Genomic DNA, 72,089 nt, shown 5'->3' with positions numbered 1-72,089 from the left:
AGACACGTCAGCTGATCCCGTGGGGAGCTCTGCAGCTGGGGTGTCGTCAAAGGAGGCAAGGCGCCCGGGTCTTTGTGCCCCTCCTTGTTGACTAGTCATTGTATGCAGACTGCCCTGCGGAGAGGACACAGCCTTGCACCTGGCAGCTCCCTTCATCAGAGGGCAATTCCTGGGGAAGGACTCAACTGTGAGCAGTCAGCAGACAAGCTTCCTGCAGCTGGGGGTGAAGTGCCTGGGCCCCGCAAGGGGGTCTGAGTGGGACCCACAGCATCCATCATAGGCCTCCCAGGCTCAGAGCTCTTAACAATCAAGTGTTCATTGAGATCCACCCTGTTTCCCCAGTTTCTGCCCCCCTCCCCACCCTTTACTCCAGGGGGAGCCAGCCCTCTGCAAAGTTCCCCTCAAGGCATTCAGGACATCAGCTAGGACAAAATTCCTGTCTTTTTCTCCCTTCTCTTTCTCCAGTCCTCCTCTGCCAGGGACCACCTCATCACTAGGTGCTATCACCGTAGCTGCTGAATTCCTCCCCCAACACCCCATGTGGTTGCCCAGATGCAAACAGAGCTACGTGGTGATCTTCTCCAGCAAAGTTGTGGACAAGGGCTCCTCTCCTTTGTGACAGACTCCCCTAGAGGGACCCTAAAGAACTCTTATGCCTCTGTTTCCAGGGTTAGCTCCTTCACTTGACGCCTGCTGGGCTGGGGAGTAAAAGTACCTACAGCAGTGGTTCTCAGCCCTGACTCCCCAACAGAATCCCCTGGGAAACTTAAGAAAAATACCAGTGCCTGGGCTCCACCCCAGACGGATGGAATCAGAAACTCTTAAAGGAGGGGCCAGGCACTAGGAATGCTTTTTCAGCCTCCCCTGGCGATTCAAATACCCTGCCAGAGATGAGAACCAGTGACTTCTATTATTTTTTAATTTTTATTTATTTATTTTTTTTACAAAGATCAGTCAGGGAGAGTGGAGGACAGGGATGATTTAGGGGAGAGAAGTGAAGATTTGAGCTTCAGTAGAGGTGAAGGGAGTGGAAAAGATGAGGGTAGAGACTAAAAAAGGAGAATGAAACCAGGGTCGGAGGAGCAGGGTTTAGTTGGAGGAACCTCCTGCAGAGCCAAGAAATGCTCACACTTGGGCCCTGCTCCCCAGGGATCCTGATTTAACTGGTCAGGGTGGCTGAGCCCTGGAGGTGTGGGAGGGTATCAACTGACCCAAGTGATTCTGAAGCACAGGCCAAGCTGAGAGCCAGAGCTCTAGGCCATGTGACCGCCTTTGGCCTGGCAGCGCCTCGGAGCAGGTGTCCAAGGTATCCAGGTGACCTCCACCCAGTGGTGAAGCCAGCCGTGTTTCTCACCACCTGGCCCCTGGAGTGAGGTCTTGAGCAACCTCAATTTCCCTCTAATCTAAACTCTAACCCTGGCACGCCCCGCCTGCCTCCTGGGGACACGTCTGAGTGGAGCTTCTCGGCAGGATGTGGCGTGAACAGCTGTGTGGCTCTTGTTCTGGGCATCCAGCGGGGCTGTCTACCTGTCTCACCAAATGTTGGGTTTACCCAGTTTAGCGTTTTCTTATGCAGCTGGGTTTTTTGTTTTGTTTTGGTTTGGTTTTGCTCAGAAAGAAAAGAGCTATTTTTATCGAGATAAATGTAATACATGATTTAAAAAAACAAAAACATTTTCCAGAATATGAAGTAGAAAATGAAAATCACTCTTAACCCCAACACACAGAGCATTAAGATACACCGTTAAGAAAGAGCAAAGTGGCAAACCAGCCCCTGCTGGCCAAAGCTGGCAACACTCTCACAACCGGGCCTTGGTCTTGGGGACAAAGAATGTCACCTACCATTCTCTTCTTGAGCATGTCCAGCTCCACAGAACACCCACAGTAGCCCAGGCCACTGCCACTGTGAAGATCAAGAAAAAAACCACTCTGTACTCGTGTCTGCACGAGACAGAAACAAAAGCATCATCCAAGCCACAAAAATAACCAAACACCCCCCTATTCTGGCTTATAGGTTCTGTTGTTTTTGTTTCTGTAATATTCATTTATTTAGCTGCGCCGGGTCTCAGTCGCGGCACTCAGGATCTTCGGTCTTCATTGCGGCTTGTGGGCTCCTTGGTTGTGGCATGTGGGATCTAGCTCCCTGACCAGGGATCATGATTCTTGCATTGGGAGTGTGTAGTCAGCCACTGGAGCACTGCGGAAGTCCCTGCTGTTTTTGTTTTGTTATTACCAATTATAACCTCATTCCATTCATCTTGATGCGAATTATTAAGACATCGAGTCATAAAATTACCCCCACTTCCCAGCAGCATCCAGTCCAGAGCAAAGCCCCGCTTACCTGAACCATCCCCCGAGGCAATGACCACAAGCTGAAACCTGATACTAATTCCTTTCTAGCAGCTTCTTCTTGAGATGCCCCTCACTGCCCATAAACCCCATTACACATGTGTTCCTGGCGTCCTTTGGCTGATGAGCCCTGACATCATAGACGTTGGGATATATCTCTCCAGACATTTTTTTCTTTGACTATAGATATATTTTTATTTAAAAAATGAAAGACTATAATTCTATTTTATGATCTGCTTTTTGTCAAATTAACAACCTCTTAAGAAAATGATTTTCAGCAGCTGCATCTCCTGCTGTATGGATGCTACAGACATGCTAACACCATTTCCTGTGTGATTCTATATCTCTCTGGCCACCTGACGTGACGAGCTGACTCATTAGAAAAGACACTGATGCTGGGAAAGATTGGGGGCAGGAGGAGAGCGGGACGACAGAGGCTGAGACGGTTGGATGGCATCATTGACTCAATGGAAATGGGTTTAGGTGGACTCCGGGAGTTGGTGATGGACAGGGAGGCCTAGTGTGCTGCGGTTCATGGGGTCACAGAGTCGGACACAACTGAGCGACTGAACTGAACTAAGCCCTGTGAGAGTAGGCTCGTGTGCTTTTTTTCTTTTTTAAGTATATTTGCACCCATCCATTAGCGATATTGGTCTTTGGTTTTCTTCTTTGCACAGTCTTTATCGTCTCTATCGATTTGTATCACATTTACCTAAAAAACGGAATTTGAGATTTGTTTTCTTCCTTCGCAGTGTGCGTTTGTACATTCTCAGTCACGTCCAACTCTTTGCGACCCCATGGACTGTAGCCCGCCAGGCTCATCTGTCCATGGCATTTTCCAGGCAAGAATACTGGAATGGGTTGCCATTCTCTTCTCCAGGGGATCTTCCTGACCCAGACATTGAACCCAGGGATTGAACCCAGGTCTCCTGCATTGCAGGCAGATTCTTTATCATCTGAGCTACAGGGGGTTCCCAAGTTGTCTGGTGCAACCAAAAAAAAAAAGGTTCTAAAGAGTTCTGCTAACTTCAGGACTGACAAGTTCATGAAGGGTGACTAAGGGTAGGGAAAGACAGCAATTTAGAGAGAAATCTCTTAACCTTCTTGGGCAGGCGTTTCTCTAGACCCCCTTCTGCTTTTGGACCCTTGCTTCAGTCTGGTTAGGTATTTGTCATACTCCCAGGCACTCCTCACTGTCTGTCACCACCTCTCCCACCACCTTGGTCCCTGACTGACTCCCTTGCCTCCACTCAACAGGGACTAAGTTGCAGAGGGACCCATGGATAGTATTAAGTGAATAGTGGCCATGCTTTTGGTGATTAAATTCTGCACTGAGCAGTAGGGAGCTTCCATTTTCTTGACCTGGGGCTGCGTGTCCAATATGGTAGCCCCCAGCCACATGTGGCGTTTACAGTTTACATTAACTAAAATAAAACTCAGCTCCTCGGTTGCACAAGCCACATTCAAAGTACTCAAGGGTCACATGTGACTCATGGCTATGCTATTGGATGGTCCCATAAGTGCCAAAGAATTAATGCTTTTGAACTTTGGTGCTGGAGAAGACTCTTGAGAGTCCCTTGGACTGAAAGGAGATCAAACCAGTCCATCTTAAAGGAAGCCAACCCTGAATACTCACTGGAAGGACTGTTGCTGAGGCAGAAGCTCCAATACTTTGACCACCTGAGGCGAAGAGCTGAGTCATTGGAAAAGCCCCTGATGCTGGGAAAGATCAAGAGCAAAAGGAGAAGGAGGAAGCAGAGGATGAGATGATTAGATAGCATCACCGACTCAATGGACATGAATTTGAGCAAACCCTAGGAGACAGTGGAGGACAGAGGAGCCTGGTGTACTACAGTCCATGAGGTTACAAAGAGTTGGACTTGACCAAGTGACTGAACAACGACAATTACAGCATAACATTTCCATCTTTGCAGAAAGTTCCACTGGACAGGGCTATCTAGATGTTTCTCACTAACACCAACAAGGCCATAGGGTAATTTTGTATGTTTTATTAAGAGGCACCCCTTCCTTAAGACACCTGACTGACCACTGCAGGGAAAAACCAAGCAGATACTCGGATCTACAAGCATGTGGTATATAACATCCACGGTTGTGCGGTGCACAACCTGCTCCAGCACATGCGGCAGTCGACCAAAGTCCTTCATCGACCCTTTGAGTTTCATTTCTCTCTGCCTTCACCACTTCAAACCATGGCCCCTTATCTTTTCCTTTCCCTTTGGGGTACAGATAGGCTGTGGTTTGCAGTTGGTCCTTGTTATTAATTTCCTGTAACTGTTGAAACAAATTACCACAAACTGGGTGGCTGTAAACAACAGAAATGAATTTTTCTCACAGTTCTGGGAGCAAAAAACAATCCAAGGTCAAGTTGTCCTCAGGGCTGCATTTTCTCCAAAGCTTCCCTTCCAGCCTCTGGTGGCTCCAAGCTTGCTTTGGCTGCAGAACTTCAGACTCTGCCTCTGTCTTCACTTGGCCTTCTCCTCTGTGTTTGCGAATTCGCCTCTTCTACTTTTTACAAGGACATTTGTCCTTGGGTTTAGGACACAGACAAATAATCCAGGATGACCTCATCTCAGGATTCTTAATGATATCTGCAAAGACTCTTTAAAAACAAGGTCACATTCACAGGTTTTGGGGGCTAGAACATGGACATATTTCTTGGGGAGCCACCCACCAACCCACTAGAGTCCTACCGTATGAGTGTCTTAATTGTAACCTCTGAAACAGGAGGGAAGGGGGCAGGATATAACCTTTAAGAGAATGACATAGTCATTGTGGATACAACATAAACTGATTAGAATCTACTAGACCCAGAATGCTGGAAGGTTTGACTTCCAGTAGACCTCGAGCCTCATTATACACTTACTGTAATATATCCATATGCTGAACAACACACCCACTGCTGCTGTGACTGTTAGACCGACCACAGAAGACCAAAAAGTGGGCCGTGGCCCAGTTCCTAGAAATCCCCACCCCTTCTCCAAAACGGTTGGACAATCCTCTCACTCATTAGCCTAAGAATTTACCCAGCCCATAAAAACTAACCACTTGTTTTGGGGCCTCTTGCCACCTGAGATGGCCCACACTCTGTGGAGTGTGTACCTCTCTCAATAAATCTATTGACACTTCTTACTTATCACTTTGCCTCTCAATGAATTCTTTCTACACCGAGACACAAAGAACCTGATCTTCATTAAGTCCTGAGACCAGGTGTGTGATTTCAATGAAAAGACAGTGGGTTCAAGTCCCAGCTCATGGGTTCAAATCTCAATCAGAGTTTGGGCTGGGTTGGAATTCCATCGGAGTTCCACAGTTTCATCCCAGGTGAGACCAGGTGTGTGGCTTCACCTCCATCTGGATACACTCAGAAGTCCTCTGACTGATGCGTTTTTCTCTGAACTATTTGGACCCAAACCAAAGTTCCCTCACCACCAGGAGACACGCCCCTTGCTCTAGGCAGCTGTACTCCTTTCAGTACAGCAGAGGGTGACTTGCTCCCTCCCACCTCAGAACCATCTGCAGGGGTCCCCACACCTTCTCAGAGGCACATGTTCATCTCCATGGGAGAGTCTCCAGCCTTCCAAGACCCTTACACCACCCGTAAGGACAGCTTTGCCCAGCCAGCCCGCCAAGGCTTTGGAGGACAGTGCATCGATAAAGACTGGACTGGAGACGTGGAAGGAAAGGGCAGAGGAGACAGAAAAATAATCATAATAGTAATAATAAGACAGCTGCTAATACTTCCATGGCACCTACCATATACCAGGTACTATTTTAAGTCTTTTACAGCTGCCAACATTGCAATCTCAACAACTCCAGGCTATAGTTGCTCTCATCCCCACGTTAGAGGCAAGGGATCAGAGGCAGAGAGGGACTGAGGATCACCCCCAAGTCTGAGAGGGTTCAGAGCCAGGATGGGAACCCAGGCAGTATGGTTCCAACAGCCACACTTCAGTCAAGAAAAGACATTGCGTAGGCTGGATGTTTCTGGAGTCTCAGAGGAGTTGCAAGCTGTGACAGAAGAAAGGGGCTTCTGAGAAATGCTACTGAGTCAACCCTCAGCAGAGGAGGTGCAAGTAGAGCTTGGAAGTCCTTTCTAACGACGTCTGGTTAACAAACATCTGTGAGCAGACTTGGAGCCAAGAGCCACTGGGCTTGTATTACCACGTCCAGCCTCCATCTCCTCCCATGTTTCCCCATCCAGCCAACACATATGCGTGAGTCAACAGAGGAAGCTCATGACTGGAAGAAACAGAGCCTTCCCTCTCACCTCCCAGCCCCCACGCTCTCCCCACCATACTCAGACGTTTCTTGTCATCCTACTGCTGTGAGGTGCTGAGGGGGTGGAATGGTGGCCCAAGGGGGCTGGAGTGCTAGAGACACTCTGAGAAATGCCCAAGATAATGAAGGCTTGAGCCCTCTATGGGAGACATCTAAGAAAGGCTAAGGGGGCAGGGACAAGTCACAGTGTCACCTGGGGGGGTAGGCGTGGGGCATCATGGCGGCCTATATCCTCCAGTTTAACCAAACTCAACCAACCACACAGGCTGAGTTTGAGAGGCTGGTTTGCAGTCTGTCAGGAATTACCAAGTGAGCCATCCGAGAGCAGGGACCAGGGACAATCCCCAAAGTACTGCCGAGACCACCACAGTCTTGCCCAAGAGGTCACTTGGCTCTGTGAGAGGAGGGTTGAGAGCCCAGGAGATGGGGTTCCTGGTGTGGACACAGAGAAGTTCAGCTGTTTCCTTTCAGCATGATTTTCTTGTCGAAATTTCAGTCATGAGCCAAGTCTTGGGGGTAGCAGAGGAGGCAGGAACCTAACACAGTAGAAAAACAGAGTTGACAGTAGATATTTCCTCCTGAACTAGATCGGAACTCTCCCGGGCCGCAAAGAGGCACAGAATGGACCCAGGTTTAACACTCAGAGAGGTCTGGCTGGGAATCCTGAGGCTGGCATTTCTGTGTGACCTGAGAGAGATTCCATGACCTCTCTGGGCCTCAGTTTCATCTTCTGTAAAAATGGGACTAAAAGCACCTCACAGGAGATACTTAGCAAAGCCAGGCTCTCTCATAAGCTGTCCATTCCTTCCTTTCTCAGCACCCCAGGGAGTGCTCCCATCCAACATTTCAAGCTTAAACTTCCCAAGGCAGGCCTGCCCCTCTTCCTCCCACCCTCTCCCCTCCTTGCTCGCTGGGAAAGGACACAAACACCGCTCCCACACAGCTCTGGGAGGAAGGCCCCTGAGCAGGGCTAGCAGAGCAGGGGGCCTGAGGGGCTGGAGGGTCTTTGGCTGGCCCAGAGGGCTCAGGCAGGCAGGCTCCATTCACCTTCAGAGGAGAGATCGCAGGACCCTCACTCAGGGGTTTCCCAGAATCCTGGGGAGCAGACTCCTCCCCAGGGTACCTGTGGGCAGCACACACAACTAGTCGCCCAGTGAATGCCTACAGATTGGCATGGCAGCCTTGCAGGAAAGGCCCACGGGCATTCGATGACCTCAGCCCCAGAGAACGTGGGGGCAAGTCAGCGTCGGGCCTGAAGGAGAGGTCAGTGCAGGCTGGCCCGTCTGCCGGGTCAGCTGCGGTGTGGCTCAGTGTTACTCTACTCCAGGGGGTCAGGGCGACCTCTCAGGCCCACGGGAGGTGGCCTGCGGTGTGGTCGGGGGCCCTGGCGCACTTGGAGATGTGTTGGCAGCTGCCCAGAGAAGCCTGAACTGTTTCCAGGTTGTTTTCCAGGCTTCCTTCTGCAGCTGCTGGGCCCTGCCTATTCCCTCCAGGGAGCCAGAGCTCCGAGAAGAGGCCCAGGGCCTTTTCCCAGGGCCCTGGGAGGCAGGCCTGGAGCCAGAGGCCTGGTCTCCCTAGAGTCCCCGACACCAGGCACCAGGCAAACAAGCCAGGCTCTTTTCCAGAAGTCACTTCTCCGCCTTCGCCTAGTGGAGTGGATGGGAGGCCCATCCAAGGTGGCCAGATTGAGCAACTGAAAATACATGATGGCCAGCTCAATTTAAATCTCAGTTCATCAATGAATATTTTTTTTTTCATATAGGTCTGTCCCATGCAATATTTGGACCATGCTCTCATACTAACAAAATGCTCGTTGTATTATCTAGAATTTACATGCAACAGGCCTCCTTGTGTTTCATCTGGCAACCCGGCCCCACCTCATTCTTCAAATTCTACAAATATCCCCCTTCTCTGCTTCTTATCTGGGAGGAGATATTTGAACCTTAGGGCACCCTGGTTATTTTTCATGTTATTGTGGATTTAACCTGGTCTTAAAACTCTGGAATATCACTGATGTTTGTAAACATTTTTGAAGCTGATCTATTTTATTAACTGGCTCAGACAGTAGAGAGTCTGCCTGCAATGCAGGAGACCCAGATCCCTGGGAGAAGGGAATGGCAACCCACTCCAGTATTCTTGCCTGGAGAATTCCATGAATAGAGGTACAGTCCAGGGGGTTACAAAGAGCTGGACATGACTAAATGATTTCATCTCACAGTCACCTACTGTAATAAAAACCTCCAAAAATTTTTAAAAATCAAAAACTTCCAATGGATAATTTCTTTACCCGCACATTTCTTTCTTTCTTGTGTTACTCTTGTATGTTTTGGAAATGCCCTGCTAGTATATAGGAAAGCATCCTATTCTTACCTTATTATCGGTGCTAAAGGAAAATACTCTTTACCTTTCTCCTGTTGCTTTTAAGAAAAGCCCACCTTCCACCATGTACCCTGTTTCCCTTTGAAAAGGGAGGCTGCTAGGTTGGTCCCATCTCTCTCAAAAGGGGAGCTCACAGGTGAATGACAGACACCCCTTGTGTGTGGACACTGTTGAAATTACTCTCTGGACTTGGAATGTCCTAAGGGCCAGGGTCAGAGAAGATCTCCAGTGAGGCATGCTTGGGGCTTTGCAAATGTGTCTCATTCACTTTTGTCTCCTGTTCCTTTCCCCACAACCCACAAACCCGCCCCTACCCACAGTATTTCAAGTAGCAACATTGCAACATCCAATGGCACAGGGGTAGACACAGGTACAGAGGTTCCAGGTCTCTGCCTCTGGGCATCACGGCAGGGACCTGAGTGTGTGTTAGTCGCTCAGTCGTGTCCAACTCTTTGCAACCCCACGGACTGTATCCTGCCAGGCTCCTCTGTCCCTGGGATTCTCTAAGCAGGAATACTGGAGTGGGTTGCCATTCCCTTTTCCAGAGGATCTTCCTGACCCAAGGATCAAACCAGGGTCTCCCACACTGCAGGCAGATTCTTTACCATCTGAGCCACCAGAGAAGCCCGGCAGGGACCTGATAAAGTATTAGCCACTCAGTCGTGTCCGACTCTTTGTAACACAATGGATTGTAGCCTGCCAGGCTCCTCTGTCCATGGGATTTTCCAGGCAAGAATACTGGAGGGGGTTGCCATTCCCTTCTCCAGGGGCTCTTTCTGACCCAGGGATTGAACCTAGGTCTCCTGCACTGCAGGCAGATTTTTTTACTGTCTGAGCCACCAGGGAAGCCCCTAATGCAATACAGAGGCTCTTAACACTGAGGCTGCCCTGGCAGCTCCCTGGCCCCTCCAAGACCCATCTGTTCCTCTGGGTCCCTGGGGAAGAACCTTTGGGAACATCCAGTCCTCTCCAGGCAGCACCCTGGCAAGGGCCCAGCCTGGGGCCTCTTTGCCTCACAGGGGAGCCAGTGCCTGCCCTGCCCAGCATCCTCTGACGCAAGCTGTCTTCAGCCACGCCAGGCAGGGCCTCCTGGGCCAGCCTGCACCACTCCCTCCCTCCTCCCCACTGCCTCCTCCCACGCCTCCCTCCCAGGATTCCCGAGGACTTTGTCAGGAGTGTCTCACACCGACATCACACCCACCTTGGCTCACAGAGAGCGTGAGACAATGTATCTGCCACCCAGGGGTGGCTCTGGTGAGCCTCCAGGTTGCCACCTGGGCAAATGACTTAATAGCACTCACCCACCTGCCCCACAGCCTAGCCGGGAGGTTTTCCCCCATCTTGCATCATCTTCTTCCATCTCTTAGGGAGCAAAGTGGCTAAGCTCCCAGTCTGAGATTGAAATAGCTGGGTTCTAACCCTGACTCTCTCACCAAGTGCTTGCTTGACCTCTCAGTATCTCCATTTTCTTACCTGTGAAAGGGAGGTAATCATCAGCTCTGCTTCCTAAGGCTGCTTCAAGGATGAAATGAGGCAAGTAAGGAGCATGTAAGGAGCTCAGAAAAATTCCTGGCACATAGTAAATGCTTACTAAACGTTAGCTGTTCACCATTTTCTAGACTTGCCAGATGTCTTCTGTGGTCACCAGTGTTTGGTCTCTGCAGTGGGCAGCACACAACACCAGGCACTAAAGGGGAGACAAAACAGCAACATGGTTGCTCTCATCCTCTGCGTTCGGGTCCCCTTGGAGGAAATCTGAAAGCACCTACATAGTAGATTCCTCTTGTGCTTTGTGGACACTTTTCCATGAATCCTTTGAATGCTCTTCCTGTATTTGGGTAAAATCCCACATTAGATGCCCATCCTCCCCAAGATGAGAAGCCAGAAACTGAATTTCCCAGCCTGCCCTGCAGCACGGAACAGGTTCATGACCCAGGTTCCACCAATCAGATACATTCACCAGAGACCTTGAAGAAGTAGGAGACTGCAGGCACCTCAAAGGCAACTGACTCGCCTTCATACTTTCCTATACGTCACTGTAGAGGTTGTTATGAATTGAATTGTGTCCACCTCCCAGAGAAGAAAGCACACTGGAGTCCTAACCCTTTGTACTTCAGAACGTGACCTTGGTTGAGGATAAAGTCTTTCCAGAGATAATCAATAAGACCATTAGCTGCTGCAGCTGCTGCTGCTGAGTCGCTTCAGTCGTGTCCAACTCTGTATGACCCCATAGACAGCAGCCCACCAGGCTCCCCCGTCTCTGGGATTCTCCAAGCAAGAACACTAGAGTGGGTTGCCATTTCCTTCTCCAATGCATGAAAGTGGAAAGTGAAAGGGAAGTCGCTCAGTCGTGTCCGACTCTGAGCGACCCCATGGACTGCAGCCTACCAGGCTCCTCCATCCATGGGATTTTCCAGACAAGAGTACTGGAGTGGGGTGCCATTGCCTTTTCTGAAGGCCATTAGGGTGGGCTCTAATTTTATATGAGTGGTATCTTTATAAAAAGGGGAAATTTGGACACACAGACACACAGGGAGAACGCCGTGTGAAGACGCAGAAAGAAATCGGGGTGACTCAGAGGGAGCCAACCCTGCCAAGACCTTGATCTCAGATAGCTAACGTCTAGAACTGTGAGAAAATAACATTTCTGTTGCTTAAGCCACCCAATCTGTGGTGCTTTGTTAGAGCAGCTATAGGAAATGAGTGCAGAGAAGCTCCCAGGCTTTTGTGTCAAATGTAAGCTCCTGAGAGCAGGAACTGTTGTTTCTTTTCTGGCACTAGATGGGCGCCCAAGAAATATATGTTCAGTACATGAATGTCCTCTTCATAGTTCACAACACAGGACAGAGAAAAGCCCTGCGTTCCAAGACTGCCCGCTTCTCATCCACTACTACTGGCTTCAGTGGTGGTCAGAGGACCACGCCCACCCCTCCTGCTTGCAGAGGCCGCAGGGCCCACCCGATGCAGTAGGGTTGCAGGAGCTGTGCGAACCGCCCTGCGACCCTGTGGCTCTTGGCCTGACTGACTGATGAGAGAGCGTAGAAAAAGTATTCTCTTAACTTTTTTTCATTTGATTTTTTACCTTTTTTATTGGAGTAGAGTTGATTTACCAACTCTTTCATTGTAAAACCCAAAGCCCACCAGGCCCAGGGAAGATTTCAGTAACTTAGTGACCCATCCTTTTCAATGGCAAGGCATAGCCGCCCCAGGGGATCTGTGAGCATCAGCAAAGATGTACTGTGGTCAGTACAACAGTTCTTGTTACATGTGGCTAGGCCTGACTTCTTTGGGGCCTAGTCTTAACTTCTTGAGGCAATGGCTTGGGGGAAGTGGAAGGGTCTGCACAATAGAGTTGACTAGTCGAGTATGGTTGGGCAGGACCTTCTCTCATTTAAACTGGGAGCTAATGAATGTGTGTGTGTGTGTGTGAGCGCACACATTAGTGTGTCTGTGGTGGGGGAGGGGAGTGGACCTAAGAAGGCTCTTTCTCAGAGGAAGAAAAGGCAGATGCCCATGTCCTGTGGAGTTAAGCGGCCTGTCCAGGCCTTTCTCCATCCTCATGTGCAGACCAGAGGATAAGGAGGGCTGAAGCCACCCAGACGGGTCACCAGGAGTCCACGGTGGGGCGGTGGTTGGGGGGTGGCGCCTGCCCAGCAGGCTTCAGCCTCCAGGCCACACCCAGGACGATCTGGGAACGGGCCTCCTCCTCTGTCAGGAAACGTGAGCCTCCCGCTTGCACACGGGACGGGTGTGTCCCTCACACTGAGCCCTTTGTGCCCAGGGGGGAGAACGCTGGCCCTGGTTTGTTCTGGCGGTTGCCCAGGCCCTGCCCACCTGCAGCCACCCCACCCAGGGGCTCCCTGCCTTTCTTCTCTAGCTGCCCCACCCTTCCTCACAGCCTGCAGCCGCCCAGCGGAGGGCAGGGCACTAGGGAGGAGGCCTGGGCTCCGCCGGAAGGGCAACCTCAGGAGCTGCTGGCTGGAGACCTGGGATGACTCCGAGGACGGCTCCTGGCCAGGAGAGGGCTCTGGGGCTGGCTCCCCAGGCAGACAGCGAGGTGGCTGCGGACGGCCCCCACCCCCTGAGCACCGTCGCTTCCTGTTCACTCTGCCCGGGTCAGGCAGGAGACAGCACCATCCGGCTCGTTGCTGGGGAGACACTATCACCGGAGGAGGTCCACGATTATAGATTATAGCTGCAACCGTTCGTGTTCCTTTAAAAAATTAAAAAAAAAAAACAAAAAACCCACGACAAATCTCATGCTTGTCGGAGTCTTCCTCCTTCGCTGTCAGATCCCATTATGAATTCGTGGCACTTTCTGTTGAGAGTTAATTACACGTTGTATGAAAGATACAGGGCTTCCTTTGACATTTCTTTCCCTCGATGGGCCCTAACCCTTTCGGAGGACTTCCTGCGCTCCCTCCCATTGCCGCAGGGAAGAAGGCCTGTCTGGCCCGGCCTCCCCAGCGCCCTACTCTCAGCCCGAAGGCTGGGGGCCTACCAGAGTTGGTGAGTGGACGAGGGTCCTGCCCACCCAGCTCTCATTTCCCATTCACTCAGGCCAGAGCACTGGGGATTACGACACAGCACAATCGGAAGGTGTTATTGAAAGATGGCCACGCACTTTGCCGATTTTTTTGCCCCCCCCCCCCCCACCTCTGCCCTCCTCCCACCCAAACAGGTCGGGTCAGGCACAGGGCGACCTGCTTCCTGAAGCCATCATTCTAGAGAGGGCCCTGGGAGGGGCCACGCCCCTTCCAGGCTGAGGCAGAGTTCCACAGCTGCTGGAGCTCTCAGTTCCTTTTTTTTTTTTAATCATGGCTGTCTTCATTCTCGGGATATTTCGTTCTCCCGGTGGCTCATCTTTTCTCCCTGAAGCAACAGTGTGGACTAATACCCTGAATGCTTGCCTCCTGTGGTGTTGAGTTTCACCTACTGACAAGATGGCTAATTGCACAGCTGCCTCCTTTCTCTCCCCCCACCCGAAGCTACAGCTCCTCTGGGTCTGGACAAGTCACAGCCTACAGGACCCGGAGGGTGTTCTCAGCCAGCCCCTGCCCTAAGCTGGCACACACCTCAAAGTGGAGAACCTTCCGTCTTCTAATATCGTTCCCCTAAACCATTCAGTTCAGTCGCTCAGTCGCGTCCGACTCTTTGCGACCCCATGAACTGCAGCGCACCAGGCTTCCCTGTCCATCACCAACTCACGGAGCTTACTCAAACTCATGTTCATCGAGTCGGTGAAGCCATCCAACCATCTCATGCTCTGTCGTCCCCTTCTCCTCCTGCCTTCAATCTTTCCCAGCATCAGGGTCTTTTCCAATGAGTCAGTTCTTCCCATCAGGTGACCAAAGTATTAGAGCTTCAGCTTCAGGTTGTGAGTTAAAAGTGATCACATCTATAATTACGATGCTGAACTAACGGCATGTGGAATACATGCTTGGTAATAGGGCAAAGCTTTTCCTGTGGGCCGGCATTCTCCTGCAACTGCTTTTCTTAATTCCATCCTAGGTCAGGGGCTTCCCTGGTGGCTCAGACAGTAAAGAATCTGCCTGCAATGCCGGTTAGACCTGGGTTCAACCTCTGGGTCAGGAAGATCCCCTGAAGAAGTGAATGGCAACCCACTCCAGTATTCTTGCCTGGGAAATCCCATGGACAGAGGAGCCTGGCGGACTACAATCCACAGAGCTGCAGAGTTGGACACGACTGAGGGACTAACACTTAATCACTTACCAGGCTAGAGTCTGGAATGTTAACTCGTTTTCATTATTTGCCTAACATAAATTAAGACACACCACCTGCTGTTGCTTAATTCCAAAATAAAATATAATTATGAATTTTCTATTGTTTTGAATATTTGGTGTGCAGCTTCCTGTTCTAGGGAGAACCAAGAGTGAACTTTATAAAAAGAATAACTTCCCTGTTTATTTGGTTTTATTCCTCAAAACGACTGATGTGAGAAACCATGCTGGATCCATGCTGGATTACTGATGAGTGGGTATCCCTAGCCTCTAAGATAAAGGGAATTCAAACTCAAGTGCGCAGAGCCTGTAAGAATGCAAATTCCTGGGCCCAGTTTAGTAGGCCTGGGGTGGGGCCTAGAATTCTGCATTTTTAAATAAGCATCATGGGTAATTCTGAGGCAAGGAGCCATCCAGCTACATGTTGAGAAATTCTAGAGAGGTTACGGCTGTGGCTTATAAACACAGAAATCAGCAGGACACCCAGCAGCTGCTACTCTCCTCCCAGCTAGAACTTTCCTGGAATGTATATTCCAGGAAACTATTTATATATCTATTTTTAAAATAACATTAGGGCTTTTTTCTCCTTGGTTATCAAGCTAATGCAGAGAACATATATAGCTCCATAATAATAATTTTTTAAAAAATCACTCATTATCTCTCCTAAGAAGGGGGGAGACTGTTAACATTATATTGATTCTTTTCTTCCGTGTCCATTTTTTAAATACATTTGACAACATACGGAATATATCATTTCATTTTTTCCATGTTTCAAAATTTTTTTCCTGGAAATATCATTTCTAAAAGCTATTAGCACCCCCTCACGTGGGATGCGGCTTATTTTAATAACCATCCTTAACTGTTGGACGTTGAAGTTGTTTCTAGTAAACAACACTGAGAAGACCTCTGTGCATTAAGTTTTACAACATTTTTGATGCTTTTCTCCAGCTGGATTCCTAGTGGTGCATCGCTGGATTAAAGGATATAAGTGTTCCTGAGATTCCTGACAGGTGGATGCTAACTTGCTGTTTCTATCTGCCCCCTTGCTGGCACAGGGCAAGACACCCATGTTGACTACCCTCTTGGCCTGTGCAGCAGCCCGTTTATCAAAGGCATCACTCTTACCACATGTTACAGGCTGAACTGTTTTCCCTTAGAATGATACTGTGAAATCCTAAACACCCTCCCCCCGGCCAGTACCTGTGGATGTGACCTTATTTGGAAACAGGGTCTTTGCTGGTGTAATTAAATTAAGAAGAGGCGATTGGAGGACTTTTCTGATGGTCCAGTGGCTGAGACTCCGTGATGCCAATGCAGGGGGCCTGGTTTGATCTCTGGTCAGGGAACTAGATCCCACATGCTGCAACTAAAGGCCCTGTGTGCCACAACTAAGACCCGGTGGAGCCAAATAGGGTGGCACCAGAGATAAAGAACCCGCCTGCCAATGCAGGAGACATAAGAGACGTGGGTTCAATCCCTGGATCAGGAAGATCCCCTGGAGGAGGACATGGCAACCCACTCCAGTATTCTTGCCTGAAGAATCCCACGGACAGAGGAGCCTGGCGGGCTACAGTCCATAGGGTCGCACAGAGTTGGACACAACTGAAGCGACTTAGCATGCACAAATAAACAGAAATAAATATTAAAAAAAAAACAAAGAAGAGGCTATTAGGGTGGGCCCTTATTCAGTGTGACTGGGGTTCTAATAAAGAGACCGCCACGTGAAGATGCGCACAGAACGCCATGTGCTAACAGAGGCAGAGAATGGGGTGAAGTAGCTGCAGGCCAAGGAATGCCAAGGATTGCAGGATGTATTGAAAGAGCCTAATAAATGCTTATTCATTGAGTCAAATCCAAGAATTTGAAGGAAAAGTGCAGAGTTTATATTCTGGGTACCCCTGTGCCAGGTGAGATGTGACCCTGAGGGAAAACACTAAGTCAGACCCTGCTCCAGTGGGTGATGGGTTCCAGAGCCTCATGCCGGGCCCTGAACTCGCGTGAGGGACCTTCCTTGCAAGAGACAAGGAGGGATTCTACCCAGAGTCTCAGAGGGAGCAGGGCCCTGCAGATAACTCCAGCCTCTAGAATTCTGAGCAAATATATTTCTGTTGTTTTAAGACACCCAGTTTGTGGTTCCTTGGTTATGGAGTCCTAGGAGAATATACTATACATTCTCTGGACTGGTGTCAGATGGGCTAGAAAGAGCTGAAAGGGAAAGTGTTAGTCACTCAGTCATGTCCAACTCTTTGCCACCCCATGGACTGTAGCCAGCCAGGCTCCTCTGTCCTTGGGATACTCCAGACAAGAATACTGGGGTGGGTTGCCATGCCCTCCTCCAGGGGATCTTCCTGACCCAGGGATCAAAACTGGGTCTATCTGCATTGCAGGCAGATTCTTTACTGTCTGAGCCACCAGGGAAGCCCAGAAAGAGCTGAGGTGAGGTGCAAAGGGCAGTTCTTACTCCCTCTACCAATGGTGCTCAATGCAGCCCGTCAATCTGTCCTTCCTGGGAATGTGATCTGCTCCCATTCTCAGAAGCAAGACTCCAGGACCCGGTGTAAGGCTCTGGGACCCACGGGAGCAGGGTCTGATTTAGTGTTTTCCCTCAGGGTCACATCTCACCTGGCACAGGGATACCCAGAATATATATTTTTCACTTTTCCTTCAACTTGGATTTTACTCAGTGAATAAGCATTTATTAGGTTCTTTCAACACCTCCTGCATTAAAGGCTCAAACATGCCAATGTCTGGGCAAAGGTCATCTTTGTCACTGATTGGGCCTCAGAATGATTCATTATCAGGTTCTCTCAGGCCTGAAATCCACCATTGGCTGGCAGATTGTGCTGCTCTTAAATTCCTTACCTCTCCTAGAGATGTTGGTCTTTTTGCGCCAGTGGCTTCTGAAAAATAGCTCAACATTCTCTCAATTTGACTTTCTTGACCCTGGACAGAACCTAGACCTAAAGGATCCCAAAGGAGAAGATTATACACTTCAGGAAGTTGTTACCCCCAACAGCTAAAAACCACTTAATTTTTATTGGAGTATAGTTGGTTTACAACGTGGTGATAGTTTCAGGTGTACACTGGGCACCCACCAGCTGTCAACTACTTCCTCTGGTCCTCCACAGAGCCCTAAGAAGTAGGTATAAGGATCTCTATTTTACAGAAGAAACCTAGGCACAGACAGATCAGCAGGTGGCCCAAGGTAGAGCTCAGACACAGAAAAACCAAAGCTAGAACCACATTTTCTCACACAGAGGGTTCCTGGCCCTCTGCTCCACTGGTCAAGGACAACTGGAGGTTAGCTTTTCAGTGGCATGACAAATGCTACCATGCGGTGCCAGATGTTTTGAGGAGTTATGCCAAATCCTTTGAGGCAGACGTTCCTAGTTTGGCTCGGTTTCCTCTCCAACTTTTCTGGCATGTGCAGTGATACAGAACTTGGTTACATGACTCCCTGAAAACAGACTGATCTCTGCCAATTCGTCTCCTAATTTCGTATCTCACTTTCAATATATCCATTCCCCACAAGTTGCGAGGAAAATGAGTCCTCCAAATGCATACGAGGAATCTCATATTCAACAACACGCTTGGAAAACGTTTTGTGAAGGAAGGCAGCCCCTACTTTATCTGTTGTAGCACTGCGGAATTTACACATGACATGTTAGCTTCAGTTAGGGCCACCCGCGTTCCTGGGTGCGCAGGTACAGTCAGTGGGCGGGTTGCCTTTAGTGAGGTACACTTAGGCCCCATTGACCCTCTGCCTGGTGACAGTGTTAGCCACTCGGTCGTGTCCGACTCTTTGTGACCCCATGGACTTTAGCCTGCCAGGCTCCTCTGTCCCTGGGATTCTCCAGGCAAGAATACTGGAGTGGGTTGCCATTCCCTCCTCCAGGGTCCCCGATCCAGGGATTGAACTCGGGTCTCCTGCATTGCAGGCACACTCCTTTACCGCCTGAACCCCCAGAGAAGCCCATAGGGAAGGTTCTAAGGAGAGGCACATAGGCTCTTCCTGCTGAGCAGCTTCCAGGGGTCCATCAGGTGAACAAGCCAGGGTCACAAAGGCTGAGCTGAGTCGTGAGGCAAAGGGCAGGGTGGGTCAAAACTCAGGATGAGGATCTCATGGAGGCAGCAGACACAGCAAACAGGAAGCGACCTCAGACACGAAAGAGGCTGCCAGGCCAAGCGTGGGGCAGAAGAGGACGGAGCTGACAGCTAATTCACTTCCTCACGCGTTCCACCAGGAAGGAGTTGCAAAGATGAAACTCTGGGCCTTTTCAGCAGGCCTCTGGGTAGAGAGGGAAGCTGAAGACAGCAAAACCTCTCTCTCTCAGGCCAAGCAGAGCGTGGGAAGGGTGACAGTGCAGCTGCCAAGGGCCATAGGCACACAGATCAGGGAGTGGGAGAAAAGAGATTGACAGAGGTGATAACTGCCTCTCTGACACACACGTGAGAAAGCAGAATCTGAAACAGTGGAGGAGGCAGACCCTACCAAGGGCGTTCTCAGCATGAAGAAAAAAAAAAAAAAAGTGGAAGTTGGGGGTTGCAGTGTTTCTGACTTCAGTATCCGACCAGAGCACCCTGCTGCACCTGGCCTCAGCTCCCAGGATAAACCCCCGTTGGTCCAGCCCACCAACTTCCCCCGAAGTGCAAACACCCAGGGCCCAGGACCTTCTGCTCCTAACTAACAGCGCCCATGAGGATCCCCAGCCAGTCCTTCTGCTCTTGGATGCCACAGGGCTCTGCATCTTGACCCACCTCAGCAAATGAGACCCCCTGGTTTCCCAAAAGCTGTCATTTTTACCTCTTCTACAGAGGTCCAGAGAGAACTTCCCAGGAGTCCAGCTCAATGTGGTTTTGACCCGGCAGGAATGAGCCACCCGCCTGCACACTTGGGAGAAGGCTGGGCACGAGGGGAAGGGGGCCGGGAGCTCTGCTCTGCCTGGGTCTGAAAGAGGGTCATACAGGGTGAGAGGCAGCTCACGTGGTCCCGGGAGGCCGCATTGACAAACAGCTCTGCACAGACCCGGATGGGTTCTGGGCACCCAGCTGTTGTGCTCCTTCTGGCTGCAAGATGAGACCCGGACATCCCCTCCTGGGGCTGGCATCACTTGCTGAGCCGTGGCTTTGGAAAGAAGGGCAAGTCAAATCCCAAAAAGAGATTGAGAATGAATTCCAGCTGGAAGCCCCCCACCCATGGCAGCTGTATAGGGTGGGGTGAGATGAGGTGGACTCGGAGGGGAGGAAACCCAGGCGCCTGTGGAGGTCTGCTGGCTTTCTGTCTTCCTGGCTCCTCTCCATTCCTTCCTGTCTGACAAGGGCGGGGCAAAGCGTCAGGGAACTTCTAGGTGCAAGTGGGTGCTCTTTAAAAGATCTTTTGTCCTTGAGCAACCTAAAAACCTTGTGGCTCAGCTGGTAAAGAATCCACCCGCCATGAAGGAGACTTGGGTTCGATCCCTGGGTTGGGAAGATCCCCTGGAGAATGGAAAGGCTACCTACTCCAGGACTCTGGCCTGGAGAATTCCACGGACTGCATAGTCCATGGGGTCGAAAAGAGTGGGACACAACTGAGCGACTTTCACTTTCACATCCTAGAACCACAGGAGGCAGCCTCTCGAAGCGGTTGCTGAACCCAGACAGTGGCAGACCATTGCCCAGCCTCTTACCCAGAGCAAAAAAAAGCCCAGACTCCACCTTCCTTTCTGCAGCTAATCCATTTTCTCTCCTCAGGATTTTGGCCTAGTACCTCAGGTAACAGGAAACTCACCTTTCCAAGGATTGCAGTTACGTCCTTGGCAGGTTCTTAAGATTCTCCTTCCTTCTTTTTGTGCTTCCTTTTTTTCTTCCTACCACTCTCCTCACCTTCACTGGATGGCCACCCACCCCCAGTTTACTCAGTCTCTCAAATTCTTCGACCCCTGGACAGATATCCTCTTTGAGGTGGTGGTGGGCAGGGGCGGGGTGAGATAGAAGACCCTTCAACCTCAACCCCATCCCACCGCGGTCAGAGGAGGCAACCAGGTTGCTGCTGCTGCTGCTGCTAAGTCGCTTCAGTCTTGTCCGACTCTGTGCGACCCAAGAGACGGCAGCCCACCAGGCTCCCCCGTCCCTGGGATTCTCCAGGCAAGAACACTGGAGTGGGTTGCCATTTCCTTTAGGCCAGGGCATTTATGCAAGGCCATCCCTGAGCAGGCAGGGCCGTCCGTCCGAGGCTAGGCCAGAGCTGCTCCCATCAGAGGGATCTTGGGCCGCCCTCTCCAGACACGAAGGTCCCCGGCTGGCCTTGGGCCGAGCGTGTCCACTCGCGGCGCATCTCCTCCCCCAGAAACGTGGCCTGGGGCCTTTCCCAGCAGCGGCCTCTCCCTCCCCCACGCCTCCGCGAGCCACCCACCCCGCGCCGGCTCCAGCACGTGGCTCTGGGCGCAGGTTTCCTCTCCGCCCCGGCCGCTCTGCAGGGTGGTTTTCACCCTCTCGGTTCCCCCTAACCGCCCCCCGCACCCCCAACCCCCGTGACTTCTTGTAAAAAAAAGCTTCGCTGGTCCCCACCCACCTCCACCCTCCCGCGGCTGCCGGACCCGGCCGCCCCGCCCCCTCCGCCTCCCCCGGAGGCAGCGCTTTCTCCCCGCCCCTGGCAGCGGGCTCGGCTTCGGAAACTGTTGACTCAGAGGGTGGCCGGGCGGCCAGCGTCTGATGTCAGCTTGGACAGGGGCCAGGATCGGAGGGGCACGGGGAGGAGAGCGCCGCAGGCGGGCGGGAACCGGGGGTGGGGTGGGGTGGGGAGGGAGCTGGAGGCGGGAGGAGCCCGTTGCCCCGCGCGGGGCGCGGAGAGGGGTCCGCCCGGGGCCGGTGGGGGTGGGGGGCCTGCGCTCGGCGTCCCGGCTCGGCGCTGCGCGCTCGGGGACTGCGGCTGCCCGGGCGCCCGTGAGTCACGGTGCGTCACCGGAGCAGATGCCTCGGCGCGGCTGGAGGCTCCCGAGCTCCCGCTGACTCATCAGAAAGCCCTGCCGCGCGGCCCGGGAGGCGGGAAGCCGGGGGGTGGAGGGCGGGAGGAGGGAGCGGCTCGGGCCGGCGGCCGGCGAGGTCATCTGAGGCGCTCAGAGCCGGAAAACCCCAAGGAGGCGTCTGCGGCAGGGGGAGCGCTGGGCTGGGCGCGGCCGAGGGGAGCGGGGACCACTGGCAAGCTGCCGGGGTCACCTGCGGCGTGAGCCGGCGATGGGCGACCGCAGGAAGGAACAAGGCCCCCCAACCGCCGGCACTGGAAGGGCCGCCTCCGGGACCCCCTCCCCTTCCGCGATCGCGGCGTGGACATCCCGCGGCGCGGGACCCGGGGCGGGGGGTGGGCTCCAGGAGCAGGCGGCCCCGCGGCACCAGCGCTGACCCCCGACGGCCCTCCGAAGTGGCGGGGTTCCACCCCCCCCACCCTCTTTAAGACTTCGTGGGGGGCAGGGGTGTCTGTGGGAAGAGACCGCACCAGCATGCAGGCCTCCACGCCCTCGTCCCCCGCCCCTCCCCCGAGGGAGCTGCTCCGGTGCTGGGGACACCACGTGCTGGGTCAAGGCCTGGCCTCGGCTCATTCCTGTCGCTGCCGGCTAACCACAAGCCCCCCCTGACACTCAGGAAATAGAGCGGCCGGACCACGGAACTAGCAGCAAGGGGCCTGAGCGGAGAGGGTTGATCTGTGTCACTGTCCACCCTGCCTGGGAACAGGGCCAACTTCTGTCGCATTCAGGAAACGCGTGCAGCCCCTCCACGCAAGGCGCCCCCACCCCCAGGGACAGGCGGGGCAGGAAGAAGCCACAGAGGGTCCCTGTGCCGACAGCCCCCGCCCTTCCTGCATCCACAGCCTGGCCGGGAGACGACCCTGGGCACACCCTGGCAGTGACAGACCAGGAAGTGGGGCTGGGGGGTGGGGTGGTGGCAGGGACAGGCGCTTACAGAAGCCCCCAGGGGGAGGCTTCCTGGTGGAGCTGGCATGAGGGCAGGGACCTTGAAGTCAGGAATGATTTGAACAGATGGGCGAAAGGACATTCCAGATGGAAACAAATGCCTGGAACCAAAACCTGGAGGGGGAGACAGCGGGCGAGTTCTGGGAACAGCAAGCAATCCAGTTGGACTGGAAGAACAGAGGCTCACAGAGCATCAGGGCCTGGCAGCACAGAGGTGGATCTGAGAAGCAAGCCCCGTGGCCCAGAGGGGACCTGGAGCCGCGGGGTCCCATCCTCTGCCCCCCGGGGCACCGAGTCATGCCAGTTCCCAGACGGATGGATTCTTTCCAAGAATTTGTCAGCCACAGCTGCAGGAGCCATCCTGCCTTGGACGGCTTTTATTAGCTGGTCTCTGATGCAAATCCTCCTTTGTTCAGATTTCAAATACTTTCCTATTCTGTTCTTTGATCACACGCTGTATTGATTTCCCTCAGGATTTCTCAACCCCGACAGCACACTGAAATTACCTGGGGGTGCTTTAGAACACACAAATGTTGCAGCACGGGCCCCCTTCCCGCCAGGTGATTTCACTGGTCTGGGGTATCCCAGGCATCAGCATTCTTTTCCTGGGGAGCCAGGGGTGAGAACCGCTGATGCAGATGCTCACCATCGAGAGGGTTCAGACTCAGAGCAGGGGCCCCCAGGCCTGTAGACTTCCCAAATCCAACAAGCCCTGAGAGCCGCACTGACAAAGATCTCCAGGAGCAGTTGGATCCCCCAAGGCTGGAGTTGAAATGTGTTTCCCAAGCATCCACTCTGCAGCTGAGGCCAAAGTTTCCAACAGGAAGGGAGGGTGAGGCTTCTGTTTGTTTCCCAAGAGCCAACTGGCCTTTCAAACCAGTGATAACCACCCACCGGGGAACCTCACTGGTGGGAGGACCAGGCAGTGATAGGAACTGTAGCCATTTCCCGTCGACAATGCCACACAGCAGCTGGAAGGGGCCCTAGGTGGAGGTGGCACCACCTCCTGTAACACTCACTGGTCCTCAGAGGTGGAGGAGGATCCAGCTAAGGACAGACTGGGAGTGCCAGGCAACAGGTCCTCTGCTTTCTTATGGGCAAAAAGGAGGTGATGATTCCCGCCCCCAAGGTTCTTCAGAGCCTTCAAATAAATCACCCCAGCATGGGGCTAGTTTTCAGTAAGCATTCTTTTCTTCCTGTTTTGCTAGGAACTCACACATTGAGGGACAATTTTCCTATCTGGGCCTCTCAGCTTTCTCAGCATCTGTCACCCCCACCTCCCCAGGATTGGAGGAGGACCCTGAAACCGTAGCTAAGGTCAGGGATAAAGGAAGGTCAGGTTGAGGAGCTTGGCAGTGGCCCATCTCCTACAAGGGAAATGACATCGATTAACAAGGGGGTGACCAACGGTCCTCTGCCGGGACAGAGAAGCAGATATATAGCCTTGAGCCTGGGGAGGATCTACAGCTCCAGAATTTCCTGACAAAGGGCAACTTTGCCAAAAGGACGCATGAGAGTCTGTGAAAGTAGGAGATGAGTCCTGAGTACCCGACCCCGTCACCACCAAGCAGTGTTCCCATTTGACAGCTGAGAAACCCGAGGCCGAGTGACACTCAAGAACTTGGTGAAGTAGCCACAGACAGCAAGTGGCAGAGAGCTGGGGCTGGAATCTGAAAGACCAGCAGTTAAATGTAGTGGGGCAAGCCCTCCCCGCTTTTTGATTCTAAGATCCTGGGATTTTCATATCAAGCCTTGTTCGCAATCAGAGTCCTAGAAAGGCCACACTTAAAAACCTAGAGCTGAGGCATTTAACCCAAGGAGAAGGTGGGTCATTGAAATGTTTGTGCACTCGTCGCCCTTTCAATCCTCACCACTGAGAAGAAAACTATGAAGGGTAACCAGTGTTGATTGGTCCCGATGCGATCCTAATGGAAGATGGATACCGACTTTTCCCATTTTACAGACGAGGAAACCGAGCAGGGCCGAGGTTGGGATTCGATGCTGGCTGTGTTCTGACGGCATAAATTCCTTCCCCGGTCCGTGAGGGTTACCTGACCACCTACGGCGGACCCGACTGGTGACCTGGCCGCCCTCCCAGGCCAGACTCCCCGCGGCGGGGCGGCCCGGGGCGCCGGGGGGCAGACGAGCCGCGGGGACGAAGGCGGCGCGCGCGCGCGCACACACGCGCCGAGGCGCAGGGCGGGGGCCGCGGGCGCCGGGAGGAGCGCGCGTCCCTTCCCCCTCCCCTGGGAACCCGGCGCGCGGGGAGGGCTTGGCCGCTCCCCGCCCCGGCCGCCAGGTGCCCAGAAACCCGGCCTCCTCCTCCCGCCCCCGCGCCTGTTCCCGGCGCAGCTCTGGTCCCGGCGGTCACGTCTCCCCATCCGGCTCCAAAGTACGAGTCAGCCTGCGGCCCGGCCGACCCCGCGGAGGGGCGGGGGCAGGGGAAGGGCGGTGCCGGGGGCGGAGGGGGGCCGACGGCCGGGGTGCGCGGGGCCTTCTCCGCCCTCCCGCGCGACGCGGGCGGGTCTTGCCAGGAGCCTGGCCAGGAACCCGCGCCCGGGTCGGCCCGGCCCTGGGGGCGAGGCGCAGGCGAGGTCGCCGCGGCGAGGCCGCCGCCCGGCTGGGGCTGGAGGAGGGCGGGAGGCGGGGCGAGGGAGAGGCCCGGCGGGGGAAGCCAGGAGGCCGCGCCTCCGGAGCGGCGCGCGGGCCGGTGTTGCTGGGGAGGAAAGCGCGGCCGCGGCCCCGCTCGGAGCTCCGCGGGCGCGGCGCCCTCTGCTGCTGCGCTGTAGAACTGCACCGAGCCTCGTACCCGAATCTACAGCTACGGCGGAGGGGCAAGACGGATCTGGTCTAGTTCATTGCTATTGCTGGTTAATTAAAGACCACCATTCTCTTAAAGAGAATGGACTTAAGCTGAGCGCCGAAGGCTTGATGCTTTTGAACTGTGGTGTTGGAGAAGACTCTTGAACTGCAAGGAGATCCAACCAGTCCATCCTAAAGGAAATCAGTCTTGAATATTCATTGGAAGGACTAATGTTGAAGCCGAAACTCCAGTACTTTGGCCACCTGATGCGAAGAACTGACTAATTTGAAAAGACCCTGATGCTGGGAAAGATTGAGGGCAGGAGGAGAAGGGGACGACAGAGGATGAGATTGTTGGATGGCATCACCGATTCGATGGACATGAGTTTGGGTAAACTCCGGGAGTTGGTGATGGACAGGGAGGCCTGGCGTGTTGCAGTCCATGGGGTCGCAAAGAGTCGAACACGACTGAGAGACTGAACTGAACTGATTCTCTTTAAAAAAAAAAAAAAAAAAAAAGTCCTGAGCACTGGAGGAAAATTTGGAAACGTGGAGAAGAATAAAAAATTACTCATATTGCCTGGATCAAGAAACGCTCTTACAATTGTACTGTCTGCTCTTTCAGAGCTTCCTATCTGCTAATCTGTGTGCACATCCTTTATAGAATTTTAAAAATACAGTTTTGTCAGTTTTGTGAACGTATAAAGGTTATGTTGTTCACTTTACCCTCCTCAGTGTCTAGGAAATTGTTTAGCAGTGTTCTGGGTGCTCAAAAACCAATTGTTGTTTCTACCAACATGAGATTATGTTTTTCACACTTTCAGGATCTTCATTTTTAGCATGCTTACGTTTTTTTGTATGCTCCCCTGAGTAGTAAAAGATTGATGATAAAATAGTCCACTAGCCCCCTTCTAGAATCTGAAGGAATGTGTTTGGAATTTAGCTTTTTCACGGAATAGGTATAAGGTAACCCCACCACCTCCACCACTAGCTGTGGGCTCTGGAACAACACCCTGTAATCAAACACACCACATTCCTACAGCAAAAAGGGTAAATAAAGACTATAAACATCTTCACGTCCCTTCTGTCAGGTTATGAGGCCAAATGAGTTCACACCAAACTAAACAAAAAACTCGAGTTTCCAGAACATTTTGAAGAGACTGCACTGAAATCTTGGACACAAGCGTTTGGAGATGTGAGTCTCTGCTGTGAGCTTGTGTTTTCTCATTTGTCTCAGTCTCTTACACACTGCATGCTCAGTGTGTGTGTGTGTGTGTGTGCATGCGCGCACAGTCAGTCACTTCAGTCATATCCGACTCTTTGTCACACCATGGACTGTAGGCCAACCAGCACCTCTGTCCATGGGATTCTCCAGGCAAGAATACTGGAGTAGGTTGCCATGCCCTCCTCCAGGGGATCTTCCCAACCCAGGGATCGAACCCATGTCTCTTATGACTCCTGCATTGGCAGGCAGGTTCTTTACCAGTAGTTACCTCAGTAACCTCAGGTAACTGAGGGGCCAGCTGATGCGATGTGAGTGAACATGGGGTGCTATGTGAAAGGGTAAGATATGGTTGGGTTAGACTTTTGGGTGTGGTCACACCTGCTTCTCCAGGCTGCCACCTTCAAACCAACAGTTGTCACCACTTGTGTGGGTGCCTTTGTTTCTTCCTGGATTCACTTTCAGGGCCATACTCGTCCCAGTGGAGCCTGCCTGGGGATTCTGGAAGAGAGCTAAATTCCCCCCAAACTCCCCCACCCACCTAAAGCACTACTATGACCAGAAGGTGACAACAGTAATGTCCCCAGAAGGGCATGGGAACCGAGATACTCATCAATTAACAGTCGCCAGTTGTGCTGTTATCACGTACGCAGACCGTATGTGGCCTCCAGGCTGGGCCTCTCTCTGAGCTCCAGACTGGAGACCCAGCCTCCTACTGTTATCCCCACCCCAGAGTCGCCTCAAATGCCACCTGTCCAAGACCACACTCACAAACCTCCCCTCAAAACCTGGTCCTCTTCTCTGGGGCCCCACGTGTCAGTGACCAAGCGCATCATCCAGTCACAGAAGCTGGAGACGTAGTGCCTCTTCCATCCCCCTGTCCTTATCCGGCTCTTTGCCCATCTACCTATGCAACAACCCTCCACTGTGCCAGCACCATCTGGTCCCAATGCCAGAGCCTCATCAAGCTGCCACTGTCAATTCTTGCCCTCCCTCAGGTCCTTTCTCCAGAATGAAGCCAGACAAATCCCTTTGAAACACAAAATCAGTTACTTTATGCACACTCCCAGGAGCAGCTCCAAGATTCATGGCTTCACTTAGGATTTCTGCCAAATCATTTGATGTCTCTAAAACACACCCCACCCCTGGCTATAAAAACAGTAATGCCACCTCCCTATTTCTTAGGATAAAAATAGAAATCCATAAAAAGGCCGGCAGAGCCCTGCTTGGGCTGGCCCTGTCCTGCACCATGCTTGTGCTCTGAGGCTCTGCCCTCCAGGGAAACAGGCCTTCTTTCTTAGCCCGTGAATTTCCATCTCCTGAACTTTTGTACTTGCCGTTCCCCTTGTCTGGAACATTCTCCCTCCATCTCTTTACCTACGTAAAGAGGTAGGTTCACTCTTCGTTCACATCTCACTGCAACTATCATTTCCCCAGGAAATCTGTCCAAGCCATGTTCCCCATCATATGCTCTTTAGCATCAGTGCTGCTCCCTAAAGCTGAGGCTCTTTTGTGTTGTCTTATGTTGATTCCGTCAGGACACAGTCCTGTTTGGCTTGTCCATCACGGTGTTCCCAGGACCTCGCCCAGTGCCTGGCATAAAGTAAGTGCCTCAGTGAATTTGTGTGTTCCATGAATCCACTTCCCTGTCTGCTCACCTATCATGGGACAAGCCCAGGAGGAAGAATTGGAAGCACAAAAAGGAGCGGGGTGTTTTTGAGTTCCTTCACCTACCCTTCAAAGAGGTTCTGGTATGTGCCACACTCTGGGAATATGAATATGATACACCCGTGTCTTCAAGCACTACTGGAAGATGGCAGACTGAGAAACCAGCTAACCAACTGCCTTGATCTTAAAGTTCTAACAACTGACCCATGGATCTAGCAAAGCCATAGCCACACAGGGAATGTTCACCAAAGAAAAATAGATTCCTTCTTTGAACCTGAACCAATCAACCGTCCCTTATCTCCTAACCCACCAGCCAGCCCTAATCATTCCCTGTTTTTCCAGCTGACCTCAACCACTTGGTCCTACAAAAACCCACCCTGACCTCAAAGACCGAGAGGCTCCAATGGCTTGCCTGGTGTGTGGGTTTCTTGTATGCATTAGAGTAAGTAAACTTGGCTTTGTGTCACATAGGCATGTCATTGGTGGGCCTGACACCCCAACTTGAAGGAAAAAGCCGAATGCTAAATGTTAACCACATTTCTTGAGCGTCCAGATGTTCTAGCCTTTGGTTGTATTGTCTCAGCCCACGAACAAGGGTTCCCCCTTGGTCTAAGAGTTGTCATGGTAACTTGTTAGTGGGCGCAGCTCCAGCAGTTGTCATGGTAATTGCAAACCTGTACTTTGTTTGGGATTTGTGGTGGCAAAAGCTCATGCTAATGAGGGTGGGTGGATGGAGGAGAGGAGGGAAAGTGAGGAAGAATCCTCTCTTCCTCCTGGCTTCCACCCGCCCCCCAACCTCAAAACCCACTGTGACAGTGCAAAGGACAGAGAGGTGGAGGTTTGTGTGATTAGAAACATGATAGAACAGACGATTTTAATAACCACGTGAAATCGGCTAAGAAAACGGAAAAACTGCTTGCTACAACCTCGAGGCGCCGCGAGTAATGATGGTCCACGAGCGCCATCTAGTGGGAAGAGCAGCCATTGCCGCCCAACCCCTGAGCCCTCCTTGAGCGGCAGCTGCGTGAGAAGCCTGCTGGGTTCCCACCAACAGGGAAAGCCAGCCACCTGCATCTGGGCACTTGCTAGAAAAAAAACATTTTGGGCTTAATGGCCCCTGGCGTTGTGCTCTACACTGTGGAAAGAAAGCCTCACTCATATCCTATGGATGCTTTGAATTTTGTTAAACAGTTCTAAAATTTGAATTTAAAGTGTTTCCCTTTTAACACTGGCTGCTAGGAACCTAAGAGAAGGCAATGGCACCCCACTCCAGTACTCTTGCCTGGAAAATCCCATGGACAGAGGAGCCTGGTGGGCTGCTGTCTATGGGGTTGCACAGAGTCGGACACGACTGAAGCGACTTAGCAGCAGCAGCTAGGGACCTAAGAGACAAAGTGGGGTGAAACCTTAGCAGAACCAAAAGTGGTGATTACGTTTGGATTAACCTTACCTCTGCTTTATTTTAAGTTGTTTATTTACTTAAAGTTGTTTCACAGTTTTTGTGCCATATTATCGCTTATTTTTTTGGCTGCGCAGGGTCTTCATTGCTGTGCATGGGCTTTATCTAGTTGCAGCAAGCAGGGGCTACTCTCTAGTTCTAGTGCACAGGCTTCTCGTTTCGGAGTTGGGCTCTAGAGCGTGGGCTCAGTAATTGTGGCACATAGACTCAGTTGCCCTGTGGCCTGTGGAATCTTCCCTGATCAGGGATCGAACACGTGTCCCCTGCATTAACAGGTGGATTCTTAACCACTGGACTGCCAGGGAAGTCCCTCTAGTTTCTATTTTATATGAAGGATATTTCAAAGAATTTTTGGAAGAAAGTGGAGTCATCAGTAATTCCATGCAGTCTCCATGACCAAAACATCTTATCCAGGAGTCATCAGGAGTGAGAGGATTCTGAGCCCCAGGGAGATTCAACAAGCAGGAACCCAGGAGGGACAATGGCAAACACATGCTTAAACTTTACCACATGCTGAGCACTTTCCTAAGTACTTTAAAGGTAAAAGTTCAGTTCAGTTCAGTCGCTCAGTCATGTCCAACTCTTTGTGACTCCATGGACAGCAGCACGCCAGGCCTCCCTGTCCATCATCAACTTCCAGAGTTTACTCAAACTCATGTCCATTGAGTCGGTGATGCCATTCAACCATCTCATCCTCTGTCATCTCCTTCTCCTGCCCTCAATTTTCCCAGCATCAGGGTCTTTTCAAATGAGTCAGCTCTTCACATCAGGTGGCCAAACTATTGGAGTTTCAGCTTCAGCATCAGTCCTTCCAATGAATATTCAAGACTTATTTCCTTTAGGAAGGACTGGTTGGATCTCCCTGCAGTCCAAGGGACTCTCAAGAGTCTTCTCCAGCACCACAGTTCAAAAGCATCAATTCTTCCACGCTCAGCTTTCTTTATAGTCCAACTCTCACATCCATACATGACTACTGGAAAAACCGTAGCCTTGACTAGACAGACCTTTGTTGGCAAAGTAATGTCTCTGCTTTTTAATATGCTGTCTAGGTTGGTCATAACTTTCCTTCCAAAGAAGCAAGTGTCTTTTACTTTAAAGGTAAAAGCTCACTGAATCTTATAACCTGTTTTTTATAGGTGAAGACATGAAGCTCAGAGTTTGAGTGCAATTTGTTTTACATCAATATATGGAAGAGGTAACTGAGGATCAGAGAGGTTAAATAACTTGTCCAGGGTCACACAGCTAGTAAGTGGTAGAAATGGAGTTAGGACGCCACAAGTCCATGTTCTTAACCACTAGGCTTGACTGCAGCTTCATGAACTCTGAGTCAGGCAGTAGGCAAGGCCAGCAAGCAGAAACAAAGCTCTGTTTCAATGTCACAGGCTGGAGGAGGAAGCAGCAGAGAGTTGGGGAGCTGTGCAGCACTGAGCCACCTGCGGTTGCTTGGTGTGTAGTTGGGGTCTGTGACTCACAGTTGTGGACTCCTGCCCAGCCCAGCGTGCTGGATGAGGGATATGGGGTGCCCTGGAGGGTCAGACCACTTACTGTAGCAGGCCTGAAGATGACGCTGGGGCTGGCCTCGATCTCAGAATTCAGACGGGAGTTGAAAGGCTCTAGGACACCTCCTGGATTGAAAGTGCCCATTGAAAGACACTTTCAATCTGGGCTAGGGCTTGGGCGTATTTTGTTTATTGCCACCCCGAAGCTGGAATAGTTCCTGGCCTCGAAATGTCAAAAGATATTTGTTGGAGAATGAACAAGCAAATGAAAGAATGAATGATAAAGTTATACTCACCCCCGGGCACGGTGTGAAGGAGCCACACTGAGAAGCAAGCGCTGTGGGATCTCATGCAATGTGTAGCAAGATAGCACTGTCTGTTTCAAGGCTGACCAGGGCTTAGAAAGCACAGGTCCCAGACGGGACTGCGGAGGTGACTGTAAAGCAGATGAGTGATTTAATCAGACCAGTTTCAGAAGCTCACCCTGCAGCCGTAAGGATGGTGGCTCAAAGGGGAGACACTGGTAGCAGATCAACTAGTAGAAACCATATAATAGTCCAGGTCAAAGAGAGGTGGCAAGGCCCCAGATCTCGGTCTCAGGCTGCCTCTGGGCCCTGCTGCAACCTTGAGGCAGTTTGGCGCTGCAGATTTTCTGGGTCATGCTGTGTGGGGCATGGGTTTGATCCCTGGTCAGGGAACTAAGATCCCACATGCCACCTGATGGGGCCATTTAAAAAAAGGAGGGGGAGGAGGCTCATTCGGGTTGAAGAAGCTACTTCTTGGACATGCTCACACCTCCAGGTGTCCTCTGAGCCAGGCCTGACCTCAGACTCATGTCCCCGAGAGAACCATCTGGAGGGTGGCAAAGTCTCCACATCCCTTTGAATCTACCCTTTCTAGGCATTGCAGATGCCCCTGAAGTCTCACCGGAGGGGTGAACTGACCTCAAGACAGTCTCCCCGGATGTTCCCCTCAAGAGTCATGGTGCCCCTGCAGGACCTGAGGCCTGTTCTCTGTACTGTTTGAGATTAAAAGTTCAAGATGATTGGAAGTGGCAGAAGTAAAATGCTGGACAGTGTCCAAGATGGTCAAACTTTTCCCACAAGGAGAAGAGGGGTGGAAATATGAAATGAACACAGGTATCTAGAAGGCAGTGCTGCAGAAAAGTAAAAGCAGTGCTTTCTGCTGGAGAGTTTTCAGGTGGTTTTTTGGTCAGAATTTTGTTTTTTTTAGTTTATAAGAATTTTATAATAATAGGGAAAAAAAAATCCCTTAACCTTGTAGGGAAAAGGGAAGATAAAGAAAGCGGGAAAGTTTGAAAATGTGCTAAGTAAGGAAAGGGAGAGGGCAGAAGGAAGTAGGGGCTACTGTAGGGGGATGGGGTGGGCAGGGAGGTACCTACGGGGCAATCAAGCCAGGGGTCAAGGGTCAAGCTAGTGCCTGGTTCCAAATAGCTACAATACATATTTGTTATAGGTTGTGTTCCCCTAAATTCACATGTTGAAGGCCTAATCCCCAGGACCAAGGGATGTGAACTTCTTTGGAAATAGGATCATTACAGACATGATGAAATTTCATCTGAAGTCATTAGGGAGTACCCTAATCCAGTATGCCTTGTGTCCCTATAAAAAAGGGAAGTGTGGAGACAGACTTATACCTACAGGGAGAAGGCCATGCCCACATGAAGACAGCGGTCTACACGCCAAGGAGAAAGGCTTAGAAGAGACCCTTTCTTTCCTCACAGCCTTCAGAAGGAAATACCTTGATCTGGGACTTCCAGAACTGTGAGACAGCAAATTTCTGTTGGTTAAGCCCCGCTAGTTTGTGGTACTTTGTTACAGCAGCCCTGGTAAATGGATACACTTTTTTTTGGCTGCACCACACAGCAATGTGGGATCTTAGTTCCCTGACCAGGGATTGAACCCAGCCCCCTGCAATGGAAGCCTGGAGTCTTAACCACAGGCCCACCAGGGAAGACCCTGATACACAACTTAGCAGAATTTGTAGTTCGGACCTTCTTAAACACTGAACATGATACAGCTGTTTTATTCTAATCACTGAGTACAGTAGAAACTCTGCCAAGAAGCTCTGAGGACTGGTGGACCCACCCCCAGCTACCAGCCTGCTGAAGGCTCAGGGCTGCATTCCTCACTGGGAACTGGCTCATGACTTTGTTCACCTCTGAGGGGAGCTGCTTGCCCAAGGTTCTGTCTCTTCCCAAGGTGCAGCTTGTAGCCAATGACTGGCTAATACTGGGATACCAGGTCGCAGCCTCCAGTTCTCCATTTGGTCCAGTTCTGAAGGGCCATCCCAGCTCCAGAGCCCTACGTAAGATCAGCTAAGGCCTCCACTGGAACTACAGGACGGCTTGCCCTCTCTGCCCACTCCTGCTTGTCATCTCCTAGGAGCACTTCCAATCAACCTGCAGGCAGCTCTGTCTCCATCTGTGTCCAGGGAACCCAACCTAAGACAATGACACAGGTTTGTCCAGTCTTAGGTTCAAATCCATGCTCTGATACATCCTCGCTGTAAAATTGGGGGGCAAATTCCTTAACCTATCTGGGTCTCCATTTCTGCAAATGTGGAATGAAGAAATCAGAGGAAATTATTTCTAGGACCCTTTGAACCGCTTATGTGTGTGTCACACAGAAGTATCATGAGGCTGCGGAGATGCTGGCCCTCAAATAAATGGCTTAGGTAGGCTTTTAATTCCACCGTGTCCTGTGTTTTTGCTTAATTGCCATCAAACTGCTGTCATATGAGTGGGCTTGCAATAGTGAAGACTCTAGTGTAATCCTTTATTGATACACTCTTCAAACCTATTCAACAGCACACAGGAAGTCAGTTTTGAAACTGCTTGTTCCAGGGTGACTGGTTCACTGGGGATCAACGTTAAGGTAACATGAATTTCGTGGTTCTTAATATACAAATATGCAAAATACACACTCCTCACATATGGACCAGCTACCTCGGTTCACCAAGGGTGCAACAAGCTGCACCCACCCATCAACTGGTGGTTCATTTCAGTTCAATGTAGTTGCTCAGTCGTGCCCAACTCTTTGTGACCCCATGGACTGCAGCACGCCAGGCTTCCATGTCCATCACCATCTCCAGAGCCTGCTCAAACTCATGTCATCAAGTCAGTGATGTCATCCAACCATCTCATCCTCTGTCTCATCCTCTCCTCCTGCCTTCAATCTTTCCCAGCATCAGGGTCTTTTCCAATGAGTCAGTTCTTCTCATCAAGTGGCCAAAGTGTTGGAGCTGATCAGCTTTAGCATCAGTCCTTCCAATGAACATTCAGGACTGATTTCCTTTAGGACTGACTGGTTTGATCTCCTTGTAGTCCAAGAGACTCTCAAGAGTCTTCTCCAACACCACAGTTTAAAAGCCATCAATTCTTCGGTGCTCAGCTTTCTTTATGGTCCAACTCTCACATCCATACATGACTACTGGAAAAACCATAGCTTTGACTAGATGGACCTTTGTTGACAAAGTAATGTCTCTGCTTTTTAATATGCTGTCTAGGTTGGTCATAGCTTTTCTTTCAAGAACCAAGCATGTTTTAATTTCATGGCTGCAGTCACCATCTGCAGTAATTTTGGAGCCCAAGAAAATAAAGTCTGTCACGGTTTCCATCGTTTCCCCATCTATTTGCCATGAAGTGATGGGACTGGATGCCATGATCTTAGTTTTTTGAATGTTGAGTTTTAAGCTAACTTTTTCACTTCCCTCTTTCACTTTCATCAAGAGGCTCTTTAGTTTCTCTTTGCTTCTGGTGGTGCAACCTTCCAATTTCAGATAACCCCTCCCACCACTTCCCAGTAGCGCTAGTGGTAAAGAACCCTCCTGCCAATGCGGGAGACATAAGAGACACTGGTTCAATCCCTGGGTCGGGAACACCCCCTGAAGGGAATGGCAACCCACTCCGGTATTCTTGCCTGGAGAATTCCATGGACACAGGCTACAGTCCATGGGATTGCAAGGAGTTGGACATGACCGAGCGACTAACACATTCCCACCCCTTCACAATCCACAAGCTGCAACCCTTCCATGTCCACAAAACATGTGTGTTTTTCAAGGTAGTGATACAGTGGTTGTACTATCTGTGTATTTAACATGTGTACAACTGTACACCCATTTAAAAGTGGTTACCATCAATACTGTACTGGTTCACTGACAGCGTGAGCACTCCCAACCTATTACTTTACACTGATTTCACAGTGTAAAGATTTTTAGGCAAGCGTGTGCCAAGTTCTAGCAAAACTGACTGTACATAAAGCAGGGGAGGGGTGCGGGGGGGTGGTGTGGTAGCATTGTGCCACTTGGGCAGTATTTTCCACAATGTGAACTTTTCATATGTTCTCAAATGAAGTTTTACACCCCCTCCCAGACACCAATCTAAAATACTCTAAACCCAGTTCCAACTGGGAGAACATGAAGGTAGCGTTAGCTAAACCAATTTTTAAGAAACATTTCAATATGATGCTTTTCTTTTGGACAACACTAAAGTTCTCCTCCCTCTCCCAGCAAGCTCTTTACTTGTATTCTTGTAGAATCAGAGGAGGAAGCCAAACTTCAAAAACGCCCTTGCTTTCTTTATTCCTGTTGAGAACAGTAAGACTATTAAGAGAGTAAATTTAAGTCACAGAAGTAACTAAAGCTGAGGGGCACTGCTGAGCAGTCATACAAGGTAATTGCCTAAGTGCATTAAGACTGGTTGGGCAATAAAAGCTGAGTGTGTGACTATATGTTGCACAAATTGTTAAGTTAAGAGCACCCCTGTAAGCTTAAAAGAATTTTAGATAAATGCAGAAATAAGTATGAAACTTTAAGCCACCCCCAAAATTTAGCTCCATGAGCAGATGGATAGTTTAATCTCCCCAAATTTAAAAGGTCTCCTAATTTGACTATGTCTATGCATGTAGAATATATTGAGACATGTTTACAATGGTGATGTCAAACATGTTTCTTCCTAACTAAGGCAAAAACAAGGATGGAGACATGAGAAGATGAAGTTGGAAAGTGCACAGATTAATAATTTAGCAGCTGCAGGAACCAGAATCCCAAACCAGGGACAGGGTGGGAGGTGGCAGGGAGTTGAGAGACCAAAAAAAAAAAAACAACCTCAAATTCCAAAACACTGCAGAGAAAATGACAGCAGATCCATCTGGAGGTAGGAGCAAAATGATGGTCTGCAAGTCTAAGCATTCAGTTCCCGGATCCCTTTTCCTACACTGCACAGCTGGGCAAGAGCCCACTCATTCATCAAGACTGGAGAGTCCTTGTCTCAAGAGGGCAAATAGGCCTCTGGAATAATGGACACGGAGCACTGCTGCGGGCAGGGGTAGTCCCCTACTGCACACTAAACACAGAAGCCCAATACCTTCAACCCCACTTGTCTTCTAGAATGCTGGCAGATGGCCCATTACTCCTCCAGCAGGGGATATGCAAAGTATTCACTGAGAATGGGCAAAGACTTCAGGGTGACGTAAGAGGTTTCCCTGCAGCTCCACTAGGACACAGCACATTGAGCTGACAAGCCACACTCATGTGCTCAGAGCTTCCTATTAGCTTTGTAGTCCCCACTCAGAAGGGTTACTACACATCTGAAGAATGCCTCTAATGATGAAAACATAACAGTCCAATCCAAAAACAGAGACAAAAAGACTATGTAGGACTGGGTTAGAGGGGAACTTATGAAATTCTTGGAGGCCATTAGCTTGTAAAAATTTCAGAGGTTAAAAAATAAGACTTGGAATATGGAGCTGAGAAAATCTCACAGAAAGTAATTTAAGAAACAGAAAATAGATGAGAGGAAATCAGTGAAATCCAGAGAATTAAAAATTTTCTGAACTTTAGCTCAGTTTTGTGTCCCCCCTTCCTCTGCATACTGTTGCTAAAAAGTGAGTGGTGAGAGCTGTGGGCACAGGCACACAGGATGGAGTCTGGCACCGTCACTTAGGAAAAGCTTTAACTAGAATCTGGGACTAAATTTAATCAAAATCAAAGCCTGCTAGTTCATCAGAGGATCTTCTCTTGCACTCTTATGCAACTCCTTTTCTATTGCCAATGCATTATCCCTTCATCTGTTAGTCAACTGTGGATTAACTTTCCAATTTCCCATAATTGACCCAGTGCTAAATTTCTCACTAAGCCATCAACTGCAAAGGGTTTTGACAGGCATGAGCAGTAGTATGGCAGAACTGGGATTTGAAAGATCGTTAAAATGTAACTGCTTTGAAACTGAAGCCATACAGCTCAAGGAATTAAGCAGTCAGATGGTGCTTACCTGCTCCAAGCATCATACAAAAGCTGGGAGCTTATTCCTTTAAGTAGGAAGAGATCAGCCTCCAGCAAAAGCTAGACTACAACTAGTCGTGGTTTGTTAATCGTAAACCAGGTTTGTTCCCACAAAAGCCTGCAAGTGCAAGCACTGTACACCATACTTCTATTCCTACTTCAGGATGGATGAGGCAGGGATTAAAGTATTTGCAGGATTTATTCACAACCTGAATATGGAAAACTAGTAAGAAATTTTTTCTTTCACTCTTCCAAGCCAATTAAGCAAGCATTCTTCACTATATTATTGGTCAAGTTACCTACCTGTTAACTACTGTGAGGAAATTGAGAGTAACTCTCCAGAAAGGGACAAAAAGACAACTGGTGTGACTTTTTAAATCTAAATTTGCATTCAATGATATCAGTGCCCATCTTATTTAGAAGGAATACCTAGCTTAATTTATACAGGACTATTTAAGTCTAAACACTGTGCAGAAGCTGGTGAATTAATGTGTCTAAAAAAATGCAACCCTAGAAAAATCTTTGTGACCACATATATATATATATTGATTTTATCAAAGACTTCAGTATTCCATATGTAATACCCAGAATCATTTTATCAGATTCAATTTGTTACTATGTAATAAAGTAAGATTCTGAAAGAATGCTTGCAAGTCAATGTACACAAAGCTGATAAGTAAAATTTCAACTCTTTCGCAACAGAAGCCAAAGCAGAACTAAAACATAAGGAGGAATTAAAAACATTTTATCTGTGTATTCAGAATCACACACAAGTTACCTTTACAGTTCAATTTACTATATAGAAATCATTTGGGTTTTATATTTTCAGTTAAATTCTGAACTTACAATATTGATTAAAAAAAAAAAAGATTGTTACATTAATTCAGTACTTTTTTTTAGCATATCAAATTGAAATACATTAAGATCAAACTTTAGATTTATGGCAAACAGTCTTCAAATACAACACAAACATTTTTTAAAGTTACCGTATCGTTCACATGTGGTACCTGCAACTCTGAGCTGTTATACACAGAATAGCTCTCCTTTAAATACGGCAAAACTGACATGCCATGAAGCTCAAAGTTGTATAGTCAAGCCAAGGACTCAAAGTTGTACCATCTCTTAAAAGATTTGGCATTTCTGAACCAAAAAGCACAACATGTAAAGAAGGTTAGGAGCAATTCCTCCTCCTCATTACAGTTAAAAAAAGTTGCATGGTAGCTTGGAATTTTGCATAAAACCCCACATTATACCTTGGAAAATTCCAAGGGTAATTAGATGACAATGGACTGGAGTCCTTTTTCAATTAATAGAACCCATAAAATTCAAATGGGAATTAATCAAATCAAAAATATTAAGCACCTACTGGTTTAAGAGATTGAAATTTATTAGATTCATGATCAATTTCTTTTCACCTTGAAATCAAGGTGTAAAAACCAGCTATTAAGTGCATTCCAAACTTCTCCTATGTAACACATGCAGAATTTTCTGTCCATTGGCACCAAAGTGAAGTCACATTTCCTCTTGGAAGACAGAAATTCCACATCTGAACATAGAACAAGTTAGGAAAAAATGACCCCTGTTGTTTACTTTATTACTATTGTGATTCTGAGATCTAGGATTACTAATATACTAGCCATGAACAACGCCTGGCAACAACTGTCAGGTTAGTGACTCTTAACTCACTTCCCCAATCACCATAAAATTTTAGTATGCAAAGAATGAAAACTAATTACACTAAGCTGCTGAACAAATGGGAAATAACAGGAAACTAAGTGAACAACAAAACAAATCCTAAGTTTGAAATCACTGCAATCGAGAAATTGAAAATAGGTGTGCTTCACCCCATCCCCCTCACAACTCTGAATTTAAATAATATTCCGTGCAAAGGAGCATCAGGTTTCTGGATATAGATGTAGCCCTTCTTTAAGATTTAGTGCGCAGCAGAGTTTTCTGCATTTCCCTCCCCAAAGTTTATTCCAAGTATTTAATAGAATCTTCCATTTCAGCCAAAAGATTTGCGACTCAAAGATTTACTAAGGTACTCTATGCATTCTATCTATACAGAAACACCTATTAATTATTACAATTGGTTTATGCAGGATTAACATTTTTGGTGTTAAAATTGTTAAACATCATGCTTACTGCACATCAACTCTCCATAATGAATCTGAACATCACAATGATTTACCAAACATTTTACTTAAATTACTAATTAAATAACTGAAAAATGTACTAAGCCAAACTAAACTTAAATGGGCTATAAAGGAAAATAACCTTCGAAACAGCCCAGATACATATCTATTTCAAAACTACCTTTGCTAGCTAGCCCCTTTCCCAAAATTTTAGCCTGAAAAAACAGTAAAATCTACACAAAATTTTATTGCAATCATACAAGGGTTACATTAGGTCAAATACAACAAATACTATGATGCAATTTTACATTTATTAAACTACAGTTCAAAGCACAAATTTACACATTCTAAATACACTAAACGTATCTAATGAAGTTACACTGGTCTTCCACTGACATTTGATATATCTGGGTGAAAGACATTAACTTTACAAGACTTTTTAACACGAATCCTTAGTATAAAAACTGTGTACTTGTATGTAAACGGTTTAATGGGGAACCCAATTAATGGGCTTCCATCTCCACTAAGTCATCCATTTTGTTGCATATTTTATTTTAAACGCTTAAGGGGTAGGGCAAACTGGTAGGTTTAAATCTGGATACATTATCTTAATCTCCCAATTACCCCCAGTGAATTATAGAGCTGATTTTGTCTGGTCCCAAATAGCTATTACTAGTAGTTTTTGTTTCCAAGAGAATTAACAGAATAAGATTGTTCAAATTTTTTCCACACTGGAATGTAGACCAGACAAGCTTATTAACCTGCAACTTCAGATCTACAGAAGCGTTAACACCTGCTTAAGCTTCAGTGGGAAAGTTGTCTTCTTGGCTCAGCTGAATGCAAGAAGGCACAAAGAAAAAGCTCTTCATTGTTGTGTCTGAAGTTGCCCCAGCGTCCTGCATCTCATACCTAAGGGAAAAATCAAGACATCTGAGTTTAATCACAAAGACCACACAACAGACAATGAAAAGAACTATAAAATAACTAGTCTTCCAATTACGCTTAAAAGGTCATTCTGTTATTACTTTTAAGTTGTGCATTCATTATAGAATTAAAACCAGCAAACCCTGTCACTTCAAATATCCAATCTGCTTTAAAAAAATAATCCGTCTTACCAATCACTGTAGGACATCATGTAATAAATAGCTGGCCTCTGAAAATCATTGAAAGCAGATGGTTCATGGACAGAATCTGCTCCCATGTTATCAAAGATAAGCCAATCTCCCACATTCAGCTCAGGAAGAAGACAGTTTTCCACAATTTGATCAAGCTCATCACAGGATGGACCCCAAAGGCTGCTTGTAAACAGAGGCTCATCTGCCTTGTATTTCTGTAGGACAAAAAAGTATTTTTTTGTTAAGCTTTTAACTCAAGCAGGCAATGAACTTGAAGGTGGATAAGAGCGTTTTTTCACCATTTCAAATCAAATGTGGCCCTGAAGAAAGGCCTAGAGCCAAGGGCAGTGATACTCCTCCTTAACTCCATGTAAGGCAGCAATTTAGAGAACAAAGGACTTAATAGGACTCAGAGAAATACAAAACCTCAAAAAAGGGGCAACCTTCCCCCATTCTAAAATATTTCTTTGAAACTGGGATGAGGGCTTCCTGGTGACTCAGTGGTAAAGAATACCGCCTACTAATGCAGGAGACACGGGTTTGATCCCTGATCTGGGAAGACCCCATGTGCCACAGAGCAACTAAGTCCGTGCATCACAACTATTGAGCCTGTGCTCTAGAGCCTGGGAGCTCCTGGTTGCCACAGCTAGAGAAAAGCCTGTGCAGTAACGAAGACCCAGCATATCCAAAAATAAATACAATTTTTAAACTGGGATGCATCCTAAAAATAACAGCTCCATTCAGAAACTGCCAAATAAGCAGGTTTTATAATATTTGTAATAAAACTTGCCTTATGAACCTCTGGAATGGTATTTAAGTCCTCAGACAGTTTACTTGCAAAAGAACCATAAACACCATCATTCATATAATACATGAAGGCTGGTTCATCACTTCCGGTCTTTCCTACTGTTTAAAAAAAAAAAAACAAAACACAAAAACAGGAAAAGCAAAGATGAACTTACAGTAAAACAGCTAAAAGGCACATCAAAGTCTGAATTAGTATTTATAGAATTGACTCATAGGTTTCACATTCTTCAAAATATACTGATATATACTGACATAACTTAAAACTGTTAACTTAAAATATTGAACACACTTCACCAAGGATAACCAATGAACACATTAAAAAAAAAACGGCTCTACATCATTACTCACCAGGTAAATGCAAATTAAAACTACACTGATACACCATAATACACACCTACTGAGTGGATAAAATTTAACAATGACCAAAAAAAGAAATTAGCAAAGGTGGGAGCAATCAGAACTTGCATATATACATTGCCAGCAGAGGAGTAAAATAGCAACACCATTTTGAAATCTTTGTGAGCACCTACCCTCTGACCCAGCAATTCTATTCTTACATCATTCACCTAAGAAAAATGTCCACAATACTTGTAGTACTGTATAATAATGTAGTAACAGTAGTTCTGCCCTTAATAGCCAAAAACTGGAAACAATCAAATATTCATGGCAGGAGACTGGAGACAAAGTATATGCATTCAAACAGTGGAATATTAATTGGCAATAAATGTAAAATGAAATGCTCTACCAAATATTATACTGAGCTGTCTTAAACAGAAGAATATACATGATCCCACTTACAAGAAGTTCAAGGGCAATCCAAACTAATCTATGCTGGAAAAATAATAAAAATTGAACAAAACTGAAATAAATTTTAAGATATGAAAATTATTTTATTTTGATAGGGATAAGATTGTACTGGTTCTTAAAGGGAATCAATCACCTGGGGAAGTTTATCTAACATAAGCCTATCTAAACATCAGCTTTGAGGAAAATTATTTTATTTTGATAGGGATAAGATTGTACTGGTTCTTAAAGGGAATCAATCACCTGGGGAAGTTTATCTAACATAAGCCTATCTAAACATCAGCTTCGAGAAGAGTCTGATGGAGTGGAATGTTAGCTATGGCATTCAAAAGCTATAGCTTTTTGAAAAGCTCCCTAGCTCCTCCCTACAGATGGATGAAGAACACCCATAACATCAAAACCCATCAAATGTCCAAAATTATATTTACATGTGATAGTATCTAATGAACTCATCTTCAAACTAATTGGAATTATTTACTAACAGAAAACTATAAACTTTGTAACTTACCTCCAGAGGAAAACTTATCATTTTCAACAACTTTCTTTGCAACGATATTAACTGCAAGTGTAAATGCAGAAGACACAAAGTAGCTTCCAGGTTCAGAAATTATCTTGATGCCAGATCCTTCAGGAAAGTAGACATCCAACAAAGGGCTGATAACATGATTAACCTATGGATTTTAAAACCCATATTATGGTTTTAATATTGGATTGGTTAATTCACAACATTAAGAGATTAACAGCAATTAAATTTTTTAGGAAAATTAAGTAGCTGAATTATAGACTATGTCGCTTAGAAATAAAGCAGGCTTTCAAGTCATCCAAGTTGATTTTCTAACTATCAGAATGGCATTATTTTAAAAAGTTATAATTCCAGTGGCAAATGGCTCCTGGTGATTGAAAAGTCATTGTTTATAGCTATATTCAATAACTAGTGATGAAGGAGCAAATTTCCAATTTCTATACCAGAGGAAGGTGAGAACTGATGTGTACATGGATAAAACAATTCAAGCTCTGTAAGTGATGAATGAATGAATCATTGTCATCAAGCACTGAAAACACACTTTCCATGATAAAATTATGCTACAGAGTTTAAACTTTTCCAAGGTCTTCCATTAGCTATTCATTTTCTTACAAATTTTACACAATGTTACAGCTTTAGTTATGCTCTACAAACTCTATAGTCTACATATCCACCATGTAAGTAGAAAGGAAAGAGAGATCAGTCCAGGATGTCGACCCACTGAACAATGTTTACCTCTTCCAGTTGAAACTCAGTTCCTGTGAAGCCCCCACCAATGTCTAACATGTTCATCGTGAAGCCAAATTCTCCCTAGAGATGCAGGAGCGGAAAAAAAATCTTTAAACGCTTTTCCAAATTGTAATGCATATAGGGACATCACACACACACAAAAATCCTCTAAGGGAGGTAAATAATCTCTGTTCTGACCTTTAGTAAATTTATTGCTTTCTACTAACAGAGGCGGATTATTTCATTGTATTTTCCTGCTATTCTCTGTACTGTCTTTAGACACATACAAGTAAGTTAACTATTGCCTCTCTCTACACCCAGGTTTTAAAATGTGCATGTCTTAAATAAGTACGATCAGAATACTTTAGAAGTAGAAAAGAAGCTGAATATTTGTCTTAAATAACATCTTGGCTTAAATATCAAAATAATTTAAGCGAAAAACTTACAGCCATGTCAAACACACATCGCGCATCAGATAGAGCATGTACATATACTTGAGATTCTTTGCAAGCACTTGAAACATGAAATCTGAAAGACATAGAGTAATAAATTTGAAGCTGCAGCAAATTTTAGAGGCCGTTCCTTTCTAACTCACCATATTCACACAAAAAAGTATTCACATTAACTTTACTCAATATTTAAAGCTTTAGAAACATGAACCTCTAATTACCCAAGTTATAATACCAGCCTTTTAGAAAAGGTAGTGTTTGGGTAATAATTTTTTTAATAATAAGTTATCAGTTATATTTCACAGCTATCAGACAGGGACACGCTTTTCATATGGTAAAGTAACAATAAATTGTTACTTTACTAAAAGTAACAATCACCCAATAAAACTGGGTGACAAAATCTTCAATTTTGAATGCACAATATTACCTGAAAATATACAAATCTACTGTGGGACTTCCCTGGTGGTCCAGTGGTTAAGAACCCACTTGCCAACACAGGTTTGATCCCTGGTCCGGGAAGATCCCACATGCCACAGAGCAACCAAGCCCTTGAGCTGCAACTACTAAAGCTCACGCGTCTCCTGTGCTCCTCAAGAGAAGCCAGAGTAACCTCCACTCTCCAGAATTAGAGGAAGCCAGCTTGCAGCAAAAGACCCAGTGTAGCCAAACAAATCTTTTTTTAAAAAAAGTATCTATTGAGAAATAAATACAAGTGAACATTAATTCAGTTGAGCAATACTGATAATTGTTAGTACTGCTCATTAATAGTGGTATTTATCAAAGATTCGGACTATTTAAATTTGAGGGAATTCCCTGGTGGTCCAGTGGTTAGGACTCTGCCCTTCCACTGCAGACCCTGCAGTGGAACCCTGTGTTTGAACCCTGTCGGGAAACTAAACTTTGACAAGCCATGCTGCAAGACCAAAAATTAAATAAAATTAAATTTAAAAGTTTAATTAAAACATGGTCCTTTCCGTATCAATTGTGGCAGTGGTTACAAAAACGTTAAAATTCACAGAATACACCTCAAATCAATTGTCCTGTGTGTTAACAATAAAATTAACTGAAATATGAAAACTCTCAAATACTGTCAATATTGTCAGCTAAGGTAGAATTAAGTTTAACAGTGGTGATTCTTTATCCATCTTTATGAACAATTTTAAAATCTGGCAGTCACTGCTCCAAATTTGATTCAGATCATGGTTCAGAAACTATTATCAAATCATTAACTCTCTGGGTCTTAGTTTCCTCATACATAAAAACTGAGAGGATAAAATAGTCTACTGATTTTTTGAAGTGCCTCTGAGGGATTAAACAGGGGAAAATAAAAAGTCTTGGGATGGGAAAAAGAAAAACTGAAATGACATGTCCAACAACCATTTTGGTATTCATCAGAATTCTAGTAAATCCTTCCATTCAACTTAAAAAGAAGTGATTTAAATTACTAACTGAACTGTTATTTACTATTTCCTCTCTTAACTAGGTGAAGGAGAGGTACATACAAGTACAAAATAGTATAAAGATGAACATTTATTTTCCTAAACTAAGAAAACTATGTATCATAAATCAGAAATTTAATCTATTAACGTTTATACAAAAGAAAACTTAAACTGGTAAACAGAAAGACTAAGATTATCACAACAAAATGAAGTTTAAAACAACTACTCACTTAACTCCAATAATTTGGACATCAAGTTCCTTAGCACATTCCAAAAGATGCCTACAGTTCTTCAGGGTAGTGCCAAACTTCATGTTACCCTCTCCACCTCCAATACTATCTTCTGTTGCAATATGTAGTAAGACCCTAAGAGAAGGGGAAGATGATTGGGGCAGAGTTGGTTTACATCATCATCAGCACATGTGAAGCCTGAAGATTGTAGGAAGTGTGTTGATAATGTTGTCAGTGCTCCATAATCCAGCGTCGGATGAATCAAGTGAACCTAATGAGAAACAATCCTGTATAGAGAAAAAACTAGCAATTAGGGACTAAAGCATGACGCTTACAAGGATGGGAATTTGGAAAATGCAGGAAGTTAAGACTCTGTTGTAGCAGCAAGAGTTGGTTGGGCTCTGTAATGAAAGACGACATTACTTTCAAATGAAGTCCATCAGTCCATAAATCCACCTAGAAAGACTAAATTGAATAGCAATGCCATTACTGTCTTTCAGTAAAAACGATCAGGGCTTTAAACGCTTCAAACTTCCTAAAAAAGTTCTAGCTAGCTAACTTTCTACCACTTATTCGGAACCATTCCTCCAATTAATCACATAGATCTAACAAGAAAAAAAAATTTTTTTAACGTATCTTAACAGCAGCCTTTTAGACTACTGATTCAAATATATTTGGTATTTCCTTCCAAACCATGACAACCATGACAAAGTGATCAAGACTGTCAGGCAATCTCTGAGTAACCACAAATCACTTAAAAAAACAATTATACAAAACTGTTATTTGTAAAAGCAAAATTATTCTACCTATAGAATACCTTTCAAAGAATACCATTAAAGTCAGTAAGAAAATTATCAATATAAGGAAAATATGGACATGATACACATTTTTGGTAACATATAACACACAGTAACTTATTAAAAAGCAAACTGTGTACTAGTATACTTTTAGCATAGGCTATATAAAATCCTCTTGATATACCAGTTCATGGTAATATTTATTTTGCCTTAAAATTTGTTTTTTGTTTAAAGCATGGCGAACTTACATTTATGTATTTTTTGGCTGCACTGTGTGGTACGTGGGATATTCCCCAACCAGGGATTAAACCCATGCCCCCTGCCTTGGGAGCTCAGTCTTAACCACTGGACCACGAGGGAAATCCCAAAGTTTTGTTTTTAAACAGTAAAGTTTTTAGTTGCAAAATAATCTTGGGACCCATGTAGGATACAAGTAAAAACGTTAAACTTCCTGTTTGAGGAGAAGGGACTTAAGGACTAGTTTCCTAAGACACTGACACAAAGGACAACCATCTAAGAAACCGAGGCTAAGGGCAGATTAAACCCTCAGTTAAAAGGAAAAAGGCTGAGCAGAACATATTCTGTTCCTAATATGACAAATAACTAGAATGGTTCATATAATTGTGAAAATATAGCCATAGCTTTAATTTGATCATTCTACCAACCAGATTTTCCTCCTTGAATTAAAGATTATACACAATATCCCAACATATCCTTATCTCATCCTAGTTGCCCATGAAGGATCAGAAGTAGCCAATAAAAATGCTAGTAGTATTTTCCATGTAGTAAGTTGCAATAATTACAACATATAACCACTGCTCTATATAAATGCCCCCTCCCTTTCCCAGACTAAAGACAACCCCAAACCCTAGGTAAAAAAATATGCCTTTGTACCTAATTTTTACACTTACTTGGCATTTGGGTGGTTACGTGCAATTTTCTTCAATTCAACTTCATTGTCACATGTCATGATATTAACTCCAACTTTTGCTGCATACTTTATCTGAGACACTTGCTTGCAAGGACTTATGTAAATGATGTTTTCTGGAGATACACCCAATTCTTGCACTAAAGCCATTTCAGTCTAAAAACAGATTTTAAACAGTGTCATCTAAAAGGTAAGCTTTCTATTACTTTTCAATCACTGCCATATACCTTTATTTTCTGATTAAATTCAAATTATGTAAGATTAAATTAGGATTACGTATATCACAGTTCATATTCTGGTAATGCTTGCTATATTATACTCTGTTAAAAACGTTTTAAAAGGTATACAGGCATATCTCATTTTATTGTGCTCTGCAGAGAATTCCATTTTTAAAATTGAAGATTTGTGGCAACCCTGTGTTGAGTAAGTCTGCAGGCACCCATTTTTCTCAACAGCATTCTTTTTTGAGGTATGTACATTATATTTTAGACATAACGCTACTGTATACTTAATAGGCCACAACATAGTACAAACATAACTTTTATACGAACTGGGAAATAAAAAAAATTCACGGGACTCGCTCTACTGCAGTTGTCTGGAACTCAATCCACAGCATCTCTGAGGTATGCCTGTCACTACCATCAGAGAAATCTCCCAGTTTAGGATATTATCTTGCTGTCATCAGAAGTAACTTGATCAAACTAGCTCTAGGCTAAGAATGAGGAACAAATAAAAGTTTCTGATTAAAGATAAAGCTTATAAAGTCTCATCTCACCGTAATGTTCCTTTCATTGGTATACTTGAAACTTTGTAAATTTCCAGTATTAAATGGCAAATTTAAACAAGTTAAAAAGTGCATCCACAAGTCAAACTTCCTTGCAATTGTTCTCCTACTGCTGCTGCTGCTGCTACTGCTAAGTTGCTTCAGTCGTGTCCGATTCTGTGCGACCCCATAGACAGCAGCCCACCAGGCTCCCCTGTCCCTGGGATTCTCCAGGCAAGAACACTGGAGTGGGCTGCCATTTCCTCCTCCAATTCTCCTACTGCTACTGGTGACCAAATGTTGTTTTTAGTTGCTAAGTCATGTCTGACTCTGCAACAGGCTCCTCTGTCCACGGAACTTCCCAGACAAGAATACCGGAAACAGGTTGCCATTTCCTTCTCCAGGGTATCTTTCCAACCTAGGGATTGACCCCAAGTCTCCCGCATTGGCAGGTGGATTTCTCTGCCACTGAGCCAATAGGGAAGCCCCACCAAACACGGTCAATTTTAAAATGCTGCAGTTCAATAACAAAGTAATGAAAATGACTTACTTTACTAGAACAAGCAAATCCAGTTCCAAGAGCTGCCAAAATCTCAAGCACAGCTGGAGTGGAGTTGCACTTCACCGTATAGAACGGCTTTATCTGAGCCACTATGTTCTGCCATTGGCTGTGCTTCTTCACAATCTTTCCAAGATCTCCCACAAAAAATGCATTTTTCCCTGTCTATTATAGTTATGAAAAAAGAAACATAAGAACCACTGAAAACAGAGTATTGTTAAGTAGGAAAGAACTCCCCTTTTCCTCCACAAATGAGCCAAGATAAATACTAACATACCATCACATTTAAGGCTTGTTTCTTTTTAAACTTGACTGTTTGCTGTGCTATGCTGACATAGAAAATATTCTTTTAGATTAAAAAAATAAAAAAAAACAGTGTCAATTAGAGTGACTTTCTACTTCCGAACTGTTCCAATTTTACTTCTGGTGAGTGGAAGGGAAGGAGATTACTTATATCGTTCCATGCATTCCTTAATTGTTTAAACCTACTTTAACAGTACAGGATCTAATTGCCTAAAAAGGTGAGTAGAATGAGGAATGCTAAACAAAAAGCTGTATCCCCAACATGAACTGCAGTTAAAGACAGTAAAAGGGAACAAAAGAAATCAATTTTTAAGGAGGTAAGTTGGTAGTATTTGTAGAGGTGACAAAACTAAATTTAAAAATACGGAAGTACACTAAATGCCAGATAAATCCAAGTCCAGTGTTTAGGACTCAGTTTTCACTGCCATGGCCTGGGGTCCAATCCCTGGGTCAGGGAACTCAGATCCCACAAGCCGCAGAAAGAAAGAAAGAAAAAGTAAACTGATTTTATTATGATCTGGGAAAAGATCATGATTGATTCTGAAGCTGGAGCTACCCTGGAGGTAGAGAGATGACTACACATACCATCCAGAGAATAAATTACCCAATGTTAGATGGCAGACAAAATAATCTTTATTTAAAACATACAACATTCAGATATTATTTGAAATGTCATGAAAATATTACTGTTTTCTATAATCCACATTATTAGAATATACTGACCAAAGACAGGCTGCCACCCTAATGTTCTGACCCAGGAAATGTACAATTGACTAAGACTAGTGACATGAGAGGCTACAGAATAGACTGAATGGTAGGACAAGTGTCATTCTTCCTCACCCCCCAAAAAAGAATTCCGATGACAGAAGAGAGCAGCAGGATTTTGCTGGTGTGAGAGAAGACTTAAACATACCTGTAGAGGTCAAGAGAAAGCTTTTTGGGTATCCTGCTACTGAACATCACTAACCTGGAAACTTCTTCAAATTTGGGGAATATAGGAAATTAGCTCCAACAAAAACAAATTCTTTCCGTAAAGCAATAAACAAAAATTACTGTATCAGTAAGTACAAAACAAAAATGATCTTAAGTAGCAGTAATGATGCTTCATATTTCAGAAATTATTATAAACACTGTATTTTAAGAAATCCAATATGACACACTTACCAGGGTATGTTCATAAACATAGTTATCAATAACATTTCCAAGGTTTGTTCCTTCATCCAACAGGCCAACGGAGTAGTTTGCATCGTCAATAAATCCTTTCATCTCAGCCGTATTCCACAAAGCCGAAAGTCATAAACCAGGAAAAACAAGAGACGGGCCACCAAGCCTTACGTCTGGGTCCTTAGAATATGCAACAAACTGTCAAAATAGAAGTTATTTCAAAGTCTGTATTATTTCATTAGTTAAACCTAATATATGAGCCGTCAGTTGGAGTGTGCTAATAAGAGGAACCTAATTTAGTGAAGAATCTGCGTAATCACTTACCATTTTCAGAAACCCTAGATCACCAAAATCCTTTCCTTAGTGCCCATTTTAAAGCAAATGTGAATTTATACATAAAAAGACAAGCTTAACATGACAGTTTCTTGGGAAGGTAGCTGAAACATGCAGAATGTTACAAATCAACACCATCACCTTATTTACATAGAGTTGCAGAGCCAGTCTTTTTATTCATCTTGTTTGTGGTTCTCCCATATAACACAAACAACTTTACTCATTTTAAGTAAAGAAAGCTAGCGAAATAAATATCTGCAGCCAAGCAATCAAAATAGTCTGAACTTCAATACACTGCCAGTCACGTAACCAGTGTGATACCAGGTAACTGCAGATAAACGTCTTCTAAGTAAAATTCTAGAGTAGGTGATGTGTAAGCAACAGGAATGGGTAAAAGTGGAGGCTGACTTCAGGAGGACATCTGTAGCTCTGATCTGGATCCCACACCACAAGCTACAACAGAACTAGTTCAATCAAGTTAACAATTAAGTCTCTTTGAGGTAAGCTTATTTGGTGAAAATGTTTCTGGAACATAAGTCAGAAAACCTAGTCCTGGCTTTGTCATTTAATAGCTGTGCAATCCAAGGTCAACTACTTCAAAAAACTGTTGTTAAAAAAAAAAATTACAATCACTTGTTTAAGTACTGACTTGAAAGAGCTAACTGCCAGAAATCCAAGAATGTCACGGCAATTTGAAACCAGGTATAAGTTAGAGACCTATACACACATCATGAACATTTATTTACTAAGAACTCTGATTTTTAAAAAGGCATCATACTGAATCCAACTCTTCCCCAAACAAATAAAGTTTCCCTCTTTCTCCACATCACCTCTGGAGCAGCCCATACCTAAATCTATCTTCTTTGCTGAACTTACTGGTCCTTATCCCCCGGAGAAGGAAATGGCATCCACTCCATAACTCTTGCATGGAGAATTCCATGGATAGAGGAGCCTGGCAGGCTGCAGTTCATGGGGTCGCAGAGAGTCAGACACGACTGAGTGACTGACACACACACACATACAAGGTTACTTTAGGCAAAGATTTCTTTTAACATAAAGTCTATAAACCTAACAAGTTCTCGAGACAGATGCTGTCGTCGCTCCTTGTCTGGGACTGATTTCTGGGTGCCACATTAATTTTAATGGACTTAGACCAGATCCTGGCAACATACACAGCTTTTCCTGCCTCTTTGATTACCCCCTTTCTCTTCCCCTCCCCATGCTCTATGCCAGAGTTCACCTCAAGTGGAGGCCCTTGTCCTAAAAATATACTTCATTTCAATGGTTCTCAAAAGTATCAGCTTTTTGGTTGCACCAAAACAATTCGTCAATAAGCCACAGCATTAGTCATTTTCATGAAATACACACAATATTTTAAAAACAGCAACAGCTGTATTTCCAAGGAGTCAACTATATTCAGTTTACTGAGAAAATCTTAAAATTGTTATACCAGAAATGATTTAAATCTGTGCCCATAAAGTAGACATTTAGGCTTGAGGATACATGTTTATTTTAAGCAATGTAAGACCAATCAGAACATCAATTTTAGGGGGATATTCAACTGCACTAATGCAAACAGAACAATAAAGGTTACACATTAAAAAAGATCACTTATCCTATTAATAATGAAAAATACTTAATCAAGATCTTTAGCCTAGTGTTTCAGCTCATCAGATTCCTAAGGAGTTTCTACTCTCTACGCAGTATTTACCTGGGAACCTTATCAACTATGGACCATCACAGGCAACTGCTACCAAGTAAAGTTCTAGTTTTTAAAGTCAGGACAAGAAGAACCTCAATTTCCTTCAGCTAGAGATGGCTGGATGGCATCACCGACTCAATGGACATGAGTTTGAGTAAACTCAGGGAGTTGGTGATGGACAGGGAGGCCTGGTATGCTGCAGTCCATGGGGTCGCAAAGAGTTGGACACAACTGAATGACTGAACAGGCTAATTTTCCTCCGACATTATGATCCTCAATAGTCACAAAAACATCAGGTCCATTCATCCCAGTCTTATCTGCTGAATGCCCACATTCTTCACAAATTTTTGTAGATTAAGTAAGGTTATGGTTATGTGAGTGAAAGTTGCTTAGTAGTGTCCAACTCTTTGTGACCATCTATACAGTCCATGGGATTTTCAGGCCAGAATACTGGAATGGGTAGCCATTCCCTTCTCCAGGGGATCTTCCCAACCCAGGGATCGAACCAGGGTTCTCCTAAGGACTTTTTCAAACTATTTTCAAACTATATAATCTACAGATTCAGTCAAATCTCACTGCCTGCTAAACTAGCTTAATCTAAAAGCAAACATTTTTTATAGCAGTGTGCCAAAAACTTTGTACAATGTTCTCTTAACCCTCAAAAACCACTATGACAGTATTATTCCATTTTATTGAGGCACAGAAAAATCAGGCTAGCTTGGGAGATGCTGATGACAAAATTACAGGCATATCTTGGAGAAACTGCAGGTTTGGTTCCAGACCATTATAATAAAGTGAGTATATCATTAAAGCAAGTCACATAAATGTTTTGGTTTCCCCATTCATATAGAAGTTCCGTTTATACTATTCTATAGTCTATCAAGTGTGCAAAAAAAAAAAAACCAAAACCAACAAACCCCACCAAAACCCCAATGTACATACCTTAACTAAAAAATAATGCTCTTGGAAAAATGGCACCAACAGATTGCCAAAAACAAGGTTGCCACAAACCTTTAATGTATAAAAAATGCAACCTTTGCCAAGTGTAATAAATCCAACACAACTCTCAGGCTCTTTGATAGAGACAATGACATCCCCAAATCAATTAACCATTTCTCAGACATATGAACTCCCACAGTTGTTAATAAACTCTACACTATATTCATATATGGTACCAAAACAGCCTATCATGCCTTCTTACAGTCTTCACACCTTTCTTAAGACTAGTTCCTACATAACAACCTTGTTCCTTCTATATCACTTGCCTAAATTCAGGTAAACCCTAAACTTTTTCCTTTTTTTAATCTTATCAAGAGTTTACATGCAATAATGTACAACCTCATTCTGACGAATGTATATACCAGTATAATCACCACTATCATAAAGATAAATTTCTTCATGTCCTTTTGTCCACCTCAGGCAAACATCTGCTATCATTACAGACTCTTGTAGAAGTGCAATAATTTCAAATATAAATAGTAAAGGTCAAACTAAAACAGCTGACAAATAAATGTACTATTAATACAAATAAAAATATGTTAAAGTACTCCTTGCTCTAAAGGAAAGACTTAAGAGTGCATGTAGAGTGGCTGTATTCCCATCACTGAAATAGAACTCTCACTTCTGAAGTAACCATAGGGTTAGTTTACCAATCCCAATCTGACTCACAAAAGGACTGTGACAAAAAAATACAATTTGCCACATTGGCAGGACTGACAAAAAGGATTTGGGGACTAACACACTTGAGACCACTAAAACAGGTGTTAACATAGTATTTTTTACTTCCTTAATTATACTGAGCGCTGCAGTAACAGTTGATTAAAACCAATCTAATAACATCTATCCTTAAAAGATGGTACATGTGGAGCTCCATCTTGGTTTATCTTCTCAGATGCTCCCTAGGAAGGTCTTGAGATTCCTGGCGCATGGTAGGTGCTGACAAACAGATGGACCAAGGACAACTGATTCTAAGAATGGGAGTTTTGAAACTTAAAGTTTGTGGTGGCAACAGCAAGGAATGCCCTATAGTGTGTTGGAAAAAAAGGTCCATCTTTCACATCTTAAAAGGAGCCAAAACCTTGATATACACAAGTGACCCACATGTAAAAGCAAAAGTCAGTTAAAAACTAAAAGCTATGTCCGGAAAAAACTGTTTACTCAAAAGAATCCACCAAACACAAAAACCTTCAGGAAAGCTAGTTTCTAACAAATTTTAAGCCAACAAACCCTGTGCTCAAAAGAAACATTCACTTGGAAGCCCAGTATTTCCAACAACTGAAAAGGCTTAAGTAGGTGGATAAGCGTAGGCTGATCTTGCTTGAGTCTTTCCTACGCCCAATCTCACTGAAGCAGTCCTAAAAAGCAGTTCATAATCATACCCTCAGAAGTCTACGCTTGCAATTTTCTTCACATGTAAGCAGAAATAGTTTAAAGTTCACTGCTGCAAAAAGGCTTATGTGCTACATTTCTGCTTTACAAGACACTGAAGTAAAGAAATATTTGACTGAAATATTTTCAAGAGGCATATAGTTACTTGGTGATAACATTAAACCAAAAATCTGACACAGCATGTTCTAGGGAGTTAGAATGAAAATAAGTGTGTATGTGCTGGGGGTGAGCAGAGTTTACTCTATGCCAGATCGGCCAAGTTAATCTACAAAACAGGGAATTTATAGGAATCTCTCTGTTAAGAGTGCAGACTTAAGGACTTTCCTGAGGACCCAGTGGTTAGGACTCTATGTTTCCACTGCAGGGGGCCTCGGTTTGATCCTGCAAGCCAGGTGCAAGGTCCAAAAAAAAAAAAAAAAAAAGCAGCAGACTCAAACCCAAGTGATACCAAACTCCTTCACCTTGATCCAACACAACTTACTGTGCCATTTTTTAAAATGCTGTATAAATCAGAAATAGAACTGATTTACTCGTTTTAGCATGTTATAGACCACTATATACTACAGCCTAGTGTTGCTGGACATTGATTTATTTTCACATTAAACGTTAGGAAATCTACTCTATTTAAATCTTAGGTTCTCCTTAAAATGCTTTGTAACTTAATAGCAAATCCATTTTTAATAGACGCTCCCAAATTTATTATTATCAACAGACTCTAGAACGTGCTCTCTACTCACAACAGCCTTTAGGCTATTTTGACAAACAAGCATCTTAATATATGGTGAAAGAAAGCTCAGCTTATTTTACACCCATACAACTGCTGCAATCACAATACTACATTTATAATAAGTAATTTCCTCTTGGACATCATAGCTGGGAAGAAAAAAGTGTTTAACAGTCCTTATTTACACCTTTATATTGGTGTTTTTTGATAATACATTTTTTAGGAAGAGCTGCCAAGGAAAGAAAAGGCTCCCAAGAACCACACTGCTCCCTAGAGCCTTCATGACTCCTCATGTCATGGAGCGGGAAACTCCAACAGGAGTGGCTGCAGCAGCTGGGCACCTGCTTTGTTACACACCTGCTACAAAGGCTTCTACAGTTGATTGTACTTCAGAAGAAACTGATACATCTCTCAAATAATCACAAGATAATTCTGGCAGCAACAGCCCACTTGACACCAAGCTGGATGAATATGAGTCTCGGATTTCTGAAGTGAAGACCTCCCTGGAAGTAGAACAGGGAGAGCTGAAAAGTTGAGAGTACTGTTTCAGAGACATCTAAGCAGGAAACCCAACCTTAACACATCACCAGTTTTCTAAAAGGAGTTTTACTCATTAAAAATGAGAATGTAAGATATTTTGAAATTTATACTACTACTATTACCCTGGAGAAGCCTAAGGCTATTTCTACCTTTTTAATTATTTTTTGCATAGGCATTTGATGACTTAGCACTCAGCTCACAGCTTTAATACTAGACACAATGCAGGACTTCCCTGGTGGTCCACTGGTTGAGACTCCACACTTTCACTGCAGGGAGTGTAGGTTCCAACCCTAGTTAGGAAACTAAGATCTCTCTTGCAAAAAAAAAAAAAAAAAAAAAGCTGTCAAAAATCACCTTTGCCTTCTACATCCCACAAAAAAATGTTACTTATCACACAGCATACCTTTAGAAATAACTGGTCACAAGAGCAGAAGGATGACATTGGCACTAAAAACATGAGATCTGGAGCAGGCCTCCAGGAAGGAGCTCCAGGAAGCCACACACCAGAACTGGTAGGTGAGATGTGCCAATAAATCTGTGTGATCATAAGCCCATATAAAAATTTTCCATGCTGGATCAAAAATAAGTGATGGATTTAAAAAAAAAGTGATGGATAGTAACAGCCTATTTTGAGTACTTAGGATATCAAGACAGGGGTTGCTTTCACTGACAGTTAAAGAGGAAAGCCAATAATGACAATAAATACCCTTCAGTTTTTCAGGTGATAAGGATGAAAAAAACTTTAGAGTAAGAACACTAAGGTGACTGCTGAAGAATTACTTAAAAAAAAAAAAACAAAACCCAGAAGACAAGAACAAGAATGAACAGGAGGTAGATAAAGGGGGAGGTGACACACAAATCCTAAAGGAAATTAGCCCAACAGGCTAAGTTTGAAATGCTCAGGTAAAGGCTGCTCAATGCAAAATGCTTCCCATTAAATTCTATAATACATCTTAATGAGAAAAGAATTTCACAGCAATATACTATTGCAAGTGATTGACAAGATTAGGCTCCCTTAATAAAAAAAAGTGTCTTCACTATTTGATGTGAAGACTAAATTTTTTTCTAGAGCAAGTGTGTACCTGCATGGAAGTAAACTATGTAAATCCTTACGATAATTAAAATGTAGTAACACTGCAAATAACTATTGTAATGCAACATGAACAGCACCAAATACATAATCATTTTAATTCCGAGCTTTCTAGTTTTCCTGCTGCAGCACGGGGAAATTCCCTTTAAACAAATGCACTGAACTACTGTTTTGAATACCCAAGGGCAGATCTCACTGCCACCTCACCCAGAGGAAAACTTATTTTTATTACACAAAGCACATGTACATCACAATTACTGCACTACACACCAGGCAGAGGACTGAATACCTTAGAAGCCCCTGTACATCATTACTGGGTAGTTGTGGTTGTATCCCCTCATCTCCTATAGAATAAACATGTTCAGACTTTTCTAATCATCATTCCCCTGTTATTTAATCTTTTTATTCCCCTATATGCCCATAAAACATTGGCTTTATTGGTTTTGAACCATGAATGGAATCACTGTTTTCCTACTATAACTTCTTTTGCTCAACTTGAAGTTTCAATTCCTTCACACAGACAGACAGGACTGGAGTCTGTTAATTTTCACTGCTGTGCACTATTCTTTATAGATGTACAACAGGACCTATGGGCTATATTGTTTATAAACACCATACGTAAAGTAGCTCAGTTGGGTCTGACTCTCTGCGACTCCACGGACTGTAGCCTACCAGGCCCCTCCGTCCACAGGATTTTCCAGGCAAGAATACTGGAGTGGGTTGCCATTTCCTTCTCCAGGAGATCTTCCCGTCCCAGGGATTAAAGCCGGGTGTCCCGCATTGTAGGCAGACGCTTTACCAGGGAAGCCCTAAACACCATATAATCTCTTGCTATTATTTATGTACCCAAGAGGAGCATTACTCAAATTACAGTCCATAGGACTTCTCTGGTGATCCAGCGGTTAAGAGTCTGTGCTCCCAATGCAGAGCATCCAAGTTCAATCCACGGTCAGGGAACTAGACACATGCTGCAACTGGCACAACTAAGACTCGGCACAACAAAATAAATATTAAAAAAAAAAAAAAATGTTACCTGCAAACTAGCTGGTCCACAAATTAACAGCCAAGTAGTGTGCCACCTGACATTCTGCAACAAGAGTCTATGTTACCGACTGGGAGTTTAGGGAGCATCAGTCTAGGTGCTGCAGTCTAGGGCCACGTACCTGGGAGTGAAACTGCTAGTCTGTTACAGAAAAACTGTTTTTAAGCCTTTTGTTCATTTTCCTATTTGTGTGTGGGGTGGGGGTGGGGGGATGTCTTTTTCTTTTCTTCGCTTTTTCTTACTGACCTATAGGAGCTCTTCCAGAACTTAGGATAGCAAATCTCACTTTGAGTTTTAGTTTGCTATCAGTAGCCATGTTGAACATACTAGGACATCCCATCCTGCTTTTGGTCATGTCAAATATCACATGGCAATCATACTGAACCCAGATGATTTGCTAAGATATACTAATTTAGCAGCTCTTTACAAACTGGGCACTGAAGGATCTTTGTAATAAAAAACAAGAGATAGGGAATTTCCTGGCAGTGCAGTGTTTAAGACTGTTTCTACTGCAGAGGCCATGGGTTCGATCCTTGGTTAGGGAACAAAGGTCTCGCAAGAAAAGTGTAGCCAAACAATAACCCATAGTCATATATTTAATGTAAGCCTAATATTAATTTCAGTCTGATGAGCACATGAAGGCAGCAGGGAGCTTGATTTTAAGAACATGCTAGGCAATGCAAGAATTCTTCAACAAGAATATGAGACTGAAAAGCCTCTACAGTTGAGGAATAGCTTTTTACTAGACAAATCTAAGGAGAAAGATGAGAGTGTGTAATTCCTATGATTCTTACTAATAGATATTTTAAGATTAATACAACTAATACTACTCAATGATGCTGTCCAATAGAATTTTCTGTGATGATCTGTCACCATCCAAAACAATAGCCATTAGTCATATATAGTTCCCAAGCACTCAAATGCATCGAGCATCTGAACAACTGATTTCAATTCACAAGTTTACAAAACTAGACAATAAAGGAAAAAAAGTCAAAACTTCACACCAAGTAAATCCTAGAGAAATGAAATGCATGCTTACATAAGATAATAAAGGTGGGAAAAGTTTAGAGCAGAGCATTCCGGAAGAGTTTATCATCTTGGGTCCTGCTACAAGTCACTCAGATACAGGCATTGAAGACCTTGTGGTGGCTGGGTATGGTTTGGGCAGACTGAACATCATCGGCCTAATCCTTCGCAACTCAGCATGCTGTACAAGTATTTTCTATTCATGCCACAATGTTCTTCACATTATTCACTGGATTAGAAAAAAAGGATGGCCAAATCGCTGTTTCAGTTAGCTTGTGACAAATTGCTTAATTAAGTGTGCACAGATGACCCTGGAATGGAGGTGAAGGACAAAAGGATCTGTGTTTTCTAGTAGGTGAGAGCATTTCACTTGCAACAGCTCCTTATGCTGGTCTGAACAATTGGCCAGCCTAAAAGCAGCCTACAATTTACCTAGATTTTATAGTTTATAAGACACAGTTTACAGTAACAATATCTTATTTACTCCTAATCAGAAGAATTAAGTATCTCAAAATGCTTTTTTTCAGGGCAAAGAACCCCGAACTCAAAAACTCTGAAATTAAGACTAAAGAGAATGTAATGGAATACACAGATTGGTAGTGACTTTAATTTTCTCAGCTCAACTATCTTCTGTAATAAATGCAAGAACCTTTTATTCCCTTTTAAGAATGGTCTACACTGCCTGCTGCTCTATTTGGCCCTCCCAGGAAAGTCTAAATTTGCCTAAAGAAAGAGTACCATGTCCCCCAAACCCTGTTTTATCCAGTAACAGGCTATTATTCCCACTGGGCTTATACAGAATGCTTTTTTGGGGGCACTACTTTACACAGGCAATAAGATACCACTGAATACTGCTGTTTGCATGCCAAGGGGATACACTTACTTTAAAAACTAGTCCCTAAACTAGTGTGTTTCAATGATAGCTTTATTCATCACTGTGATTGTTGATGACTATCAACAATCATTAATAAAGATTCTGAATTGACTTGCATCACAGAATCTTTAAATTACCCTATCTATTCTCCATAAAGAGCCAAAAACCTGCCCTTCCTACTGACAACAGTAAAACACAAAGGAACAGCTCTACACAGTAAATTCATAAAGAGCATTTTATGTCCCTACTTAAAATAACTTCAATTTAGGTAAGGCAGCCCCTTTTAAAGCATGGAGATATTAACAAACAGAAAGCTCCATCTAGATAAGTCAATTAATCAAATCCCTTTTCCATTCTTATCAACAGGAACAAAACATTAAAAGGAATATACTAATAATTTATCTGACTTCGTCATTAGATCTGCTAATAGAAGCTGCTGGTTAGGAGAATTTGGTTTTCTGAAATAGTCTTTAGAATTTTTGCACTGGGCTAATCTATTAATCATAATCAGAGCTCTAGTTAAAATAACTTGAAAAATCTAGCCCACTGAAAAACTACTGCAGCATAGAGTCTAAGAAATTTAAAAGGCACCCCACAAAGTTTTTCTACAATTTGAGCCCTTCATTAATCAGAGATATTAGTTAAGCATTAAGATATCTTTACAGTGCTCACACATACCACCACACACTATTCAAAAAAACACTTTACTATGTAAGCAATTTATAAAGTTTCTAGATACTTAATTACTATCTAAAAATTCAGATGACTACCTGATTTGAAAACCTAACTCTAAAAGTCAATCCTAGAGCTTAGACCACCTGCAAAGAAATCCTATTGGAATATTGGGAGTATGTGCTGCTGCTGCTAAGTTGCTTCAGTCGTGTCCGACTCTGCGACCCCATATACGGCAGCCCACCAGGCTCCTCTGTCCCTGGGATTCTCCAGGCAAGAACACTGGAGTGGGTTGCCATTTCCTTCTCCAAGGGATGAAAGTGAAGTGAAAGTGAAGTTGCTCAGTCGTGTCCGACTCTTCGAGACCCCATGGACTGTAGCCTACCAGGCTCCTCCGTCCATGGGATTTTCCAGGCAAGAGTACTGGAGTGGGGTGCCATTTCCTTCTCCGATTGGGAGTAAAATGCAGTTCAAATAGAGCTTATTTAACTATACACTTTGCAGTGCTATGTGCCAACTGTTTTCCACAAAGGCCAGTGTGTTAAGTCTTTTGAATGACTTAAAAATTTTCAAATAATATTGTTGCTCCACAGGAGACATCTCAGGATTTCAATGTCTAGCACCTCAAAACTGCTATTGATATCTAAGGACATTTCTGGAATGTAAAATTTCTCTTGCCATCTTTACTAATTCTAGTCAAGAAACCTTTGGGGATAGACAGCTTTCTGACTTCAAAATTTCTCAGATTTTAGAATAGCAATTTAATCTATATACTTTTAATATATTATTTAACAGTCTCCATAAGGTTACGAGTCAACATGCTTATCAGAATACTTCTGCAGCAAAATTCAGGAATATTAGCACTAAATGGGATAAGTCAAAATAAAAATAGCTTCAAATTCAGCTCAGATTCAGGTCAACTTTTTGTTCCCAAATCAGGTTAGGTCATATCAAGGAAGCTATAAATTTTTTTTTTTAACCTTTTGATTTTAGAATTGTATGATTAAGAGATTGTGGCTGTAGCAAAGTACTATGAGTTAAAAGTTTCACTTAATATATACTGTACCTGGGCAGAATGAATAAGCCAGTCACTCTGGCTGCCAGAACCTGCAGAATGAATACTGTTAGCATTTTCTATCTGTGCCTATAACCACAACACCTCCACATATAAAAAAGCAGGAAATTATAACTTTATGAATTCTACAGTATTAATTACCCTACAGACTTTTCCTTAAGCTGAATCATTTATCAATGTATGAGCTCAATGATATTGGTTTTTCAAGTCTAAGAGGAAATACCACTAGAAATATGACATATAATGCAAAGTTAAGTTTTCATTAAGAGAGACTTGAAATAAAAGAAGTCATCCTTTAATACGGTCTTGCTTAAAACAAGAAATTTGCTATGAAATTTCCACTTTAGAATCTACTTCTGACTATGGAATCAAGTATATCCCACCCAAAAAAGTTTTAAATCTTCAAGCCAACTTAGGAGAAAATATCAGATATGCTGGAAGTGGAATAGATGACTAATAAAATGTAAGAACTAACTGGCTTGGCACTGAATTGGTGACAACTATACTTTTTAATATGCATACAAGCCACCTGGTTAAAATGCATATTTCTGATTCAGGTCTGGGTGGAATCCAGTGTCTGCAGTTCTATTCTAGGTTATGCTAATGTTCCAAAGACGAGACTGCATTAACAAAGCATGATTAAAATACTCAAAGAAAGAGAAATCAACCTATTTAGGGTTAAAGGAACTGTTCTAGTTTGATTTTCTCAGCTGTGATTTAAAAAATAAGCAATTTGCTCAAATTCACACAGCTAGAAGACCAGTATGGGAAACCCCCCAATCTGGATTTTAAATCAGTAGAACTTTTCAGAAATCATTTTTCTCTCTGTATAAGACTTAAAAAAAAAAATCTAAAATTGTAATTTGAGGTTAACAGTAAATGTGTTGAAAAGGTGTCCTTTAACATACTCTATCCAATTAGATCTCTTTCTTGAAATTTTCTTGTGTTACTCCCTCCAGGTTCTCTAGCCCATTTAAAAACACCCAAATCTCAACACCTAAACCCAAATTTCAACAGCTAAAAAAATCTACAAATAATAAAACAATTTTAATTAATGACCCACACAAATTTAGCAGCACACATTCAAACACTTTACTATGAAACTGCATTCTGCACCAAGGTTTAATTCAAAGTTAAATCCACACACAGAAAATCAAGTAAGCAAAGTCAAAAACTATTCTTAAAAATCTCTTGGTAAGGCAATATGCTGGGAGCTAAGCATGCATCATCACCTCTCAGTAAGACCTTTGAAAACAACCAGTTTTTCCACCAGATGAGTAGCATACAGTCATTTTGTGAAAAAGAATATCAACTCTAGAAATCACATTGTATCTGGCAAGAAGCTCATAACCAGAAAACAAGAATTAAGATTCATCTCTTAAATGCAATGCTTTAGGCCAGTGCTCTGGTGAGTAGAATGGAGAGTAGAATCTTTTACTATATTTAAAAATAAACTTTCTTTTCTGACTTAAGCCCAAATACTTGAATCTACCAAATTAAATGGTTGAATGGTGTGATAAGTTACCACCCACATTTAATTAAAAAAATAAAAAACCATCTCTCCAACTTATATTAAAATCTGGACTAATAAGATTTAATTGCAATTTAGCCTGCAGTATATACTTAAATATAGTAATAATGTGCACAACTGAATCAACTATATGGGTAAGTAGGGAAGTTCCTTGGTAGCCTAGTGGTTATGATTCCAGGCTTTCTCACTGGCGTGGCCTGGGTTCAACCCCTTGTCAGGGGAACTGATATGGCGCAAGCTGCAATGTATGGCCCAAAAATAGTTGGGGAGGGAGTAAGTGGTAAACACAATTTAGAGTTCTGAAAAGACTGAACAACAACTCTCCTTTACTTCTATAAGACCCTCCCTCACCCTCTGCACAGATGTGAAAATACTTACATGGACAAGTTAGGAGATGGAACCCCCCTATCATCAGCTAGGTTCCCAAGGTGGCTCAGCGTTGAAGTCGAACTGTTCTCTATACAGCACTTCTCCTAGGCCCTCTGGGTAGTTGTATACTTGGTCAGAAAGTTCGCCCTAAAGAAAATAAAAATATATAAGTCATATGTTAAAAAATGCTAGGTTGTGCTTCAAGAAGGTTAAGTTGATGTAAAGATTAAGTTCAGGAAGAAGTTTCAGTTTGAAGTGTTTCATTAAAGCACATTACACAAAATGAGGTTTTCAAAGGGTTTATCATAGTATCAAATGCTGTTTTTATACAGTAAGCATTTCCAAGCTGCAGGAATACAAAACTGAATTTGAGACCATGGTCACCTTACAAGTTGCTCTATCTACCTCACTCAGTTTTCAGGCTTCACCCAATTTCAGTTTTGCTTTTCCTTACTCCAAAACCCATATTTGTAAGTGGCCTAAAATTTTTAAATGTACAAGTGCTCTCACTAACCTAACATGTATGCAAGATTTTATGTGTATCTAATAATCTGAAACTAACCAGAACCTTTCCTTTACAAATTCCAAGTTTTTCTTTGCTTAAGTATAAAATCCTACTACATATTAAAAAGAAAAACATTTTTTGTGACTTAGCTAATATACTATGTGTACCTGTGAAATAACTTTTGAGACCTGCCTTACATATCTGACAAGTAACAGATGTTTACCTCCTTCTCATTCCTAACCTTCTACATCTAAGTCACTCTACTATCACTAGGAACAACATATGAATGTAAACATGCTTGGCCCTCTACAAAATGATAATTAAGTTTTAGAAATGGTTTTTACCTATTAAGATTTGACTGAACAGACTTACCACTTCTAACCTAAACAACTAAACCTACACTTCTACTTGTACTTCAGTCATTGCTATTTTAAAGTAATATAACCTGACAGTATTTCTAGAAGATAGGGAGTAAGAATGAAACCAGAAAAATGATGAAACGTAGGAATCATAAGAATCCAAGATTCCAGAAGCACTCTAGACACATCTTCAGCATATCTCATATCTTAACCAGGATAGAGGCACCCTTAGGGGAAGTAAAATGTTCTTCCAATCTACTAGGGGTATCCTGATCACATACTCAATGACACTTACAGATAATTAGAAAAGAATCCTATCAACATGTGACAGTGATTATTAACATCACATTAGATTCCAACTAAATACTCCAAAACAAAGGTTCCAATTCTCCCCAAACCAACGTAATTTAAGTAAATTAAAAGCCATAGCCACTGGAGACAGAGTTTATTCTCAACTATTCTTTGGAACAGGATCATTATCCTAGGTGAGATATTCCCTCCCCCTATATATCAGTAGCTATTCTGTTGCTCAGCACAACTGAAGAGCAGTGCTGTGAAATGTTAATGACATTAAACTTCAGAAATTCATGAATGTTCTTCAGTAGTATCTCTAAAACATTTCCATCTAACAGAAAAGACACTAGTAGGAAATGAAGGCTCTGAATTTCCAAAGGCACATTTTAATATAAATAAAGGGGGCACAGGGTCATTTATTTACAGGATAAACAGAATGCTCATTGGTACAGTCAAGATTAACCAACCATAAGAGGAGGTTAAATAAAAATATGAGTGGGGGCGTGGAGAAGACACAGGGAACGCTAAATTTTTCTCATTTAGAGTGGTGTTTATATCAGTTGGATCATGTACAACACTGCAATCAAATCTCTTAGCTGATTGAAGAGAATGTCCCTTGCTACACTATCTTGGCAAATAGCACAGAAAGAACTAGAGTTAACTGAGTCAGCAGGTGACCAATAAAAAGCACTAAAAACCTCCCATCACTTTGACAGTAACTACCCAGAAACTTAGTATCCCCAGTTATCAGTATGTCTCACCTTACACTGCCTTTATCAATGACTTTGGTATTCTTTCCAAAACTCCAAAACCCCAGACTAATCATGAGAAAAATTATCAAACAAATTCAAATGGGGGACATTTTATTGGATATTTGGCTGGTACTTCTCTAGACTGTCAAAAGACATGACAACTAAATGCAATGTGGCACCTGAGATTGGCCTCTACACAGAAAGGACACTAAAAACTGGTGAAATCCTAAGAAAATCTCGAGTTTAGGTGGTAGGCATCTGGTCCCGTCACTTCATGGCAAATAGATGGGGAAACAGTGGAAACAGCGTCAGACTTTATTTTGGGGGGCTCCAAAATCACTGCAGATGGTGACTGCAGCCATGAAATCAAAAGACGCTTACTCCTTGGAAGGAAAGTTATGACCAACCTAGACAGCATATTAAAAAGCAGAGACATTACTTTGCCAACAAAGGTCCGTCTAATTAAGGCTATGGTTTTTCCAGTGGTCTTATTGTATGGATGTGAGAGTTGGACTATAAATAAAGCTGAGCACCAAAGAATTGATGCTTTTGAACTGTGGTGTTGGAGAAGACTCTTGGGAGTCCCTTGGACTGCAAGGAGATCCAACCAGTCCATCCTAAAGGAGATCAGTTCTGAGTGTTCACTGGAAGGACTGATACTGAAACTCCAATACTTTGGCCACATGATGTGAAGAGCTGACTCATTTGAAAAGACCCTGATGCTGGCAAAGATTGAGGGCAGGAGAAGGGGATGACAGAGGATGAAATGGTTGGATGGCATTACCGACTCAATGGACATGAGTTTGGGTAAACTCCTGGAGTTGGTGATGGACAGGGAGGCCTGGCATGCTGCAGTCCATGAGGTCGCAAAGTGTCGGACAGGACTGGCCGACTGAACTCAACTGAATGTATCAAAGTCAGTTTCTTAATTTTGACAAAGGTACCACCTCTTATAAGGTAAACTAGGTGAGAAGTATGAAGTAATAACTGTATTATCTTTGTAACTTTTCCACAAATCTGTAATTATTCCAAAATAAAGTTGTTTAAAGAAAAAAAAAAAGGCAAGGTATTCATATAATGGACTACTATTCGGCAGTTAAAAGGAACAATTTACTGGTGAGTGCACTATGGATGAATATCAAAAACACTCTGAGTTAAAGAAACCTTTCACACAATATATAGTTTCATTTATATGGAAGTTCTAGAATAAACTTCCATAATAACTAATCTATGGTTAATAAAAAGAACAGTGAATGCCTTTGTGGGTAGTAAGGGATGGAGCTTAAAGGGGCAAAAGAGAAGTTTCTGGGTTTGATGGCACTTTTCTCATCTTTGATAAAGGTTTGTATTACACAGCTGTATTTTTGTCAAAACTCGTCAAAGGGTATATTCAAGACATGTCCATTTTGCTGTTATGTAAAATTTACCCGATTTTTAAGAAATACTTAAACAGTGTTAGACTAATGATATGTGCATACTGAAGTTGGAGGGGTAAAGTGTTCTGGTGTCTCCAACTTACTTTGAAATACACAGAATAAAGATTGATAAATGAATAGAGCAATTACAAGCAAAGCAAAATGTTAATCGTTTACTGAATCCAGGTGAGGGTACAATTCTTTCACTCCTTCTATATGTTTGAAAATGTTTAAGTCAAACCTGAGTGGCAAGAGGGACGGCACTGATTACTCGATTACGGTACCTTTCACTACCACCTATGACCATCAGGAGCCTATATCTTTCCCACTAAACTCTTCAGGGCTTATTTGCCTTCATAACCAGTATCTGCACTCTCCTATATTTGTAAAAGAAATCAACGGGTTGGCAGGGCTCTGCCCTATAGTCATTCGCCGTATTTCTGCCAGGCTCATCTGTAACAACCTTTCCTCATCACATATCGACTCTCTCCCTTGAGCCTTCAGGTTCCCATCCAAGCTGGAGGCTGAAGGGTGGAAACACGACTGGACACAAAATATCTTACTGTGTCCACGATGCAACCACAAAATCCCGTTAAACCTGCTAAAATATCATGGGGCCGTTAACAGTGCGCCCGACCTTTTCAGGCTGCCGAACCAGTAGCTTAGCCTAAGAAACACACGTTTCAGATATACTCTGGGTAAGGCTGTTAAAACACCACCGTTGGTGGAAATTGTTAGCCGCTCAGTCGCGTCCGACTCTTAGCGACCCCAAGGACTGTAGCCCGCCAGGCTCCTCTGTCCATAGGGATTCTCCAGGCAAGAATTCTGGAGTAGGTTGCCATTTCCTTCTCCAGGGGATCTTCCCGACCCAGGGATCGAACCTGGGTTGCCTGCATTGCAAGGCAAATTCTTGACCCGTCTGAAGTACTGACCCAGGGAAGTACTGAAACACCACCGTTAACTGCCAAAATAGTACTTGATAAGCCATCCAAGCCTACTGCTCTCCCTCTCTCGGCCCAGGAATCGTGGCGCGGACGGGAAAACGAAGCCATCGTGACTAATTCTTGGGCTCCAGGAGGCGGCCCGGGGTGAGTGAAGGCGACTCGGCCCAATCGCCAGCGCCGCAGGGGGCGGGGCGGCAGCCCCGAGGCTTCCAGAAGGGGCCAAAGGCCTCTTGCTCGCTACCTGACACCGGGTTTCCCCGCCGCCAGGCCCCTTAGCGGCGTCAACTTTCCTCCGGCAGAGAGGGGAGGGCCGCACTGTCCGCACCCTCAGGCACCCGTCCTCCCCCGGCAGCTGTCACAGGAGGCCGGCGCCGGGCCCGCCCCGCTCCATTCATAACCTAAGGCCGCGGCGGTTGCAGCCAGCCGCGCCGCCAGCCCAGGATCCCGAGACGAAGGCGCGGCGCGGCGCCGCTCAGGGCCGGGCGGCGGCACCAGGGCCCCTCGGGGCTGCAGCCCGGCCCCCTCCCCGGAAACAGCAATGCACCACGGGAGCGGGGTGGGGGCCGCCTGCCGCCGGGAGGCGACGCCGAGCCCCGCGGCGGCGAGACCCCGGAGCGCGCCCCCCAGTCCACACACACACACACGCACACGCCCCCTCGCCCCAACCGCGGCCGCTCCGGGCTCGGCTCGGCGGCCACCCGAGGCGCGCCAGCCGCCCCAGCCCGCCGCGCCGCCGCCGAGCCACCGGCCGCCGCCGCCACACACGCCGCCAGCCGCCATGTTCGAGGTGGCCGGCCGCGGGGACGCTGCAGGGGAATGCCGGCCGGTCGGCGGGGCCCAGCCTGAGGCGGCCGACAGCTCCCCGATGCCGACCCACCCGCCGGCGCCCCGCGCCCCGGCCCCGGCCCAGCCCGCGCCCCTAGGGTCACTACTCACGTGAGATAACGGCCCAAAGAGTCGGGTAAAGCGTCTTCTCTTTTTCGGCGGAATTTTTAAAGAGGGATGTGGTTACCTTGAGCAGAAATACCCAAGGCGGCCTGGGCCATAGGCTGCGGGGACGACGTGGGGGGAAAAGCGCGGCACCGACACCAGCTGTGCAGCAGCGGCGGCGGCGGCCGAGGGAGAGAAATGGAACAACGGCACGGGCAGAGGAAGAAGAAAGGCGAGAGGGCTGGGTGTGGAGAGGATTCGGCCTCGTCACACCGCAGAGCCGGAGAGCGAGAAAGGATGAGAAGAGGCGGAGAAGGCGGAGGAAAAAAAAAAAAGAAAAAAGGAAACACACAGCAACCCAGCAAAGAGCCAGCGAGTGTGGGAAGGCGGCGCCGGCAACGCCAGGCTTTATATCGAGGGGCGGGGCTTGGTGACGTCACAGCCAGCCGCGCGAGCCGGACGGCGCGGGGCCGCGGCGCGGAGAGGAGGGAAGCGGGCGGAAGAGAGAGGGGGCCGGCTCAGGGCGAGCCGAAGGGGGCGGGGCGGGGCGACCCCGCGGTGCAGGTGCCTGTCTCCCCCGCCCCCAGCCCTCGGCCACTTCCCGCCCTCCGCCGCTTCCCCGGCCGGTGGAGGGCCCGCTGCGCGGACGTGGGCGGGCGGGGGAGAAGGGAGGTGACCTGGACAGAGCTCGGCGTCGCCCGCGCCCCCGACGCCCGGGCGCCTGCGCTCACGCCCGAGGCGGGCCGGGGCGCTTTGGGAGCTGGGCCCGGCGGCCGCGGCGCCAAGCGCGGTCCGGGCCCGAAGCTGGCGCGACGCCTGCACTGCCTGGAACCTGCTCTGCCTGGAAGAGGGTGAAAGAGAGGGGCCACCCCCGGAGCTTCCCGCCCCCCTACCTTCTCGAGAGCTCTCCGCTTTGTGCGGCCTCTGTAGGCTACGCCTGGGGACTGCCCTCCCGGGGTGAAGCTTCAGCCCCCGCGGGATGCGGCGCTCCTTTTTTTGGAAGCGAGTTCCTAAGGGCCAAAACGGCTCGGCCCAGTGTTCGGGTGGTTGCAGGGGCTCGTGACCGCGTGGGCATGTCCCCAGTGTTCGCACGTTGCAGTGTGGTGCATTAGGGATTTTTTTTTTTTTTAAGGCGTGTGGCTTTTATGTCTTTCTTTTTAGAAGGGTTGAGGCCGGCCGACCCGGTCCTTATTCATGAAGGACCTGTATTGGAGAGGGCATTACCGACGTTACAAGGGCACAGTACTTCAGTTCCCTGCGTCTCATTGCGCGGTCATTTTCATTTTACAACTCCAGAGCAAACTTTTTTTTACTGGGGAACCTAGGACGACCTACATGGCTTTTAGTTTATTCTCATGTTTTTAAAATGTCTTCGCGCTCCCCATCAGAAACCCTGAGTCCTCCCGTGCTAATGTCTTGCAACTCAGACGCAACGGCACAAATGAAATATATATTGACACACACTCCAAAATCTTTGCGATAAAGACTGAGACTTTTTTCCACTGGCATTTCCCGACCATCTGTTTACTTTGTAGCACTGTGGTTGCTACAAATCAGATATGAAAGAGAGAGCTTCCCTGGGTAAGAAGGTAGCAATGCTGAATATAGGTTCTGAGGTGAAAGTACTAGGTAAAAACTAGAGGCTGTGGACTCTGTTCCTGATTTCATATTTCCATATTTCACTGTGCTGTCTCTTGGTTTTCTCTTTCATTCCTTAAAAATTCTTTTCGTTTCAGAACATTTACAAGCACTGCACTTTACTGGACCCCCTGCTGGAGGGAAGAAGGCTAGAAATGAATACACTTGGAATCTTGATAACAGTCTAGCAGGGGAACTAAGACTACATCAAATAACTAAGTAATTGTTGTAAACAGATAAAATGCTGTGTGGAATCTAGTGAAAGGGGGAAATAACCGCAGCTCAGTGAGAGAAAGGCTACTGGAGAAAGGTAGAGATTTTGAGAGCAGACACTCCAGACATGGGAAATAAGTGACTTTGAGAGCAGATATTCCAGGCAAGGGAACTACTTTAAGAAAAGGCACAGAAATGGGCCAGTTCAAAGAACTGTGAACTAGCTTTCTGGCTCCAACATAGGTACGATTGCAAATGAGATTGAAAAGGAGGGTGAGGTGAAATGTAGGGATCATAGCTTGGATTTCATTTCGGTACCGTTTAATTGGGGACATCATATACTCAAAGATTTTTTTTTAAGATTTCTCTAGTATCAATGGGATTGAAAATAGAAAATTTGGAAGAGAGGAAACCATGAAGGCGACTGTTATATAGTTAAGAGAAGCAGGAAATGTGGAATAGAAGAGAGGAAGGCATAGATGAAGGCATAGAGAGAGAAGGGATAATTTTGAATGTTAAGGGAGAGGAAGTGAAGTGAAGCCGCTCTGTCGTGTCTGACTCTTTGCAACCCCACCAACTGTAGCCTGTCAGATTTCTCCATCCATGGGATTTCCCAGGCAAGAATATTGGAGTGGGTTGCCATTTCCTTCTCCAGGGGATCTTCCCGACCCAGGGATCGAACCTGGGTCTCCAGTACTGCAGGCAGACTCTTTACCATCTGAGCTATAAGGAAATCGAAGTGAGAGGAGAAGTTATCACATGATTTGGGGATATGAAACTAATCAACAGGGAGAATTCTGGAGTCACAAATGGAGAGAGAAATAGAATGTCCCAGTTTGGGGGGGAAGACTATGAGCCTTCTTTGAGCATAGTCCAAGCTGTCGATAGGATATTCATGTAAAAATGGTCCAAAGGCCCCTGAAAACACAGAGATCTGGAGCCCTTTTGGCTGTAAATTTGGGACCCTCTCCTTTAGACATGGTAATTAAGGAAATGTTAAGGTCTAAAGGAACAGGGATCTAAGCACTGGACTTAGAGAAATGACAGAGAGGAGAGAAAGAGGACCAGCCCAAGAGTAGGAGAAGAATCACAGTAGTGTGAGGTCAGGCCATTCATGGAGGGTGTTCCAAGATGGAATGAATGATCGGAATGTCATATTCCTGAAAGGGATTCTTCTGATTTGGGAAAATGGCATGTCATCGGTAAACTCCAAACTCATGTTAAGAAGTTTGGATTCTTAGCCAAAAATGTTTGTCATAAG

The 72,089-nt window shown here is 45.3% G+C and overlaps 1 protein-coding gene across 3 annotated transcripts; it reads right to left on the bottom strand.

Moving 5' to 3' along the window:
* Positions 1–38,391: 38,391 nt before the first annotated feature.
* On the bottom strand, positions 38,392–69,075 carry AZIN1 (antizyme inhibitor 1). Of its 3 annotated transcripts, XM_061439238.1 has the most exons (13): positions 68,984–69,075; positions 63,788–63,925; positions 55,917–56,062; positions 50,413–50,610; positions 48,937–49,110; positions 47,607–47,779; positions 45,899–46,033; positions 44,227–44,308; positions 43,787–43,861; positions 43,037–43,199; positions 41,708–41,823; positions 40,918–41,132; positions 38,392–40,711 (listed from the first exon to the last, which is right to left on the bottom strand). In XM_061439238.1, exons 4-13 carry the CDS (start codon positions 50,512–50,514, stop codon positions 40,600–40,602), a joined length of 1,347 nt encoding a protein of 448 aa, XP_061295222.1. In that variant the 5' UTR covers positions 50,515–50,610; positions 55,917–56,062; positions 63,788–63,925; positions 68,984–69,075; the 3' UTR covers positions 38,392–40,599. The 3 variants fall into 3 exon arrangements, with proteins under 3 accessions (XP_061295222.1, XP_061295221.1, XP_061295223.1); XM_061439237.1 differs by lacking the exon at positions 55,917–56,062; XM_061439239.1 differs by lacking the exon at positions 55,917–56,062 and having other exon boundaries at positions 41,708–41,820.
* Positions 69,076–72,089: the final 3,014 nt, after the last annotated feature.

The sequence above is a fragment of the Bos javanicus genome, chromosome 14 (genome assembly GCF_032452875.1).
Source record: "Bos javanicus breed banteng chromosome 14, ARS-OSU_banteng_1.0, whole genome shotgun sequence".
Taxonomy (NCBI): domain Eukaryota; kingdom Metazoa; phylum Chordata; class Mammalia; order Artiodactyla; family Bovidae; genus Bos; species Bos javanicus.
Note: the sequence above shows the minus strand (reverse complement) of the source record. Positions and strands in the feature narration are given on the sequence as shown.

Coding starts and splice junctions, on each gene's coding strand:
- AZIN1 (XM_061439238.1), bottom strand. CDS start 50,514: ATGAAAGGATTTATTGACGATGCAAACTACTCCGTTGGCCTGTTGGAT. Junction 46,034..47,606: donor CGTAACCACCCAAATGCCAA/GTAAGTGTAAAA, acceptor CCCTTCTCTTAG/GGTCTTACTACATATTGCAA. Junction 40,712..40,917: donor ATGATGTCCTACAGTGATTG/GTAAGACGGATT, acceptor TTTTTCCCTTAG/GTATGAGATGCAGGACGCTG.